The following is a 72048-nucleotide window of genomic DNA, read 5'->3' as shown; positions in this document are numbered from 1 at the left end:
GCCGTCGCTTGAATCTTAAGCAAAATATACCGCTGGAGAAACGCAGCGTGGTATGCAACATCTGGAATATATCGAAAAAGGGTCCTGGACCGACACGTTGACTGTCCATTTCTCCGACAGATGCTGCCTGATCCGCTGCGTTCCTCCAATCTTTGTGTTTTCCTAGAGTTTCTTATTGTTCTTTCACTACTAAACAGGCAGCAGTGCATATATGAGGAAATATTATTTAGAATTGAAGTGTCACTTTTCTTCAAGCAGGATTTAGTGAACATAACGGTGTCAATGGTACTAACTGGTGAAGGCATTTTGTCTTCCAAGTAAGGTTATTCGTGGAGAAAAGATGTCAGCTCCAAATCAAATAGATTTACTTGTTAGGCACAAATCAGTACGTTTAGAATACATTGGGATTGATTCTGTCATGGGTGTCTGCATGTTTAAAGGACAAGAGGGAGCAGCTGATTGTGAGTCAGATCCCTGCTGATTTCTTCCAGCAGTGTGTATTGTATTGTATCCAGGGTAAGGCGGGAGAATGAGGGCCAGGGCAGTTTACTGTTCTGGATGTCAGATGTGGGAGGTCATGGAGTCGGATAGCCCTCCAGGCGTCCACATCTGCGCCAGGTGCATCGAGATGGGGCTCCTAAGGGACTGTATTAGGAACCTGTAGCAGCAGCTTGATGACCTCTGTCTGGCCTGGGAGAGTGAGGAGGTCATAGAGAGGAGTTATAGGGAGGTGGTCACTTCAAAACCACGGGAGACAGACGTGTGGGTCACGCTTAGGCAGGGCAAGGGGCAGAGGTAGGGACGAATGAGTACCCCAGTGTCTGTACACCTTGAAAATAAGTAATCCTGTTTGAGTACGGTTGGGGGGGACAGCCTGCCCGGGGGAAGCGACACCGGCCGGGCCTCCGGGACAGAGACCGGCCCTGTTGCTCAGAAAGGTAGGGGGGAAAAGAGGAGGGCAATAGTAATTGGGGACTCTATAGTTATGGGGTCGAATAGGCGATTCTGTGGACGCAGTCGGGAGACACGGATGGTAGTCTGCCTCCCTGGTACCAGGGTCTCGGATGTGTCTCAACGCATCCAAGATATTCTGAAATCAGAAGGAGAGGAACCTGAGGTCGTGGTACATATAGGTACCAATGACATAGATAAAACAAGAGAAGAGATCCTGAAGGGAGAATTTAGGGAGTTGGGAGGAGAGTTAAGGAAAAGGACCAAAAAAGTAACAATCTCAGGATTACTGCCTGTGCCACGCGACAATAAGAGTAGGAATGGAGCGAGGTGGAGGATAAATGCGTGGCTGAAGGACTGGTGCAGTGGGCAGGGATTCAACTTTCTGGATCATTGGTACTTCTTTTGGGGAAGGTGTGACCTGTACAGAAAGGACGGGTTGCACTTGAACCCGAGGGGGACCAATATCTTGGCGGGGAGATTGGCAAAGGCTACTGGGGAGACTTTAAGCTAGAATGGTTGGGGGGAGGGACTCAAATAGAGAAAGCTAATAGACAGAGTGTGAGGCAGTAGGCAGAGAAGGGAAGCACTCCGACCCAAAATCTAGGGGAGAAAGAAGAAAAAGAAAATAAACAGAGAATAAGAGGCGATGGGTTTCTTAAATGTGCATATTTTAATTATAAGAAAGGTGGATGAGCTTAGAGCCTGGATTGACACCTGGAAATATGATGTTGTGGCGATCAGTGAAACATGGTTGCAGGAGGGCTGTGATTGGAAACTAAATATTCCAGGATTTCGTTGCTTCAGGTGTGATAGAATTGGAGGGGCAAGAGGTGGAGGCGTTGCATTGCTTGTCAGGGAAGATATTACAGCAGTGCTTTGGCAGGATAGATTGGCGGGCTCGTCTAGGAAGGCTATTTGGGTGGAACTGAGAAGTGGGAAAGGTGTAGCAACACTTATAGGGGTGTATTATAGACCGCCAAATGGGGAGCGAGAATTGGAAGAGCAAATATGTAAGGAGATAGCAGATATTAGTAGTAAGCACAAGGTAGTGATTGTGGGAGATTTCAATTTTCCACACATACTGGGAAACACATTCTGTAAATGGGCTGGATGGTTTGGAGTTTGTAAAATGTGTGCAGGATAGTTTTTGCAGCAATACATAGAGGTACCTACTAGAGAAGGGGCAGTGCTGGACCTCCTGTTCGGAAATGAGACAGGTCAGGTGGCGGAGGTATGCGTTCGGGAGCATTTCTGGTCCAGTGATCACAATACCATTAGTTTCAATATAATTATGGAGAGGGTCAGAACTGGACCTAGGGTTGAGATTTTTGATTGGAGAAAGGCTAACTTTGATGAGATGCGAAAGGATTTAAAAGCAGTGAATTGGGACATTTTGGTTTATGGGAAGGATGTAGAAGAGAAATGGAGGACACTTAAAGGGGACATTTTAAGAGTACAGAATCTTTATGTCCCTGTTCGGTTGAAAGGAAATAGTAAACATTGGAAAGAGCCATGATTTTCAAGGGAAATTGGACACTTGCTTCGGAAAAAGAGGGAGATCAACAATAATTATAGGCAGCATGGAGTGAATGAGGTGCTTGAGGAGTATAAAGTTTGTAAAAAGAATCTTAAGAAATAAATTAGAAAAGCTAAAAGAAGATATGAGGTTGCTTTGGCAAGTTAGGTGAAAGTAAATCCAAAGGGTTTCTACAGCTATATTAATAGCAAAAGGATAACGAGGGATATAATTGGTCCATTAGAGAGACAGAGTGGACAGCTATCTGCAGAGCCAAAAGAGTTGGGGGAGATATTGAACAATTTATTTTCTTCGGTATTACCAAGGAGAAGGATATTGAATTATGTGAGGTAAGGGAAACAAGTAGAGTAGCTATGGTTACTATGAGATTCAAAGAAAAAGAAGTGCTGACACTTTTGAAAAATATAAAAGTGGATAAGTCTCCAGGTCCTGACTGGATATTCCCTCGGACATTGAGGGAAGTTAGTGTAGAAATAGCAGGGGCTATGACAGAAATATTTCAAATGTCATTAGAAACGGGAATAGTGCCCGAGGATTGGCGTACGGCGCATGTTGTTTCATTGTTTAAAAAATGGTTCTAAGAGTAAACCTAGCAATTATAGACCTGTTAGTTTGACTTCAGTGGTGGGCAAATTAATGGAAACGATACTTAGAGATAATATATATAAGCATCTGGATAAACAGGGTCTGATTAGGAACAGTCAACATGGATTTGTGCCTGGAAGGTCATGTTTGACTAATCTTCTTGAATTTTTTGAAGAGGTTACTAGGGAAATTGATGAGGGTAAAGCAATGGATGTTGTCGATATGCACTTTAGTAAGACCTTAGACAAGGTTCCTCATGGAAGGTTGGTTCAGAAGGTTCAATTGTTTGGTATAAATGCAGTAGTAGTAAGATGGATTCAACAGTGGCTGAATGGGAGACGCCAGAGAGTAATGGTGGATGGCTATTTGTCAGGATGGAGGCAGGTGACTAGTGGGATGCCTCAGGGATCTGTGTTGGGTCAACTGTTGTTTGTCATGTACATCAATGATCTGGATGAAGGTGTGGTAAATTAGATTAGTAAGTATGCAGATGATACTAAGATAGGTGGTGTTGTGGATAATGAAGTAGATTTTCAAAGTCTACAGAGAGATTTAGGCCATTAGGAAGAATGGGCTGAAAGATGGGAGATGGAGTTTAATGCTGATAAGTGTGAGGTGCTACATCTTGGCAGGACAAATCAAAATAGGACGTACATGGTAAATGGTAGCGAATTGAGGAATGCAGTTGAACAGAGGGATCTAGGAATAACTGTGCATAGTTCCCTGAAGGTGAAATCTCATGAGATAGGGTGGTAAAGAAAGCGTTTGTAATGCTAGCCTTTTTAAATCAGAGCATTGAGTATAGAAGTTGGGATGTAATGTTAAAATTGTGCAAGGCATTGGTGAGACCAATTCTGGAGTATGGTGTACAATTTTGGTCGCCCAATTATAGGAAGGATGTCATCAAAATAGAGAGAGTACAGAGGAGATTTACTAGAATGTTGCCTGGGTTTCAGCAACTAAGTTACAGAGAAAGGTTGAATAAGTTTGGCCTTTATTCTCTGGAGCGCAGAAGGTTAAGGGGGGACTTGATAGAGGTATTTTAAATGATGAGAGGGATAGACAGAGTTGACGTGGACAAGCTTTTCCCATTGAGAGTAGGGAAGATTAAACAAGAGGAAATGACTTCAGAATTAAGGGACAGAAGTTTAGGGGTGACATGAGGGGGAACTTCTTTACTCAGAGAGTGGTAACTGTGTGGAATGAGTTTCTAGTGGAAGTGGTGGAGGGAGGTTCGATTTTATGATTTAAAAATAAATTGGATAGGTATATGGATGGGAAAGGAATGGAGGGTTATGGTCTGAGTGCAGGTAGATGGGACTAGGGGAAAATAATTGGTCGGCACGGACTTGTGTGGCCGAGATGGCCCGTTTCCGTGCTGTAATTGTTATATGGTTATATGGTTATTTGTGTACACGTTTTAATTCAGAGAATCTGACCGATATAATGGAAAGCATCGGATTTAGGCGTCAGTGGAAGGTTGGGCATGGAAAAATGTATGGATTTGTCAATTGCTATTTACTTTGCGAATCTCTGTTTCATTGCGCATTCCTTCCAATTATTCCCTTCATGCAAGTTACACATAAGCGGCTCAATGGCGCATTGATCCACGGAGGGTTTCTCTTTCAAACCTTTTAATATAAGAAATATTAATTGCATAACTGTAACAAAAGCTACGAATTCATTACAAGCGACACACGAAGAACTAGATGATGGTGTTAGAAATAGAATGCAAGCAAAGAAGTATAATTTTTTTTGGGGGGTAATTGACTGATAATCCTGGAGTGAGCCCCAGCAAGTTTTTAGTTGCTGAATTAAGTTTAAACTTGGTATTGGTTATACCACAAGATGTGGATGCTCTTTCGAAATCACTTCGGTTGCAGAAAGTCACAGAATCAGCTTCAAGCCTCAATTGACCCAAGTATTAAATCTCATCAATAAAGGAAAACAACACAAAAGGCTGCAAACATTCATCAGGTCAACTATTAGCTAAGGAAAAAGATCAATTAAATGATCAGGTCTGGGCCCCTTCGTCAGAATTGCCAACCAATGAAAATAAGTTCGCTTTCATTAGTAGTGTGAATGGGAAGTGGAGGATAGAAAATACTAATATCTTTCAGAAGTTTAAACCAAATGCGTATTCGCGGCGGCAAGGGCAGCATTAACGATCAGATGTACATCAACGTTTCTGATGTACTTTGCACGACTTTTCTCATTTGTGAGCCCTGTAGACATACGATAATCAGTGAGTAGCAAAGTCTTGCAGGGAATTCGAGGACTTAAGGACATTTTGGGGATATTAAAAAAGTGTTTTATAAACGGGGAGCACGGGTAAGCAGGGTGGTTACGTTTGCATGTGGCACCCTTGCCCTCGTCAGCCTAGGTGCGCAGCAAAAGAGTTCAGACATCGTGCTACGGCTGAACAAAATATTGCTTCGGCCGCATTTGAATGATTGTGCACAATTCTGGTCAGAGCGACATAGGAATTATGTGATTAAACAAGGGTAGGTGCAGGAAAGATTACAAGGTATGTGGTCACAATTGGATGGCTGATGAAACGTCCACTTCGCCAAACAGTTGTAGTTAGACCACCAGAGCCTTCTGGAACTCCTGATTACAACATCTTCAATTCACATTCCAATGCAGATTTCTCTGTCCTCATTGTTTCTCCATACTCAGAGAGGCCACATACAAACTGAAATACAAGCACTCATATATTGAGCTTACGTGGTCTACAACCCAAAGGCATGAACATTGAATTTTCCAAGTATAGATTACCGCCCATCCACCGCCTTCTCCTGTGGATCTACACGGCTGCTCTTGCATACATATTTTATTTCCACTCATCGTCTACTCGTCTTTCCGCTCTTCCAGATCTTCCTTCTGCTCGTCATCCACCACTGCATCCCGGCAAGAGGGCCTGAAAACAAAGGACTGGCTGAGGAGGCCACAAATAGGCCCCGGCCTCGGGTGGACTATGAGGAGGAGGAGAACTGGACTTTTTGGTGCCTTCCCTCACAGTGGTTTCTGCTGTGGGGAGACGTTTCATGTTGAATCCTATAGTGTACTGTGTCTTTGTTCTTTTTTATTTCATATGGATGTATGGAAATGTAATTTATTCTCTGCAAAGCACTTTGGCTTCAACGTGATTTGATTTAAAAGTGCTATATAAATAAAAAATACTTACTTACATACTTACTATTTTTTTTTAAACCCAGCCTCTGCAGACAACCACCCTGGAACCCTGCTTGCCTATACTTATATATATTTTTTCTCATTTCCCCTTCTTATCGGATTCCATCATCTCATTCTTTTTCACCTATTAACTCCTGCAATCCGTTGTTTTGCATCTGCCAACCAACGCTTCTTTTGCTGGATTCCACTTGCCTCACCACTTACGTTCACCTCGTTCTACCAGTTAATACTCCACTAGTCCAGATTGGAGAAAGAGTGTCTACCAGAAACGTTATCTGTCCATATCCAAGCTCACTTGGTGGCCCACCTGACGAATTTCCCCGATAGCTCGTTTTATTTTGTACAATATTCTAGGATCCGAAGTCTCTCGTATTTCTGGTTCATTTTATATTTTAATTCCCGTCATTTAAATGTGTTATTTATTTACGTGCTCTGTACATATCAGCGCTTACGAACTTTTTCTCGTAAGCAAGTAAATGGATTCAGCATCCATAATGTAATTGATCCTATAGCAGTGTATATTTGTCCGTCGTTCAATGATAGGCAATAAGACTTTCAGATTTGACAGATCCGACTCTCAGACGATGGGACTTTATTTACTGAAAGTGATATATTTTAACCATAACAATAAATGCAGTATTGAAACGAAAGCGTAAAAATTGACCAAAATTATATTTTCCTAAATATTTCACTCACGAATGATTCACATTCCTTGATATTAAAATGACCCCAAATAAGATGCCCCTTCCTTAGGTTTACGCATCATTGCGCCTGAGACGTGGGAGCGCCGCATGGCTTCAAGAAGAGAAAATCACTTTTCGCTGACTCTGGAGACAGGCAGACCGAGTATTGATGTGGTTCCGGCACGCGGACAACCCGGCCTGTCCCAGGATAGCGTAACGTTTCCTCCATGGCAGGTCTTCCATTAAACGTACCGTGCAACTCTCCACGATTGTAACAGTAACTGGGGGTGTTATACCCTTGGATAATACTTCTGTCCTGTTTACACTTGATCCCAATCAACAGAAGGATAATCAGAAGAAAGGCAACGGAAGTGCAACTGAAAATGATGATTAAGTAAACATTTGGATCTGAGAAATATCCCGGATTTTTCACCAAGCTGCTGCTTTCGCTGATTCCTTCAGTGCTGTTCCACAACAATCTAATGTTGATTCTAACTGTGCTGGACAGGCTTGGCTGCCCATTGTCCTTAACCAAGATGACTAGAGTTTGTAAAGCATTATCTGACTGCAAAATATTGCGCGCTGTTCTGACTTCTCCGGAATGTTGACCAATGTTACACAACCCGGGTGCGGTAGTTTTCACCATCTGATAAAAGAGCCGTGCGTTCTGACCAGAATCGGCATCAGTTGCCATTATCTTGGTGACCAAGTACCCTTGACCCGCAGTCTGGGGCACGACCTCCACTGTTGCTGAGTCAATTTGTTCTGAAGGTGAAACAATTACCGGCGCGTTGTCATTTTGATCCAGGATGATCACATTCACCGTGGCGCTGCTGCTCAACGGAGGCACCCCGGTGTCACGGGCTTGAACATGGATTTGGAAGTTCTTGAGTTCCTCATGGTCAAAGGAACGCAGCGCGTAAATAGTACCGTTCATTGAGTTAATAGTAAGGTAAGTGGACACTGGCAAGTTTTGGATATGATTATCGAGAAAAGAGTAGGAAACATGGGAATTTAGATCCAGATCAGGATCCATTGCAGTTATTGTGGAAAGGGACGCACCCGCCGCGTTATTCTCCATTACATATACGTTGTAGGATGTCTCACCGAACTGTGGTGCGTTATCATTAATGTCCGAAATTGAAATATCGATGGTTTTATTTGTTGATAGTGACGGTGAACCCAAGTCCCAGGCTGAAATAAGAATGTTATACTCAGAGATCGCTTCACGGTCCAACGTTTCACTGGTGACTAATTTATAGTGGTTCGATGTCTTTTGCAGTCGAAATGGGACGTTCTTTTGTATCTCGCAACGCACTTGACCGTTCGTTTCGGAATCGCGATCGATCACATAAATCAGGGATATGAAACTTCCTGGTGGAGTATTCTCCTGGATTTTGTTGGAAGCTGATGTTACCCTTATCTCAGGTGCATTGTCATTCGCGTCAATCACTTTGATCACTACTTTGCAGTGCCCCGTCATTGCAGGTGAACCGTGGTCCTGGGCTTGAATATCGAGAGAATAGCTGTTTACTTCTTCAAAATCTACAGGCCCTTTAACTATAATCTCCCCAGTGCGTGGATCCAAACTGAATAAATGTTGCACTCTTCGCAAAGTAGCATCATGGAAACGATATGTTAACTCCGCATTCAGTCCTTCGTCCAAATCATTTGCTTGGATTTTCAGCACCAACGTACCCCGCGGCGCGTTCTCATTTGCGCTACCTCTGTAAATATTATGATCGAACACAGGTGGATTATCGTTGAAGTCCAGCACAGTAATGAGAATCTGAGCTGTGGCTGATCTCTGTGGGGTTCCGCCATCAATCCCAGTAAGCAAGAGTTGAAGGGATGATTGCTGCTCTCGGTCCAACAACTTCTCTAACAGCAAATCGGCAATTATAATGCCGTCTTCGGCCCTCTGTGTTTTTAGACTAAAGTACTCACTGGAACTGATTGTGTAAGCGGCCACGGTATTTGTACCAAAGTCGGGATCATCCGCGCCCTCGAGTCGGAAACGTACACCGGGTGCACTGGCTTCCGATATCTGCAAGACAATGCTGCTCTGCGGGAAAGTGGGAGAATTGTCATTTACATCAAGAATCTCCAATTCCCCGTGATACATCTCCAAAGGGTTTGCCAGTATGGTTTCGAAAGGTATAGTACATTTATCAGTCTGTCCACAAATACGTTCCCGGTCGATTCTTTCACGAATAGACAAGATTCCATTGTCCAAACTGACCTTCATGTACCGCCCACCGTCATCAGAGCCCAATCGGAATTTGCGAGCTGACAATTGCCGTACGTTCAGGCCCAAATCCACAGCGATATTCGCAACAAATGCCCCTTGCTTCATTTCCTCGGGAATAGAATAACGAATTTGCCCGGAGATTAGACCCGGTCGACATATCACAAATATGCAAGCAAACGCAGTGAAGGCAAACCTCGGTAGGCACGCCATTGTTCCGCACCCTGTCAAAGTCTCAGACCAGGCCTCTCCTCGGGTAATCCGTGCAAATGGTCCACGCACCAGATAAAAAATCTTATAGATTTCCAATCCCGAATTCAAACAGACGGGAAATCTATCGTCCTCAGCCTGTTTCGGCAATGGAAACGCAGGCACTGCTCGCCTCTCTCGTCGCGTATGACGTTTTTATTCTGGGATGTGGGAGGGGCAATGGATCCATCTGTGTGCTTGAGCTTCTCATTGGTAGACAGCGACACGACCAGTTCTTTTCAACAACTGCAGCTGCAATTTTTAAAGCTGTGCTGCAACCTGCACATTTAATGGTGTATTAAACGCCCACTTTAAAAATAAGTTTGCAGGAGTTTATTTTGCATTTATCTTAACAGTCGCAGCAATCACGTCTGGAGTGGGTTATCCCCAGAGCGGAAACTCGTTCTGTTGGTCAGGTAAAATGCAATAGCGAATAAGTAGATGGCATCAGTATATCTATGATGAAGCATAGTATATCGGATATATAGTCTTTGTTAACTGATTTTGGAGCACTTACTGTTGTACATTATATTTATATAACGATGACATAATTTCCCTTCTTTGACATGATTACGCCCTTTCCAACAAAAATAATTTTCAAGCAAATTGGACCAGTGAAAGAATGAGGGGGCATCACGTTGAAATATACAGAATAGTGAAAGGCTTGGAAAAGTTCAAGTTCAAGTGAGTTTATTGTCATGTGTCCCTATATAGGACAATGGAATTCTTGCTTTGCTCCACACAGAACATAGTAGGCATTTACTACAAGACAGATACGTATGTCCATATACCATAATATAAATATATACACACATGAATAAATCAACTGATCAAGTGCAAATAACATATAATGGGTTAATAATAATCAGAGTTTTGTCCGAGCCAGGTTTAATAGCCTGATGGCTGTGGGGAAGTAGCTATTCCTGAACCTGGTTGTTGCAGTCTTCAGGCTCCTGTACCTGAAGGTAGCAGGCAGATGAGTGTGTGGCCAGGATGGTGTGGGTCTTTGATGATACTGCCAGCCTTTTTGAGGAAGCGGCTGCGATAAATCCCCTCGATGCAAGGAATGTCAGAGCCGATGATGGACTGGGCAGTGTTTACTACTTGTTGTAGTCTTTTCCTCTCCAGGGCGCTCAAGTTGCCGAACCAGGCCACGATGCAACCGGTCAGCATGCTCTCTACTGTGCACATGTAGAAGTTAGAGAGAGTCCTCCTTGACAAACCGGCTCTCCGCAATCTTCTCAGGAAGTAGAGGCGCTGATGAGCTTTCTTGATAATTGTATTAGTGTTCTCGGACCAGGAACGATCTTCAGAGATGTACACGCCCAGGAAGTTGAAGCTCTTGACCCTTTCAACCATCGACCCGTTGATATAAATCCTACTCCTACTCCTTCCAAAGTCCACAAATCAGTTCCTTGGTTTTGCTGGTGTTGAGGGCCAGGTTATTGCGCTGGCACCATATGGACAGTTGCTCGATAAAGTGGATGTGGAGAGGATGTTTCCATTAGTGGGAGAGTCTAGAACTAGAGGTGATCGCCTCAGAATTAAAGGACATATTTTAGAATGGAGATGAGGAGAAATTTCTTGCTTCAGAGGGTGGTGAGTCTATCGTATTCTTTGTTACGGAAGGCTGTATAGGCCAGGTCAGTGGATATTTTTAAGGCATGGTTATATAGATTCTTGATTAGTCATGTGCAGATGTTAGGGGGAGAAGGCAGGAGAATGTTATTAGGAGAGAGTGGTGGACTACCCATGATTGAATGGCGAAGTAGACTTGATGGGCCGAATTGCCTAATTCTATTCGTATTCCTTATGACCTTATGACCTCTTTAGCGATCAAAGGACGTCATGTTGAGTATTTCTTTGTCACTTTCTATATATTGCAGAATGGATTCGGGAACATAATAGAGTCAAGATAGAGACATAGACTGATACAACGTGGAGACAGTCTCTTCGGCACAACTTGCTCACACCGGCCAACATGTCCCAGCTGCACTAATCCCATCCGCCCGCGTTTGGTCCATATCCCTCCAAACCTGTTCTATCCATGTACCTGTCTAGCTGTTTCTTAAACGTTAGGCTAGTCCCTGCCTCAATTACCTCCGCTGGCAGCTTATTCCATACACCCAACCATCCTTTGTGTGAAAACGTTAGTCTCCATATTCCTCTTATCTTTTCCCCTTCACTTTAAACCTGTGTCCTCTGGTCCTCGATTCTCCTACTCTGGGAAAGGGACTATGTGCATCTACCTTCGTTTTTCCAGCATCTGTAGTTCTTTCATAAACATGTGCATCTACACGATCCATTCATGCCTATTCATCATCCCTCATCTCCGTGCGCTCCAAGGGATAAAGTCCCAGCCCACCCCATCACTCCCTATATCTCTGACCGTCCAGATCTGGCAACATCATCGTAAAGCTTTCAATTGGCCAATTGTGGAACCAAATTCCTGTTGAAAGGAAGTCATTGTTGGAGAAATGTACCGTCACGTCCAAGTCCAGCCAGGTTTATTGACACGTGCATGCATAGGCAAGGGGGTGAGGTTCTGCTACAATGTAAATCTTGCTTGCAGCAGCTTCGCAAGCACATCGTCCAGCACACCCCGACGGATGTTGTTGGAAGCATAGAAAATAGCTGTCGGTGTGAGGTGTAGCACAGGAAATTTTGTGAATTTTCCAATTCATATTTAATTTGACATTCTCTCTTTCATTGTTCCTTTTCCGACTGGCTTCGTGCCTGCAATTTGCAACTAAGTGACTCAATTGCGCATTATTCGGCAGATTTGTTCTCATTTAAACTGCGTCCTAATTAACACTAATCTCTTGGTGCCACGTTTACCGTGTAAAATACCCTTTTCAATGAACGTTAACAAGGTGGTTTAAAATACTTGTAATGTATTCAGACATTCGAAGTTTATTTCCACTACTGGAGTTGGCATTGGGTGTTCAACGTCGTATATGATCACGGCAAAGTCTGAATAGTACGTTCTTCATGTCGTAGAGGATAGAATGTAATTTAAACTCAATGCATTGGTCATGTTCACCATTGGGTGAAAAATTTCTGAAGGTTTTTGAAGCCACAACGGCTTCATTGGTTGTCAATTGGACGCCATTCTCATGCATTTTACTATTTATATTTTTATATTACATCACATCACAAACGTTTTACAATGACCGAACCAGGGTGGCATCTGGGACATCCCTTCCATCCAAGATTGGTGATTCAACAATTCCTCCTCAACTGCCCGTATTCCCCACACAAATCATATAACCATATAACCATATAACAATTACACCACGGAAACAGGCCATCTCGACCCTTCTAGTCCGTGCCAAACACGTATTCTCCCCTAGTCCCATATACCTGCGCTCAGACCATAACCCTCCATTCCTTTCCCGTCCATATAACTATCCAATTTATTTTTAAATGATAAAAACGAACCTGCCTCCACCACCTTCACTGGAAGCTCATTCCACACAGCCACCACTCTCTGAGTAAAGAAGTTCCCCCTCATGTTACCCCTAAACATCTGTCCCTTAATTCTCAAGTCATGTCCCCTTGTTTGAATCTTCCCTACTCTCAGTGGGAAAAGCTTATCCACGTCAACTCTGTCTATCCCTCTCATCAATTTAAAGACCTCTATCAAGTCCCTCCTTAACCTTCTGCGCCCCAAAGAATAAAGCCCTAACTTGTTCAACCTTTCTCTGTAACTTAGTTGCTGAAACCCAGGCAACATTCTAGTAAATCTCCTCTGTACTCTCTATATTTTGTTGACATCCTTCCTATAATTAGGCGACCAAAATTGTACCCCATACTCCAGAATTGGCCTCACCAATGCCTTGTATAATTTTAACATTGCATCCCAACTTCTATACTCAATGCTCTGATTTATAAAGGCCAGCACATCAAAAGCTTTCTTTACCACCCTATCTACATGAGATTCCACTTTCAGGGAACTGTGCACAGTTATTCCCAGATACCTCTGTTCACCTGCATTCTTCAATTCCCTACCATTTACCATGTAACTGCCAAAATGTCCCATCCTCAATTGGTTCCAACTGTCACTTGCGAGCATCTGCCCCAAACTTTTCTCTCGCCGTTTTCAGCCAACATCCCCCCCCCCCCCCCCCCCCCCCCCCCCCCCACACACACACACAACCTCACCTCCCTCTCTGTAGTCAATGGCTCAAGACCAAACATCGTCTGACTGCTCTCCGCAGCTGCTGTCTGACTGGGCTGAGTTTTTACAGTAAGTTAATTTCTTGTACAGGATTTCACCAGCTGCCATCTCGTCTTTTACCGAAGTGGTATTAATCGAGACTTGCAGCATCCGCAGTATATTATTATATATACACATATTATTACTACTATTATCAACAATTCAGGTGGAACGCATTGCTTAGCAACCAGAAATCATTTCAACGCAATTTTGCATTGTCATTCAATCCAGGTACCCAGATCATTTGCGTAATTGACCAAGTAGCACAACATTTGTGCATATTATCCAGTGACAAGCAGAAGGCCTCTCCTCACAATTACCAACGCCATTTCAAACGGTTAATCTAGAATCCCTTCAACTCAATAGCTTCCTTTCTTGTTCTGCTGTTAAGACACTACTTACACAGTCCCGGTTCTAGTTCAGTTCATTAATCTGCAAATGTGAGATATTAAAAAAGTTAAAGAATTTATTATTGTCATTGATCCTTAATGTGTTTGCCACTGGAATAACAAAATATTACTTGTGTTTGAAATATTTTCTTATCCTTATTCATAATTTATGTGTAAAAATATATTTAATCTGAGGCAGGCAGCGACTGTAATAGTGTGATGTGGGCTGATGCTTTACCTACAGGTGGTGTGAATGTACCGTTAAGGCAAAGATTAATCTCCGAGGAAAACTGAGTACAGGGTTGGCCCTGCGAAGGAGCCGCCAATCCGATATAAGACATTTAACTGCGAAATGCCTGCCCTTCAGTATTGGATAGATTGAGTGGAGGGTCTGTGCTGTTCCAAGTTTGCGGTGGTTGCGGTGCGTTTCCCCCAGCCATCTCGCCCAGTACAAGTTAACCAGCACAGTTTGCCAGCCCTTGTTAACAGAGGCTCTTTGTGCAAGTGTTACCCGAAGCTCACTTCCACCGGGTGGCGCCACCGTAGCGCAACCTTGCCAACAGTCTGTGTGTCCTTTCTACTGTTTTTATTGTTTTAAGTATGATCTAATAGTTCGTTTCAATGTTTCTTGGTTAGATTATGTGGGGGCTGGGGGGGGAATAGGAGGATACTTTTTTTCAGTCTCTTTCCTCGATGAAGATGCGATTTTCTCCGTGTTGCATCTCCGCGCCCCTTTTGCGGCATGACAACGTGGAGTGGCGCGGCCTTTCCTGGAGACCTGGCCAGAGTTTCAAGCCGCGGCGCGGAGTTAACATCGCGGAGCCGTGGATCGCCAGAAGAAGAGCTCCGACCATGGGGCCTGTGGACTTCAACACCGTGAACCCCACGGTCTTCGGTAAGAAGTGGCCGACTCGGGAGCTCGAGTGTTCCAATCCGTCCCGACACCGACGTTTCAATCATCGCGATGGGAGGGCTTCGACATCGGACCATCAGCAACAGCAAGCGCAAAGGGTTCAAAGGCCCCGACCACGGGTGAACAACGAGGAAGATGACTGAACTTTATTGCCTTCCATCACAATCAGGAATGTTGATTCCACCTTGGTGGGTGTTTATGTTAAATTTATTTTATGCGTGTATTGTTTTCTTTTCACTTGGTATGATTGTATGGTAACTATAGTAATTTTATTGTACCGTATTTGGTTAAGTGACAATCAACGCGAACTTGAACTCGAACTTGAAGGTTTTGTGGAGGTTCTGCATTAGGATCGGGCAGATCAGATCACCACAGGTTACCCAGTGGCCGAAGGGCGGATTTTGATGGGTCATTATTAAACCGGCCTCGCCAGCTCTCTCTCCCTCTCTCTCCCAGATCCCCCACCCCAACTGTCGATAAAGTCTGAGTGAGAAAATGCTCCCACTCATATTACGGGTTGGCTCCGCATTTGCCCACTCGCTGGGGAGGATGGCGCCTCCTTCGAAGAGAGCAAGAACAGGTCCCATTAGCTGGTGAGCTGCGACCCACTACTGAGTGAAGCCTCTAATTTGGCAGTGGTTCAAATGGCTGCAAATTCTTATAATTATCACCGCCCGGTCACCCAGCTTTGGCTCCCAACTGTGTAGCCTGACAGACTGGAACCAACCCCAGAGGTTAAAGCGACAGCATCTTTATTTAAGCCAACACATCTCGAAAGTTTAACCAGCCTGTTCGAATCCAATCTGAACTTTTCACCCAGCACATTCTCCTCGTTTCCTTCAATCCAGGAAGGTTGTCTTGATAGGAATGCAATTGGTTGACCACACAACTTGTAATTTGTGTAAATCAATACCGAATTTGAATGGCTGTGACTCAGGCTAATGCCAGGGATTTTATAATTGACAGGTTCATTCCAGGCATTCTTGTGATTTCAAGGCTGGTGCTGTGTTGGGCTAATAATTCAAATAGATACAATTGTGGATTTGTGCAACCTGCAGTACGCGGTGGCATACTGCTGACATATTTGGTGGATACATTTATTTATAAATCCCATTGAAATGCATACGCTGGTCCGTACACACACAGTCGCTCAGCTGGCGAAAATGTTTATCCCGAATGATCCATGACCTGGGCATGCGCAGTTGTAATACCGAACTCGATTATTGTTTCGTTACAGCAATTTCCAACTGAAGGACACAATTACCTATTAATCCATATTTATTTTCCTCGTATGTAATGCGCCCTAGATAACACTAAATTCTTGGTACCACATTTATTGTGTAAAATGCCTTTTCATTGAAAGCTGACAAGATGGCCCAAAGTACTTGTCTTGTATTCAAAACAATTCGAGTTTCATTTCTGCTATTACAGTAAACTGCGGATGCTCAACATCGTACATGATCCCGACAAAGTGTGAATGGGACACATCTTTCAGTTGTAGAAGACATGATGTTAATCACAAATATGGCATTGGTTATGTTCACCATAGGTTGAAAATATTCTGAATATTTCTGATGCCACATATGGTTAATCTGATGTCAATTGGACATAATTATCAGGTTAGCCCTGGGTTTCATCTTGTTATATTTCATCAAAACATAAACGATTTACAATGAACGCACCACGCGAAACTAGCTAAAATCAAATTATAATAAGAATAATATCAACCGAATCATTGTGATTAAACCTGCACAAAACTTCCAAATCAACAAGAAAATCCACAGGTGAGATTACGAATCGTTCTTTCCATCAAACAAGAAGCACGCTTCTATCGCTATTTAGATAAGCAACAAACTGTAAAGCAGCCAACGGCGTTTCATGTGCAACAATGCTGGAAATGCTGAAAACACTCACCGATTCAAATATCACCCGACGAAAGAAATACAATTAACGTTTCTGGCCTTGGCTCCTTTACCGGAACTATAAAATAATGCAACGACGTTATTTTTCAGTAAGAGCGAGGATGGGAAGGAAAATGTAGGAATCTCTCTGATGGTAAGACCAAATAAATATATACAGTGGTTGGAGGGGCTGTTGGGACAAATTATGCTTCTGTGGTGTATGGCCAATATGGCTGGATTTGAATATATAGGCCACCACGTACTGCAGGTTGCACAAATCCACAATTGTATCTATTTGAATTTATTAACCCAATACAGCACCAGCCTTGAAATCACAAGAATGCCTGGAACGAACCTGTCAATTATAAAATCCCTGGCATTATGCCGAGACACAGCCATTCAAATTCTATATTGATTTACACACATTATAAATGAGTGGGTTGGGCCAAAAAGGCGGCAGGCCACACTTCAAAGAATGTTACCAGGATGGGAAGGTTTACGTCATTAGGGGAGATTGTATAGGCCGGTGCCAATGTTAGATATATATAGAATCATGAGCGGCTCAGATAGGGTAGATGGCCAATAGCCATTTCCAATGGTAGGGCGGTCCAAAACTAGAAGATAAGTTTTAAGATCAGATGGAGTGCGGTGAGAGTGGACCAGATGGCTAATCATTTCAGAAAAAGGGAATATGGCATGTGGATTGAGATTGCAGTATAGGTGGTAGAGACAGGAAGAGGTAAGTATTTAAACGTCACTGAATGGAAATGTGCATATGTAGGAAATTGATGAATATGGAATTTACGCGAGGGTGGAATTTGCACAGGTAAACGTAGATGCGATGTGCTGAATGGTTTGTTGCTATGATCTACATCTCCCCAAACAAGAATGAAATACTAAACCGAAATGATATCAGACAAGTGTGGCGAGTTCTCGAAGATTGCAACTTGTCCATTTGGACGACGAGGTGCTGCTTTTTTTTCTTCAAGTGTGCGCCTTTGGTTTGGAATGTGTTCCAACATTGCTGGAAATCAGAGACAAATGGGTTAGCAAGTGTGGAAATGTGAATGAAACAGTTAAGCAAACGAAAAAAAATCAGTTTAATGCCTGCAGACTGTACGCACGTGCTATCCAAACCAATGACGCAATCCTCTTGCAGTGTCTTCAATACGGTGTTACCACTTTGGGAAGACCAAATACTTAAGGGCAAGCAGATCGCTGCTTCGCCGGGAAAATATTTTGTTCCGTACGGTGGAAGGGAATTGGTAAAAGAACGAACGATACTCGTTTTCTGGTTTCATGGCAAACTGCCAAAGTATGGTGCGTTGCCAGTAAGGTCAGATAACTAGCACAGACATTGCTAAATGAATAATACGTTTGAACTGCTAAACAGGCAGGGAAGAGGAATCTGTACTCAGTGACGGAATTGTGTTTGAATGTGTGCAAGTTGCATTGAATGTGAAAGCCTGTGAGTGGAAGATACATTGGGAAACCCCGTTCTTGTTCCATCCAAGAGGGTGGATAGTGAGAAGATACTAAGAAAGTATCCATTCATGATTGCTGGGCATGTTAGAAGTACCTTACACAGAGCAAAAAGCACAATTTAAACCTCAGTTACGCCTGCTACTATTTTCGCTCATTTTCCTCCTCCCTTTCAGACACAATACATGTATTCCATTCATACTTACCTGTTCCGCTACTTCCAAACTAAATGGGTTTCACTTTTTCATCAGTGTGCCAAACTGACCGTTTCTCAAAGTAGAATGCTACTTTTCCCCACATATGCAGCCCAACATGCTTAGTGGTTCAATCTCACCAAACATGCTCTCCATAACTTGCAAATTGTTCGGCAATGTTCATTTTTACCTTGGATTACGTCGCTTTGCATGCCAATTCCGCATCAGGATGACAAACGGACATTCCGATTCATCTAAGAACGGAGATTCGGCCAGTTTTCCTCAACCAATGCTATCCTCTACATAAATCACTGCCACAAATTCCCCCCTCAACTGGATCCAACTACCACTTAATATAGTTTGTTCTGAGCCTTCCCCTCTTCTGTTTCTACCAACAAGGTTCTTCTCCTGTCGTCAATAAGGACTCGACACCAAACGTCATCTGGCTCCACAGTTGCTGCCTGACTCATCGATTTCCTCCAGGCAGTTGTGCTCCAATTTCAGCATCTGCCATCGCTTATTTTTCAAATATATGAGCTTAATTTTTCCTTCACCTGCTGATTATTGTTATATGTATTATTTGTATCACGAACTATCAACAATTCTCATAGAACGCGTCGGTGCGCAATCAGCAAATTAATCAACGCAATGTTCCTTTATTAATACGTAGTGGATGCAGGCACCCAGACACTTTGCGTAATAAACTAAATGGCAACACGTTTATGTACATTATCCCGCGACAGAAGGACTGCCTTTAGAAATAAAATATGCAATTTCAAAATGTTTTCATTCCAGTTGCAGGAAAATTATATTTTTGACAATTGTACTCCCATTTAAGCGATAGAGAAAAAATGCAACAAAGGAATGGTTTTTTAAATATTTAACTCGCACAGATTCATATTTCCGGGGAGAAATAAAATGGCCGCACACAAAATTGACATTCCTTAATCTACGCATCAGTGTTATTTAGCATTGGGCTTGAGAGATGGGTGCGCCGCATGGCTTCAAGAAGAGAAAATCGCTTTTCGCTGACTCTGGAGAAAGACAGACCGAGTATTGATTCGGCTCTTGCAAGCGGAGTACCCGGCCCGTCCCAGGATAGCGTAAAGTTTCCTCCATGGCAGGTCTTCCATTAAGCGTGCCGTGAGAACCCGCATGATTGTAAGAATAATTAGGGGAATTATAATCTTGGATAATAATTCTGTCTTGTTTACATTTGATGCCAATCAATAGAATAATGATCAAAAGAAAGATCACGGAAGTGCAACTGAAAATGACGATTAAATAAACGTTTGGATCAGAGAAATATTCTGGATTCTTCACCAAGGTAATGCTTTCGCCGATTCCTTCCGTGCTGTTCCACAAAACTCTAATGTGGATTGTAACTATGCTGGTCAGGCTTGGCTGCCCATTGTCCTTAACCAAGATGACTAGAGTTTGTACAACAGTATCTGACTGCATCATATTGCGCGCTGTTCTGATTTCACCTGAATGTTGTCCAACGTTGTACAAACCAGGATCGGTAGATTTCACCATCTGATAAAAGAGCCGTGAATTCTGACCAGAATCGGCATCAGTTGCCATTATCTTGGTGACCAAGTACCCTTGACCCGCTATCTGGGGCACGACCTCTACTGTTGCTGGGCCACTTTGTTCTGAAGGTGAAACAATTACCGGCGCATTGTCATTTTGATCCAGGATGATCACATTCACCGTGGCACTGCTGCTCAACGGAGGCACCCCGGCGTCACGGGCTTGTATACGGATCTGGAAGTTCTTGAGTTCCTCGTGGTCAAAGGAACGCAGCGCGTAAATAGTACCGTTCATTGTGTTAATAGTGAGATAAGTGGACACTGGCATGTTTTGGATATGATTATCGAGAACGGAGTAGGAAACATAAGAATTCTGATCCAGATCGGGATCCGTTGCAGTCACTGTAAAAATGAATGCACCCGGAGCGTTATTCTCCATTACATATACGTTGTAGGATGCATCACCGAACTGCGGTGCGTTATCATTAACGTCCGAAATTGCAATCTGGATGGTTTTATTTGATGAAAGTGACGGCGACCCCAAGTCCCAGGCTGAAATAAGAATGTTATACTCAGAGATGACTTCACGGTCCAACGTTTCACTCGTGGTTAATTTATAGTGGTTCGATGTCTTTTGCAGTCGAAATGGGACGTTCTTTTGTAACTCGCAACGCACTTGACCGTTCGCTCCAGAATCACGATCCATCACATTAATCAGGGATATGAAACTTCCTGGTGGCGCATTTTCCTGGACTTTGTTGGAAGCTGATGTTACCTTTATCTCAGGTGCATTGTCGTTCACGTCAATAACTTCGATCAGCACATTGGAGTGTCCTGTCATTTCAGGGGAACCGTGGTCCTGGGCTTGAATATCCAGAGAATAACTGTTTACTTCTTCAAAATCTAGTGGCTGTTGGACTCGAATCTCCCCGGTGCCTGGTTCCAAACTGAACACATTTTGCGCTCTTCGCAAAGCAACATCACTAAAACGATATGTCAGGACCGCATTCAGTCCTTCGTCCAAATCATTTGCTTTGACTTTCAGCACCAACGTACCTCGAGGCGCGTTCTCTCTGACGCTACCTCTGTAAATATCATAATCGAACACAGGTGGATTATCGTTGAAGTCCAGTACAGTAATGAGAATCTGAGCTGTGGCTGATCTCTGAGGGGTTCCGCCGTCAGTCGCAGTAAGCAAGAGTTGAAATGATGATTGTAGTTCTCGGTCCAAATATTTCTCCAAGAGCAATTCGACAATTATAATGCCGCTCTCGGTTTTCTGTGTTCTTAGGCTAAAGTGATCACTCGAACCGATATTGTAGGCGGCTACGGTATTTGTACCAAAGTCGGGATCATCCGCGCCCTCGAGTCGGAAACGTGCACCGGGTGCACTCGCTTCTGACATCTGCAAAGCAAAGCCCCTCTGCGGGAAAGTGGGGGAATTGTCATTTACGTCAAGAATCTCTAATTCCCCTTCATAAACCTCCAAAGGGTTTTCCAGTATTGTTTCGAAAGGTATAGTACATTGATCATTCTGCCCACAAATACGTTCCCGGTCGATTCTTTCACGAATAGACATGATTCCATTGTCCAAACTAACCTTCATGTATCGCCCTCCTTCATCGGAGCTCAGTCGGAATTTGCGAGCTGATAATTGATGTACACTCAGGCTCAAATCCACAGCGATATTACCAACAAATGCCCCTTCCTCCATTTCCTCGGGAATAGAATAGCGAATTTGCCCGGAGATAAGACCCGGTCGACATATCACAAATATGCACGCGAACACAGTGAAGGCAAACCTCGGTAGATAAGCCATTGTTCCGCGCCCCGTCAAAGTCCAAGACCAGGCCTCTCCTCGGTTAATCCGTGCAGATGGTCCACGCACCAGATAAAAAAATCTTATATATTTCCAATCCCCAATCTAAACAGACGGGAAATCTATCCTCCTCAGCTTGTTTCGGCAATGGAAACGCAGGCACTGCTCGCCTCTGTCGTCGGGTCTGGAGTTTTTATTCTGGAGATGTGGGAGGGGCAATGGATCCATCTGCGTACTCGAGCTTCTCATTGGTAGACAGCGACACGACCAGTTCTTTTCAACAACTGCAGCTACAATTCTTAAAGCTGTACCGCTCTCCTGCACATTTAATTGTGTGCAACCATAAAATGCCCTAAATAAATAAACGTTTGAAGAAGGAGCTTTGTTTTACGTTTAACTTCGAATATCACATCAGGCATATCCGGATAGGGTTATTACTAAAACATTCTGTCCGTCTGTTAGAATGCACAGCGATATTCCCAACAAATGTTCCTTGCTCCATAAATAGATTATCGGATATATCGTCTTTGTTTACAGTTGTTGGAACTCTTATAATCGCTCATCCGGGTAGTAAGAAAATATATTCATATAACGACTGCATAATTTCCTTTGATATGTTTATGGCCATTCCAACGAAAATCATTTTAAAGCAAAGTTGACCTCTTTAGCGATCAAATGACATAATCATGATAATTTTATTATCACTTTCCAGATAGCGGAGAAGGTGTTCGTGAACACAATGCTTTCGATTGGCTAATTGCTGAACCAAATACCTCTTTAAAGGGAATGATTGTTGGTGAAATGCATCGTCACGTCCAATCAAGCCGGATTTATTGACACATGCATGCATAAACATTGTGAGGTGTATGGTTGAACAGCAGATGCCGGTTTAATCCGAAAATAGACACAAAAAGCTGGAGAAATTCAGCGGGACAGGCAACATCTCTGGAGAGAAGGAATGTATGACGTTTCGGGTCGAGACTCTTCTCCAGTCTCGACCCAACACGTCACCCATGGTATTGTGAGGTAATGGTAACATGTAAATCTTCCTTGCATCAGTTTCACAAGAACATAACCTAGCAAACCCGACAGATATTGTGGGAAGCATGGAAAATAGTTATCGTTATGTGTATCACCGCAGGATATTTGGTATTTTTTTGAATTCTTATTTCATTTCTGCTGCTGGAGTTTGCAGTGGACGATCAACATCGTGCATGATCCGAGCAACGTTTGAGAGGGACAAGTTCTTAATGTCGTGGAAAGAATCTTAATCAAAAGGAATGCTTAGGTCATGTTCACCACTGATTGAACATTTTCTGAAGATTTCTGATGACACAATAGACTAATTGGGTGTCAGTTGTACGTCTTTCTTCAGTTAGCTCTGGGTTTCACATTTTATATTCCAAAACCACACAAAATCTTTCCATTGACTGAACCATGCGAAACTAGCAAAAATCAAATTGTAATAAAATCAATATCAACCGAGTAATTGTAATAAAACTTGCAAACATTCCGAATCAACACGAAAAACTTGAGGTGACAACAAGAATGGAAATAATCCATTTTTCAGTAGGAGTGACGATGCGGAAGTATAGGAGAGAAAATAGGAATCTCTCTCAAAGGCCCCCACCAAATAAATATATAAACTCGTCGGAGCAGATGTTAGGACATAAAATGTTTCACTGCTTTTGTGGTGCATTATTAATAACAAGGGGAATTGATATGCTCATGGTAATAAAAGGATAGGGAATTGGGGTAAACTAGATTTGGTCTTTAAACATGGGAGCATTAATAGACAGGGTTGCAAAGAAGGCAATGGACATGGTCGGCTTCATCGGCAGCGATACTTGATGAAAGAGCTGAGAAGTGTTACAGATGCACAAAGCATAGATTTGGCTGGATTTGAATTATTGTTTGCAGAGCTAGTCATCATCTTACAGAAATAGTTTGGTTACGCCTGAGAGGGAGCAGGCCAGACTCCCAAGAACGTTACCAGGTTATGCGGGTTTACGTTATCGAGGGAAAAACTAGAAGATCAGAGTATTGCGCGTTGTTTGAATTTTACCGGAATTTTGCCCAAGGTTGAAAAAAACTGGGATCGATAGATTTCACCTTCTGATAAAAGATCCGAAATTTCTGACCAGAATCGGCATCTATGCGGTTATTTTGGTGATCAGGTACCCCTGAACCCGCTGACTGGGTTACGACCTCCAGTGCTGCTGATCCACCCTGGTCCGAGGGTGAAACTATTACAGGCGCGTTGTCATTGTGTCCAGAATGTTTCAGTCACCGTGGCGCTGTTGTTCGGAGGAGGGACTCCAGCGTCACGGGCTTGCACATGGATCCGGGAGTTATTGAGGTGCTCATAGTCAGATGAGTGCTGCGCGTATATGGTGCTGTTATTTGCGTTAATGTTGAGGAAAGCGGGGACTGGCAAGTTTTTGGATGTACTTGCCCACAAGGAAGTAGAAAGATAGGGATTTTTCGGGGTTTTTCTAGACGGCTGGGATCAAGTGATGGGAACAAGTAACTGCATAGAAACATAGACACATAGAAAATAAGTGCAGGACGAGGCCATTAGGCCCTTCGAGCCAGCACCGCCATTCATTGTGATCATGGCTGATCGTCCCCTATCAATAACCCGTGCCTGCCTTCTCCCCATATCCCTTGACTCCACTAGCCCCTAGAGCTCTATCTAACTCTCTCTTAAATCCATCCCGTGATTTGGCCTCCACTGCCCTCTGTAGTAGGGAATTCCATAAATTCACAACTCTCTGGGTGAAATGTCTTAAATGACAATCCCCTTTATTCTAAGACTGTGGCCCCTAGTTCTGGACTCGCCCAACATTGGGAACATTTTTCCTGCATCTAGCTTGCCCAGTCCTTTTATAATTTTATATGTTTCTATAAGGTTACCCCCTCATCCTTCTAAACTTCAGTGAATACAAGCCCAGTCTTTTCAATCTTTCCTCATATGACAGTCCCGCCATCCCAGGGATCAATCTCGCGAACCTACGCTGCACTGTCTCAATCACAAAGATGTCCTTCCTCAAATTAGGAGACCAAAACTGTACACAATACTCCAGATGTGGTCTCACCAGAGCCCTATACAACTGCAGAAGAACCTATTTACTCCTTATACTGAAATACTTTTGTTATGAAGGCCAACATTCCATTAGCTGTCTTCATTGCCTGCTGTACCTGTAAGCCAACTTTCAATGACCGGTGTACAAGGACGCCCAGGTCTCGCTGCACCTCCCCCTTACCTAACCTAACTGCAGTAGTTGGAATCTAGAAATAAACACAAAGTGCTGGAGGATGCGATCTGACCGGCTGAATTCCATTAGCACTTTGTGCTCTGCTGCAGTCTAATATTGTTCCCATACCAACAAATTAAGCAAGGGAGACCTTGTTTAAGTAGATATTCTTTATCATTTTTGTGTGAATTTTAGGAGATTAAAGCGAGTTAGTGATTTTTTTTAACGCTTTCACTGTCACCAGCTGATTACGCAATTTTGCCTTTCAAATAAAGCGATCGCGGATAAGAGAATCGTCAACTCCAGATCAAGAAGTTATTATCAGGTGCTTTTCCTACCGTCATTGAAAATTTAGAAAAATGGTATATTTGGATTGCTTCTGTCAGATGTGTCTGCATTACTGCGCTCATTATAATCCAGGAAATCAGACCGATATTATGGGAAGCAACGAATTTAGGTATCGGTGCGTGCTGGGGCGCGGAAGAGTTGGTGAATTTCTGAAGTCCTCTTTATTTTGTGATTCGCTGTTTGATTGTGCTTTCCTTCCACACATTCACTTCGTGCAATCCCCACATAAGGGACTATATGACGCATTAATCCATGGATGCTTTCTTTATTAATCTTTCTTAATACTTCGTAAAAAATATTTCTAGTTACCAAACCTGTCGCCTAAATTTAAGCTTTACAGTAAACGCCATTCATAATTTCGTAGCTTTTATTTTACATGTCATTATCGACAGAAACATTAGAATTGATATCCCAGGAAGGGAGCGATTAATGTCAAAATAAATCAGTTGCAAAGCGAAACGCAGCAAGATTTTATACTTTGGCGTTAGGCCAGGCGCGAGCTGCTTCCGTTATTCTACTATTTTAATTCCCGCAATAATACAGATGCGCCTAGCTCATTTTACGCACTTCACCTTTAATGCTGTTTCACAGCACTTTCCTGCTATATCTTATTTGTGCTTTACTCCATCGTCTCGTGTACTATATCGTCGTCAAGACTGCCCGGTCTACGTCTGATCTGTTCGAATATCCGCACATTCATTTGTACTACGGAAGATTATAGTGGTGAAGTGGACAAGATTTTTACATCCTGGCAGATAGCATGTTCAGCGTAAAGCACCCATTCGTCAGGATCTCCACTGAATGAAAATTTACGGAGGATTTCCGAAGCCACAGTGGTCAAATACCGATTGGATACCAATTTTCTTGCTACTTTGAATTTGGGATTTTTTATTTCCAACTGCAGATATGGTTATTAATGATTGCGTCACGCGAACCTAGCAAATATCAAATTCTAAGACAAGGAATATTAATTGTAACAAAACGTGCCAAATCAGTACAAGTAAACATGAACAATTTGGAAATAATATAAGGAATAAAATCAAAGCAGTGTGATTCGGAAATCTTTGTATTAACATAATTCTGGAGATGAGCCAGTTAGCTTTTAAATGCCGAATTATTATTTTTTAATGGTATGTTATATTACCGAATGTGGCTTCTTTTTTTTAAAATAATTTCGGCTGCAGAGCGATATACAATTACGTCAACTCATTTGACCCAACTATGAAATCTCATCTCTATAAAACCACTAACAGACAAGGCCGCAAAACCTCATCTGGCCATTAATTAACTGAGGAAAGGTAAACGATTAACGTAACAGCTTTGGGACGCTTCATCAGAGCTGGGACAGTTGAAGGTAAGTTCGTTTAAGTCGGGGAGCGGAGGATAGAAAATATGAATATCTCTCAGAGGTTAAGACCAAATACCTATGTGCAGCGGCAGAGGTAGCAGTGAGGATAGGTTTATGTTTCATTGGTTCTTAGGTGCATCGCAAAATGTTTCTCATTTATGAGCCCTGCAGGATAGGCCACATCCAGTGAACGGAAATGACTTTGAGTTTGATGGTCAGAGAGATATTTTGGCTACAGGAAAGCAGTTCTTTGAAAATGGGATCACAGGGAAACAGGGTGGTAAAGAAGTCACATGACATGATTGCATTCATTAACTTATGGACTGAGTAAAAGTAATGAGATTTATTACCGTTGAACAAAAGATTGCTTCGGCCACATTTGAAGTATTGTGCACAGTTCTGGTCAGCACGACACAGGAAGGATGTGATGAAGCCAGGAAGGGAGCAGGAACAATTCCATGGAATATGGTCACAAATGGAGGACTGAAAACAAACGAGCGCAACTTGATCCTAACAGTTAAACCGACTGCAACGTTCACTCGTTTTGGCCTCATAGCGTCAGAGGTTCAGTTCTTTCAGAGTTAACTCGTTTTCTCGTCTACCGGTACTTATGAATGGACCCGCATCGGAAACGAAAACTATTGTGTTTCCACATGTGCTGCCCGAGATGCCGAGTGTCTCCAGGAATTCAGCAATCGGTGCTCAAAGAGACTTGGGAGCACCAACACTAAAATATTCCCTAAAGGTTAAATAGCAAGTCGAATTGGTAGTAAGGAAGGTGAATGCGATGCTTGCATTTATTGAGAGGTCTAGAATACAAAGATAGGGATGTAATGCTGTGGCTTTATAATGCACTGGTCGGACCGTATTTGGAATAATGTGTGCAATTGCTGGCCCCATATCCGAAGAAGGACGTGATGGCGTTCGAGATGATAGGGACGAGGTTTACGAGAATGATCCAAAAATGATTGGGTTAACATACGATGAGCGTTTGGCGGCACTGGGCTTGTACTTACTAGAGTTTAGAAAGGCGAGGGGGAAATTTACCGAATAGTGAAAGGCCTGGATAGAGTGGTTACTTCCACTAGTGAGAGAGGCAAGTACCAGAGGCCATAGCCTCAGAATAAAAGGAGATACGGAGGAATTCCTTTAGTCAGAGCGTTCATTGTGGAATTCTTCTTCTTTCGTGTGGCGTGCACAGCCTAAAGTTGTTGGACAACTTGTTCTATTTGATCTTCGGTTTGTGCACGACGAGTTGATTGCATTAGTCGAAACAGGGCGGACCACGTGAAGGTTGCAATCTACCACCTCATTGTGGAATTCATTGCCACAGACGGCAGTGGAGGCCAAATCAATGGATATTCTTAAGGTGGAGATTGATAAGTTCTTGATTAGTAAGGGTCTCATAGGGAGAAGGGTGGAGAATGGGTTTGAGAGGGAAATATAGATCAGTCATGTTTGAATGACGCCGTAGACTTGATAGGCCAAATGGCCTAATTATGCTCCAACATCGTATCAACATAAACGTTTTTTCCTACTCAAGATATGCAAACAGGAGACCCCGGCTAGGCCCATTCTGTTTTTATACTCGTGTGTTAGTGAGCTCATATTTACCTACTTCGACTCCATCTTGCCCATGATTCTTGTCCCTCATCATCAACATTTTAAGAAATCTGAGACGCACGCCGCCATTTCAGCATTTTTGGCCCCACGGTCCAAATCATATCATGGACGTCCAGTCCGTTTTCACTTCCATTCCCCAATTAAGAATGCATCAGAGTTCCCATTTTCTTTCTGGAACAGAGGCTCTAAAGAGGTCACCTCAACTGTACCCCTCCTCTGCCTGAACGGCCAACAGCTTTTCATTTGAGTTTTCTCAAGTAATTTTCAATCCAATATATTATTCACACATATTTTTGCCAACTCCAAATCGATCAAGCCACCAGCCACATCTCCCTTTCTCCACCCCATTTTGCTTTCTGCAGAAGGTCAGTCCCTCCGCGACACATCACTGAAAACCTACACCACCCTTCACCAGGCAGTTTCCCGTGCCAATTCGAGATGTACACCACCTGCTCCTGTACTTCTTCTTCAAATCCAGAGGGATCTAAACAGCCATTCAAAGTCAGGCAGAGGGTTACATACACCTCTTACAGCTTCGTGGATGCATTTAGTGCTCCTCACGTGGCCTAATCTACACCGGGAGACGAATCGTAGATGAAACGACCACTTCAGCAAGTACTTGCACTTTGTCCACCAGGGTCAGTTGGGGTTTCCGAATACAACTTCAATTATAGGCCCATTGTAATGCATATCTCCCTGTCCTCAGCTTTCTCCGTTATCAGAAGGGTGGGGGGGGGGAGGGGGGTATTCAAACTTTTCTTCCGCTTTTAACGCAGTCAACACGGTCACCCTCTGCAACCGCCTTCTGGATCTACAAGTCAACCCATCACTTATCCTGTGGATAAAAGACTTCCTGCAGGACCGGCCTCAGCATGTGGTGGTAAATGGTTTTAAATCCAAGAACATGATTTTAAACACTGGTGTCCCCCAGGGTTGTGTTTTATCACTGATGTTATTTTCCATTTACACAAACAACATAACAAACAATAACAGTGACATTTCCCTTTTTAAGTATGCAGACGATATGGCCCTGGTGGCGCACATCAATGATCACACTTCTCTGGCTGCCTGCTATCAGCAGGTCAACACCCTGATGCTGTGGATCATAGAGCGCTCTCTGGAGCTTAACATCTCCAAGACCAAGGAGCTGTGTTGTGGGGAGAGGCGAACATCTTCCCCCCCAACCTCTCTTTGAACCTCTGAGGCTGAATGGGCAGACAGTTGAGCAGGTAGAGGCCTTTAGATACCTGGGCACAGAGATTGACACCCGCCTGTCCTTCTCCCAGCACACAGACTCTGTGTACAAGAAGGCACAGCAACGCCTGTTCCTGCTGAGGAAATTCAGGAGCTTTGATGTCAGACAGGACATTTTAACAGCTGTCTATAAATCACTTATAGAATCTGTACTCACCTTTAACATCACATCCTGGTTCACCCTCACCTCTGTTAAAGACAAATCAAAGCTTTCCCGGATCATCAATCAAGCAAGCAAAATAACTGGCAAAACTCAAAATCAATTATCAGTACTCCACACCCAGGCAGTTAAAAGGAAAGTCAACCTCATTACACAGGATCCCACCCACCCCCTGCACAAGTCCTTCCAACATCTGCCATCAGGCCGCCGATATAAAGTCCCCCTATCCAAGAAAAACATCCATAAAAACTCATTCATACCCATTGCCATAAACAGCTTAAATAAAAAATGAACAAGGGACAAATTAACCCTGACGTACTGTCACTTTACACGTATCCACAACTTTTATCTTCTCTATTTTTACAGTTTTTAATCTTTATACTTGCTTTTAAGATCTATACACACTGTGTATTGTATGACTGCTTATCAGTACATTGTCCTGTTTGTATGTTGAGCCACGTCAAAGAAGATTTTCTGTTACGACAGACAATAAAATTTTCTGAATCTGAATCTGAATCTGAAACTGAAATACCAGCATCCCATATTCCGATTTCATAGCTCCAAGCCAACGGAATAGACATCCCATTTTCCATTTACATGTTACCCCAAATCCACCCTCTCTACTGTTGATCTGCATGGCCTCCAACGCACATCACCTTTTTCCACTCTCCACCTATCAGTCACAGTTCCTTTCTGATCCCCCGTCATCCTTCTGCTCCTCATCCTCCCCTACACCCTTTGGGATCCTTAACTCCCATCCTCTCAATTGTTCCTTCCCACCCACTATCCCTTCCTCTCGTTCTGCATTTCATTCCTAAATGTCCTTTCTTATTAGATTCCACCACCTGATTCCTTTTCCACCTCATTCTAGTCTAAGTCGCCATACCCACCCATCGTTCTGCACCTTCCCCATCTGACAATCAACCCTTCCTTACCTGGCATCAACTTGCCAACTCTTAGCACGCCACTTCAATGCACCTATTTATTTCTACCGGCTACACCTTCTGTACTTCACGCTTGAGAAATTGTCCCAACCGAATGCGTTATCCGTCCATTTCCTTCCGCAGATGTCTACTGACCCCAGAAGCTTGGTCATTTGTTTGCACAACATTTTAGCATCCACACTCTCGTCTGTTTCACGTGCATCATATATTGAAATTATTGTCATCTCCATTATGTATTTAGTTTTTTTCTACATTGGATATCAGAACATGATATGGAATATGCACACGACAAATGTTTTGGTCGTAATTTTAAAATGTTATTACTTTAACCATATGAACGGATTCAAGATCCTGAACGTAATTGATCTAGTCGCAATGAATTTCTATACGTGGTTCAATGAAAGGTAAGAGGAATCCCGTCGTAGTTAACAATTCCCACTCAGCCGAGTGTATTTTATTTGCTGAAAGTTATGTTTTACCATTACAACAAATGCACAATTTAAACGAAAGCGAAATTGCACAAAATAATATAATCTTAAATATTTAATTCACGAATAAATGGCCCCAAATAAGATGCGTCTTACTTGAGGTTACGCATCTTTAGGCCTGAGACGTGGGAGCGCCGCATGGCTTCAAGAAGAGGAAATCACTTTTCGCTGACTCTGGAGACAGGCAGACCGAATATTGATGCGGTTCCGGCACGCGGACTACCCGGCCCGTCCCGGGATAGCGTAAAGTATCCTCCATGATAGGTCTTCCATTAAGCGTGCCGTGCAAGTCTCCACGATTGTAACAATAACGGGGGGTGTTGTACCCTTGAATAATACTTCTGTCCTGTTTACACTTGATGCCAATCAACAGAACGATGATCAGAAGAAAGACAACGGAAGTGCAACTGAAAATGATGATTAAGTAAACATTTAGATCAGCGAAATATTCTGGATTTTTCACCAAGGTGCTGCTTTCGGTGATTCCTTCAGTGCTGTTCTCCAAAACTCTAATGTTCATTGTAACTGTACTGGACAGGCTTGGCTGCCCATTGTCCTTCACCAAGATGACCAGAGTTTGTAAAGGATTATCGGACTGCAAAATATTCCGCGCTGTTCTGATTTCTCCGGAATTTTGCCCAACGTTGAACAAAGTGGCATCGATAGATTTCGTCATCTGGTAAAAGAGCCGTGAGTTCTGACCAGAATCTGCATCGGTTGCCATTATTGTGGTAACCAAGTAACCTTGACGCGCTGAGTGGGGCACGATCTCCGCTGCTGCTGATCCACTGTCTTCTGAAGGTGAAACAATTACCGGTGCGTTGTCATTTTGATCCAGGATGATCACATACACCGTGCCGCTGCTGCTTAATGGAGGCACCCCGGCGTCACGGGCTTGTATTTTGATCTGGAAGTTTTTGAAATTCTCATAATCAAAGGAACGCAGCGCGTAAATGGTTCCGTTTATTGGGTTAATAGTCAGGTAAGTGGATACCGGCAGGTTTTGGATGTGATTGTTCACAAAAGAGTAAGAAATATAGCCGTTCTGCTCCTGATCATGATCTAGTGCAGTTAATGCGAAAATGGATGCACCCGGAGCGTTATTCTCCATCACATAGACATTGTAGGAGGATGCAGCAAACCGCGGGGCGTTGTCGTTTACATCGGTTATTGCAATACGGATGGTTTTATTAGACGTCAGTGAAGGCGACCCCAAGTCCCATGCGCTAATTACTAATATATATTCAGAAATCACCTCACGGTCCAACGTTTCACTGGTAACCAATTTCGATCCTGCTTGTATTCTAAAGGGGACGTTCATGGGTATCTCGCAGCGGAATTGACCGTTCTCTCCAGAATCATAGTCAATAATATCAATGAACGTTATGAATGTTCCTGGTGGAGCATTTTCCGGAATTTTGTTGGCAGCTGATGTCACCTTAATCTCGGGTGCGTTATCGTTCACGTCAATGACTTTAATCAGCACATTTGCGTGTCCAGTAATTGCAGGTGAACCGTGGTCCACAGCTTGAATATCGAGAGAATAGCTAGTTGCTTCTTCAAAATCCAGCGATCCTTCCACACGGATCTCCCCACTATCTGGGTCTAAACTGAACAAATTACGCGCTCTTCGCAAAGCAACATCACTGAAAGTGTACGTTAGCTCCGCATTCATTCCTTCGTCCGCGTCATTTGCATTGACTTTCATCACAATGGAACCTTGCCGAGCGTTCTCACTTAAGTTGCCCCTGTAAATATCATGATCGAACACTGGTGGATTATCATTAATGTCCACTACAGTAATGAAAACCTGAGCTGTGGCTGATCTCTGAGGTATCCCACCGTCAGTCGCTGTAAGCAAGAGTTTATATGATGATCGGACTTCTCGGTCTAAATATTTCTCTAACAGTAACTCGGCTACCATAATACCATCTTCTGTTGTATGCGTTTTCAGAATAAAGTGCTCATTGGAACTGATTGTGTAGGCGGTGACGGTATTTATTCCAATATCAGGATCTTCCGCGCTCTCAAGACGGAAACGTACTCCGGGTGTAATCGCTTCAGATATCTGCAAGGCGATGCTTCCGTCTCCGAAATTCGGAGGATTATCATTGACATCGAGAATCTCTACTTCCCCGCGGTACACCTCCAAGGGATTTTCCAGTATTGTTTTAAAATACATGGTACACACGTCTGCATGCCTACAAATACGTTCCCTGTCGATTCTTTCATGAATAGATAATACCCCATTGTCTAAACCAACCTTCATGTACCGTCCTCCGTCATCAGAGCTGAGTCGCAATTTGCGAGCTGACAATTGCCGCACGTTCAGACCCAGATCTTGTGCGATATTTCCAACAAAAGCGCCTTCTTCCATTTCTTCGTGAAAAGAATAACGAAGTTGCCCGGTAATTAGATGCGGTGCACAAACCAGTAACATACACGCAAACACATTGCAGGCAAACCTCGTTTTTTGTTTTTTGAACGCCATTGTTCCGCAGTCAGCTAATGTCCAAAACCACGCCTCTCTTCGGGTGATCTGTAAAAATGTTCTTACCACAAGATAAAGAAAATCACATATCTTGCAAGCCGTAAGGAAACACACGGTAAATCTATCCTTCTCTGCTTTATTCTGCCACCAAAACGCGGCCACTGCTCGCGTCTGACGTTTTTGTTCTGGGCAGTGGGAGGGGCAATGGATCCATCTGTGCACTGGAGCTTCTTATTGGTAGACAGCGACACGACCAGTTCGTTTCAATAACTACAGTTTGTAATTCTTAAAGCTGGACTGTTCGCCTAAATATTTAACGGTCTACAACCACAACCTCCAATTCCTGCAAATAACGGTTCGATTTGTTTTCAGCATTTAACTTGATAGTCAAAGCAGACACATACTGAGGGCATTGTGACCTGAAAATCCTTGATACTATCTGAAAGAATCCATTCACTCAAAACATGAACAACTTTTTTCTGTGCTTCTGAGAATGAACACATAATATGGGGGGAACACTCTCTGCAACATATGTTGGGCTCTGGCAATTGCAATTAAGATGTGAAACGAAATATATTTATTTTGAAACTTCGTACGTTTTTGTTCTTCACTGCTGGGGTCCATTAATGGAAGTTGCTGCAACCTAAAACTAAATACACGGTGCTGCAGGAAGGCAGTGGGGTACGCAGCACCTGCAATCAATCGAATACGCGGCCTGAACCGGATCGTTGACTGTCCATTTCCCCGACCCATTGCGTTCCTCCAATACTTTGTTTTGAGAGAGTTTCTTATTGTTTTATTGTAAGTATTTGAGGAGATTCTTTGTAGCGTCACATTTCTTAAAGAATTGTAGTGTCACTTTTCTTAAAGCTGTATTTAGTGAACATGTCGCTTTCACCGGTACCAACTGGTGAAGGAATTTTATATTTCAAGTAAGGTGTTCATGGGAAAAGATTAGTCAGCTCCAAATCAAATAGAGTTGATTGTCGGGTGCATTTTTTACCATCACAAATCAGAAAGTAAATTTGGATTGATTCTGTCAGGAGTGTCTGCATTTGTGTGCGCGTTTTAATTCAGAGAATCAGACTGATAGAATGGGAAGACTCGTACAAAGGTGTCAGTGGGAGGTTGGGCACAGGAAAATTGGACGATTTGTGAATTCCTATTTACTTTGTGCCCCTTTGTTTCATTGTGCACTTCTTCCAAACATTCCCTTCGTGCAATTTACATATAAGCGGCTCATTGTCGCATTGATCCTCAGAGGTGTATTGTATTATTTATACCACTAGATGTGGGCGTTCTTTCGAAATCACTTCGGCTGCAGAACGGCACAGAATATGATTCAAGACTCTATTGACCCAAGTATGAAATCTCATCTACTTAGAAAAAAACACAAATGGCTTCAAACATTCATCAGGTCATAGATTATATGAGTTAAAAGAGCAATTAAATGGTCCGTTCTGGGCCCTTCTTCAGAATTGCAAACCAATGAATATGGTTTAGTTTTCAATAGCAGTGTGAATGGAGAATTAAGGATAGAACATACTAATATCTTTCAGAAATTTAAACTAAACGGCATTCGCAGCGGCAAGGATAGCAGTTGTGGCAAGATTATACTAAGTTGCTTCTGCTGTAGGTTGCATGACGTTTCTGATTTGTGAGCTCTACAGACACACGATAATCAGTGAGAGGCAAGGTATTGCAGAGGGTTGAAGGACATAAGGATATTTTGGGGCTATAAGAAAATAGTTCTTTAAAAATGGGATCTAGTGGTGACATTTGCATATGGCACGTTTGCGCTCATCATCGTAGGTTGGGAATAAAATAGCTGAGATATCCTGTTATGGCTGAATAAATCACTGCTTTGGCCGCATTTGAAATATTGTGCACACCTCTGGTTTGAACGCCATTGGTAGGCGAGCTGAAACTCCTGATTGCAATATTTTCAGTTACATTCCCATTCCAATGCAGTCTCTCTGTCCTCAGTTTACTCCATACGCAGAGGGAGGTCATATACAAACTGAAATACCGGCACCCCATATTCCGCTTGTGTGGCCTACAATCCAAAGGCATGAACATGCATTGTTCCAACTGTAGATTACCTTCTGCCCACCCCCTTCTCCTGCTGATCCACACGGGTCCTCACATTCACATCCTCTTCTACCCGTCGTACTGTTTCGCATGAGCCCTGCCTGCCCATACTTCTATAGTTTATTTCGTTCATTCCCTTCTTATCGGATTCCACCATCTCGTTCTTCTTTTTCACATCTTAACTCCCGCCTATGTGACTATCTCCATCCGTTGTTTTCCATCTGCCAGCCAAGTTTTCCTTTCCTGTATTCAATTTGCCGGCACATGCCTCGCCATTTTCATTTACCACTTTCTACCAGCTAATACTCCCCTAGTCCAGATTGGAGGCACGGGGCAACCTGAAACGTTATCTGTCCATATCCCAGCTCACGTCGGGGCCCACCTGATGAGTTTCCCGCCAGCTCATTTTATCTTACACAATATTTCAGCTTTCGCATCTTGTGTTTCTCATTCACTTTATATTTTCATTTCCGTCTTCTAAGTTTGTTATTTAGTTATTTGCTATGTACCTATCAGCATTTCATATGGAATATACTGACGTCGAATTCTTTATCGTATATTTTACTTTAGGCAAGTAAATGTATTTAGCATCCTTAATGTGATTGATCCAGCAGCAATGTATATCTGTACGTCGTTCAATAATAAGCAATATCATTTCATCAGAGTTGACAGATACCTCTCAGACGATGGGCTTTATTTGCTAAAAGTTATATATTCGTTACCATGACAACAAATGCACACTTTAAATGAAATAGAAAACATGGACAACATTTTCTTAAATATTTCACTCACGAATTATTCATATGCCTCGAAAGTAAAATGACCACAAATAAGATGCGCCTTCCTTGAGCATACGCATCATTAGGCCTGAGACGTGGGAGCGCCGCATGGCTTCAAGAAGAGAAAATCACTTTTCGCTGACTCTGGAGACAGGCAGACCGAGTATTGATGCGGCTCCGGCACGCGGACAACCCGGCCTGTCCCGGGATAGCGTAAAGTTTCCTCTATGGCAGGTCTTCCATTAAACGTGCCGTGCAACTCTCTCTGATTGTAACAATAACTGGGGGTGTTATACCCTTGGATAATACTTCTGTCCTGTTTGCACTTGATGCCAATCAACAGAACGATGATCAGAAGAAACACAACGGAAGTGCAACTGAAAATTATGATAAAGTAAACATTTGGATCAGAGAAATATTCTGGATTCTTCACCAAGGTACTGCTTTCGGTGATTCCTTCAGTGCTGTTCTCCAAAACTCTAATGTTCATTGTAACTGTACTGGACAGGCTTGGCTGCCCATTGTCCTTGACCAAGATGACCAGAGTCTGTAAACCATTATCGGACTGCAAAATGTTGCGGCTAGTTCTGATTTCACCGGAAATCTTCCCAACGTTGAACAAAGTGGGATCGGTAGCTTTCACCATCTGATGAAAGAGTCGTGAGTTCTGACCAGAATCTGCATCCGTAGCTATTATTTTGGTGACCAAATAACCTTGACCCGCTGATTGGGGCACGAACTCCGTTGCCGCTGATCCACTCTGTTCTAAAGGCGAAACAATTACCGGCGCGTTGTCATTTTGATCCAGGATGATGACATTCACCGTGGCGCTGCTGCTTAACGGAGGCACCCCAGCATCACGGGCTTGTACGTTGATCTGGAAGTTCTTGAGTTCCTCATAGTCGAAAGAACGCAGCGCGTAAATAGTACCGTTCATTGGGTTAATAGACAGGTAAGTGGATACTGGCAGGTTTTGGATCCGATTGTCCCCAAAAGAGTAAGAGATATAGGAATTCTGCTCCTGATCAGGATCTAGTGCAGTTAGTGCGAAAATAGATGCACCCGGAGCACTATTCTCAGTCACATATACGTTGTAGGATGATTCAGAAAACCGCGGGGCGTTATCATTTATATCGGTTATTGCAATATGGATAGTTTTATTTGACGACAGTGAAGGCGATCCCAAGTCCCATGCTGAAATTGGTAATGTGTACTCAGAAATTACTTCACGGTCCAACGTTTCACTGGTAACCAATTTATAATGGTTCGATGATGTTTGTAGTCTAAAGGGAACATTCTGAGGCAACTCGCAGCGGACTTGACCATTCACTCCAGAATCACGATCAATAACGTCAATGAACATTATGAATGTTCCTGGTGGAGCATTTTCCGGTATTTTGGTGGAGGCTGATGTCAGCTTTATCTCGGGTGCGTTATCATTCACGTCAGTTATTTTGATCAGCACATTTGCGTGTCCAGTAATTGGAGGCGAACCATTATCCATAGCTTGAATATCTAGAGAATAGCTAGTTACCTCTTCAAAATCCAGCGGTCCTTCTACACGGATCTCTCCATTATGTGGGTCTAATCTGAATAAATTACCCACTCTTCGCAAAGTAACATCACTAAAAGAGTACGTCAGCTCAGCGTTCAGTCCTTCGTCCGCGTCATTTGCATTGACTTTCATCACAATGGCACCTTGCCGAGCGTTCTCACTTAAGCTGCCCCTGTAATTATCTCGATCGAACACTGGTGGATTATCATTATTGTCCAATACAGTAATGAGAACTTGAGCTGTGCCTGATCTCTGAGGTATCCCACCGTCAGTCGCCGTAAGCAAGAGTTGATATGATGATTGGACTTCTCGGTCTAAAGATTTCTCCAACTGTAACTCGGCTACCATAAAACCATCTTCTTTTTTATGCGTTTTTAGACTAAAGTGTTCATTGGAACTGATTGTGTAGGCGGTGACAGTATTTATTCCAATATCGGGATCGTCCGCGCTCTCAAGGCGGAAACGTACTCCGGGTGCAATCGCTTCAGATATCTGCAAGGCGATGCTTCCGTCTCCGAAATTGGGAGGATTGTCATTTACATCGAGAATCTCTACTTCCCCGCGGTACACCTCCGAGGGATTTTCTAGTGTTGTTTTAAAATATATGGTACACATTTCCGTGTGCCTACAAATACCTTCCCTGTCGATTCTTTCACGAATAGATAATACCCCATTGTCTAAACCAACCTTCATGTACCGTCCTCCGTCATCAGAGCTGAGTCGCAATTTGCGAGCTGATAATTGCCGCACGTTCAGACCCAGATCTTGTGCGAGATTTCCAACAAAAGCGCCTTCTTCCATTTCCTCGGGAATAGAATAACGAAGTTGCCCGGTGATTAGATGCGGTGCACAAACCAGTAACATACATGCAAACACATTGCAGGCAAATCTCGGTAGGTACGCCATTGTTCCGTAGTCAGCGAATGTCCAAAACCAAGCCTCTCTTCGGGTAATCCGTAAAAAAATTCTTATTACAAGATAATGTAAGTCATATATATTCTGAAAGCCGTAAGAAAACACACGGTAAATCTATCTTCCCCAGCTTGATCCCACCATCAAAACGCAGGCACTGCTCGCCTTTCTCGTCGCGTCTGACGTTTTTGTTCTGGGCAGTGGGAGGGGCAATGGATCCATCTGTGCACTTGAGCTTCTCATTGGTAGACAGCGACACGACCAGTTCTTTTCAATAACTACAGTTGCAATTCTTAAAGCTGGACTGTTCCCCTAAATATTTAACTGTGAACAACCATAAACGCTAATTCCTGCAAATGGCGGGTTGATTTGTTTTCCGCGTTGAACCTTGAAAGTCAAAGCAGACATGTTTTGGTGGCATTGTGACCTGAAACTGCTTCATACCATCTGAATAGATCCATTCACTCAAAAAATGTACAGATAGGTTGTATCATTACATCTGCGATCCAATATACCAGACGGAAAAATACTCCCTACAACATGAGCCAGAGTCTGGCAATTGCCGTTAAGAATTGAATCAAAATATATTTATTTGGAAACATCGTACGTTTTTGTTCTTCGCTGCTGGGGTCTATTAATGGAAACATAAGAAATTGCCGTCGCATTAATCTTAAGCAAAATACACAGTGCTGGAAGAAAGCATGGTGCGCAGCATCTGCAATATATCGAAAAAGGGTCCTGGACACGACACGTTGACTGTCCATTTCTCCGACAGATGCTGCCAGATCCGTTGCGTTCCTCCAATACTTTGTGTTTTGCTATAGTTCCATATTGTTCTTTCACTATTAAACAGGCAGCAGTGCATATTTCAGGAGATATTATTTAGGATTGTAGTGTCACTTTTCTTCAAGCTGGGTTTAATGAACATAACGGTTTCAATGGTACCAACTGTTGAAGCCATTTTGTCTTCCAAGTAAAGTTATTCGTGGAGAAAAGATTCGTCAGCTCCAAATCAAATAGATTTGCTTGTCAGGTGGATGTTGTACCGGCACAAATCAGTACGTTTAGAATAAATTGGGATTGATTCTGTCGTGGATGTCTGCATTTGTGTACGCGATTTAATCCAGACAATCTGACCGATATAATGGAAAGCATCGGATTTGGACGTCAGTGGAGGGTTGGGCATGGAAAAATGTATGGATTTGTCAATTGCCATTTACTTTGCGAATCTCTGTTTTCCAAGTATTCCCTTCATGCAAGTTACACATAAGCGGCTCAATGGCGCAATGATCAACGGAGGGTTTCTCTTTCAAACCTTTTAATATAAGAAATATTAATTGCATAACTGTAACAAAAGCTACGAATTCATTACAAGCGAACACGAAGAACTAGATGATGGTATTAGAAATAGAATGCAAGCAAAGAAGTATAATTCTTTTTTGGGGGGTGATTGACTGATAATCCTGGACATGAGCCCCAGCAAGTTTTTAGTTGCTGAATTAAGTTTAAACTTAGTATTAGTTATACCACAAGATGTGGATACTTTTTCGAAATCAGTTCGGTTGCAGAAAGACACAGAACCAGCTTCAAGTCTCAATTGACCCAAGTATTAAATATCATCAATAAAGGAAAACAACACAAAAGGCTGCAAACATTCATCAGGTCAACGATTATCTAAGGAAAGAGATCAATTAAATGATCAGGCCTGGGCCCCTTCGTCGGAATTGCCAACCATTGAAAATAAGTTTGTTTTCATTAGTAGTGTGAATGGGGAGTGGGGGATAGAAAATACTAATATCTTTCAGAAGTTTAAACCAAATGCGTATTCGCAGCGGCAGGGTGGCATTTACGATAAGATTATACTTCGTCGTTTCTGATGTACTTTGCACGACATTTCTCATTTGTGAGCCCTGTAGACATACGATAATCAGTGAGTGGCAAAGTCTTGCAGGGAATTCGAGGACCTAAGATTATTTTGGGGGTATAAAAAATAGTTATTTATAAATGGGGAGCACGGGTAAGCGGGTGGTTACGTTTGCATGTGGCACCCTAGCCCTCATTGGCCTAGGTGCGCAGCAAAAGAGTTCAGATATCGTGCAACGGCTGAACAAAATATGGCTTCGGCCTCATTTGAATGATTGTGCACAATTCTGGTCTGAGCGACATAGGAATTATGTGATTAAGCAAGGGAAGGTGCAGGAAAGATTACAAGGTATGTGGTCTCAATTGGATGGCTGATGAAACGCCCACTTCGCCAAACAGTTGTAGTTAGACCACCAGAGCCATCTGGAACTCCTGATTACAACATCTTCAATTCACATTCCAATGCAGATTTCTCTGTCCTCATTTTTTCTCCATACTCAGAGAGGCCACATACAAACTGAAATACAAGCACCCATATATTGAGCTTGCGTGGTCTACAACCCAAAGGCATGAACATTGAATTTTTTAAGTATAGATTACCGCCCATCCACCACCTTCTCCTGTGGATCTACACGGCTGCTCTCGCGTACATATTTTATTTCCACTCTTCGTCTACTCGTCTTTCAGCTCTTCCAGATCTTCCTTCTGCTCGTCATCCACCACTGCAACCCGGCAAGAGGGCCTGAAAACATCGGACTGGCTGAGGAGGCCACAAATAGGCCCCGACCTCGGGTGGACAATGAGGAAGAGGAGAACTGGACTTTTTGGTGCCTTCCCTCACAGTGGTTTCTGCTGTGGGGAGACGTTTCATTTTGAATCCTATAGTTTACTGTGTCTTTTTTCTTTTATATGGATGTATGGAAATATAATTTATTCTCTGAAAAGCACTTTGACTTCAACGTGATTTGATTTAAAAGTGCTATATAAATAAAAAAATACTTACTTACTTACTTACTTACTATAACAACCCCCAGCCTCTGCAAACAACCACCCAGGAACCCTGCTTGCCTATACTTCTATATATCTTTTTCTAATTTCCCCTTCCTATCGGATTCCATCATCTCATTCTTTTTCACTTATTAACGCCCGCAATCCGTTGTTTTGCATCTGCCAACCAACGCTTTCCTTTGCTGGATTCCACTTGCCTCACCACTTACGTTCACCTCTTTCTAACAGTTAATACTCCATTCATCCAGATTGGGGGAAGAGTGTCTACCAGAAACGTTATCTGTCCATATCCAAGCTCACTTGGTGGCCCATTTGACGAGTTTCCAAACACCTCGTTTTATTTTGTACAATATTTTAGGATCCGCAGTCTCTCGTGATTCGGGTTCATTTTATATTTTAATTCTCGTCATCTAAATTTGTTATTTAGTTACGTGCTCTGTTCATATCAGCGCTTCAAATGGAATATGCTGAGGACGAACTTTTTTCGCGTGTATTTTAGTTTAAGCAAGTAAATGGATTCAGCATCCTTAATGTAATTGATCCTATAGCAGTGTATATTTGTCCGTCGTTCAATGATAGGCAATAAGACATTTTAGATTTGACAGGTCCAACCCTCATTCGATTGGACTTTATTTACTGAAAGTTATATATTTTAACCATAACAACAAATGCACTATTTAAACGAAAGCGTAAAAATGGACCAAAATAATATTTTCCTAAATATTTCACTCACGAATGATTCACATTCCTTGATATTATAATGACCCCAAATAAGGTACCCCCTCCAAGGGGTTACGCATCATTGCGCCTGAGACGTGGGAGCGCCGCATGGCTTCAAGAAGAGAAAATCACTTTTCGCTGACTCTGGAGACAGGCAGACCGAGTATTGATGCAGTTCCGGCACGCGGACAACCCGTCCCGTCCCGGGATAGCGTAAAGTTTCCTCCATGGCAGGCCTTCCATTAAACGTACCCTGCGAATCTCCCCGATTGTAACAATAACTGGGGGTGTTATACCCTTGGATAATACTTCTGTCCTGTTTACACTTGATCCCAATCAACAGAACGATGATCAGAAGAAAGACAACGGAGGTGCAACTGAAAATGATGATTAAGTAAACATTTGGATCTGAGAAATATCCCGGATTTTTCACCAAGGTGCTGCTTTCTGTTATTCCTTCAGTACTGTTCTCCAAAACTCTAATGTTCATTGTAACTGTACTGGACAGGCTAGGCTGCCCATTGTCCTTCACCAAGATGACGAGAGTATGTACAGGGGTATCTGTCTGCAAAATACTGCGCGCTGTTCTGATTTCACCTGAATTTTTCGTGACGGTGAACAAAGTGGGGTCGGTAGATTTCACCATCTGATAAAAGAGCCGTGCATTCTGACCAGAATCTTCATCAGTTGCCATTATCTTTCTGACCAAATACCCTTGACCCGCTGACCGGGGCAAAACCTCTGCTGATCCACTTTGTTCTGAAGGTGAAACAATTACGGGCGCGTTGTCATTTTGATCCAGGATGATCACATTTACCGTGGCGCTGCTGCTCAATGGAGGCACCCCAGCGTCTCGGGCTTGTACGTTAATCTGGAAGTTTTTGAGTTCCTCATAGTCAAATGACCGCAACGCATAAAAGGTACCGTTCATGGAGTTAATGGCCAGGTAAGTGGACACTGGTAGATTTTGAATGAAATTGTCCACCAAAGAGTAAGAAACATAGGAATTCTGCTCCAGATCAGGATCTAGAGCAGTTAGTACGAAAATCGATGCGCCGGGTGCATTGTTCTCCATCACATATACGTTATAGGATGATTCAGCAAACCGCGGGGCGTTATCGTTTACATCGGTTATTGTAATATGGATGGTTTTATTTGACGTCAGTGAAGGCGATCCCAGGTCCCGTGCTAGAATTGGTAATTTAAACTCAGAAATTGTTTCACGGTCCAACGCTGCACTGGTGATTAATTTATAATGGTTCGATGATGTTTGTAGTCTAAATGGGATATTCTTGGGTAACTCGCAGCTGACTTGACCGTTCTCCCCAGAATCCCGGTCAATAACATCAATGAACGTTATGAATGTCCCTGGCGGAGCATTTTCCGGGATTTTGTTGGAAGCTGATGTCACCTTAATCTCAGGTGCGTTATCGTTCACGTCAATGACCTTGATCAGCACGTTAGAATGTCCGGCCATTGCGGGTGAACCGTGGTCCACAGCTTGAACGTCAAGAGAATAGCTGTTTGCTTCTTCAAAATCCAGCGGTCCTTCAACTCGAACCTCCCCACTAACTGGGTCTAAACTGAATAAATGACGAGCTCTTCGCAAATCAACATCACTGAAAGAATATGCTATCTCAGCATTCAGCCCTTCGTCCAAATCATTTGCTTTGACTTTCAGCACCAAGGTACCATGTGGTGCATCCTCGCTTACGCTGACCCTGTAAATGTCATCATCAAACACAGGCGCATTATCATTGAAGTCCAAAACAGTAACACGAATCTGAGCTGTCCCTGTTCTCTGAGGAGTCCCACCGTCTGTCGCAGTGAGCAAGAGCTGAAAAGAAGATAGCAGCTCTCGGTCCAGTGACTTATCTAACAGCAACTCTGGTATAAGAACATCGCTCTCGGTTCTGTGTGTTTTGATACTAAAATACTCGGTGAAACGGATTGTGTAAGCGACGACGGTATTTATTCCAATATCAGGATCTTCTGCCCTCTCGAGACGGAAACGTACCCCGGGTGCACTCGCTTCCGATATCTGTATTACGATGCTGCCGTTTCCGAAAGTAGGGGGATTATCATTGACATCAAGAATCTCTACTACACCGCGGTACACCTCTAATGGATTTTCCAGTGTTGTTTTAAAAGACACCGTACACATTTCCGCTTGCCTACAGATACGTTCTCTGTCGATTCTTTCACGAATAGATAATATTCCATTGTCCAAACTAACCTTCATGTACCGCCCTCCGTCATCGGAGCTCAGTCGAAATTTGCGAGCTGACAATTGCCGTACGTTCAGGCCCAAATCTTGAGCGATATTTCCAACAAATGCTCCTTCTTCTTTTTCTTCGAGTATAGAATAACGCAATTGCCCGAAAATTAGATCCGGTGCACATATCAGAAGCATGAATGCAAGCATGTTAAAAGGAAACCTCGGTCCGTACGCCATTGTTCCGCACTCAAATAATGTTGAAAAACAGGCCTCTCCTCGATTAATCGGTAAAACTGTTCTTACCACGAAGCAGAATATGTCTTCTAATTGCCTTGTCAAAACAGGCAATTATATCCTCCGCAGCTTGATAATACGATAAAACGCAGAGACTGCTCGCCTTTCTCTTCGGGTCTGGCGTTTTTATTCTGGGATGTAGGAGGGGCAATGGATCCATCTGTGTACTTCAGCTTCTCATTGGTAGACAGCGACACAGCCAGTTTATTTAGACAACTGCAGCTACGGTTCTTAAAGCTGTATGGTACACTTTAAATTGTGGCATACAACCAGACACGTATCAGTCAACGCCTCATTTTTGTTTTCAGCATATATCTTCGAAAGTCATAGTAGGCGTTTTGAGGCATTTTGACATAAACTATCAACGTTTCACTCAGATTGTTTGAATTGTTATTATTGCTCCGTAAATACCTTCTAGTTTGATAAAGCATGTTATAGAGGTAAATCTTCATTGTTGTTCCATCAGCACACTTGCAGTCAACCGTGAAATTAATGGTTTCAGGGAACGAAAGGGTGTAATGGTTAAAATATATTCAGTTCAAGATAATAAAAAGGGGTATACATTTCTACAGACTATTTTAACGGGGTTGAAGTAAACTTGATAAATAAATGCGTAAAGCAGGACCCTAGAAAACATTGAAGACTGTGCGTTTTTGTTCGTTCATGGAGAAGGCACGCGGAGCCAACAATGGAGTGCTACATCGGTCTACCTTAGATACTTCAATATCCATTTGGGAACATCAAAATGGTGAATTGCTTAACGTTTCGTCGACTCATTTATTTCGCACTTTGACTGTTTTAGTTTCGAGATACAACGGAGAAAAGGCATTCGGCCCATCCAGCCCGCTCCAACCAGCGATCCCCGCACACTAACACTATCCTACACACACACGAGAAACAATATACAATGCCGAACTCGCTTGTTACTCTGACTAAAATGAGCGCAACCTGGAATGGAAGCATGCGTTTATGGTGGTGAAGTAGGTTAATATCCTTCCAAAGACACCTTGCAGAGATGAAAGTGATAAAAGATTCAGAAAATTGATTTTTTTTTTCGGCACGTCATTTAGGGTCTGTCTGATCTACTCAGATTCCCATATCCAACAACCTATGTCCTATGATAGGTGAGGTTTCGGGTCGGGACCTTTCTTTAGACAGTATGAAGAAGAGCCCCGACCCCCAACATCACCTATCGAAGGTGGACAAAAATGCTGGGGAAACCTTTCTTCGGGCCGAAACCTTTCTTCATTTAATCCAGCATTTTGTGTCTTTCCTTGGTAAACCTGCATCCGCATTTCCTTGGTTCTAACTTTTGCCATTATTCTGTGTATGCTAGAGATGCTTCTTGTGTTCTGACTGTAATCTGCTCCTTTGACATTGTTGATGGAGCCAATGAGGATATCCGCTGCTGTCCATCGAACATTTCTCGTGAATTTGAAAGCACGAGTGCACTAGGGAGTCAGATAAAGGCTTCAAAATATTCCAGTGTTGTTTCTACTACCATCACTCAGCAATGTTTATATTCGGATTGATTTGGTCAGGCGCAGCGGTAGAGTTGCTGCGGAACAACACCAGACATCCGGGTTTGACCCTGACTACGGGTGCTGTCTACACGGAGTGTGTACATTCTCCCTGTTACCTTGTGGGCTTTCTCGTTGTGCTCCGGATATCTACCACATCCTAAAAAAACGGTCTAAATAGACGATAGACAATAGACAATAGGTGGAGCAGTAGGCCATTCGGCCCTTCGAGCCAGCTCCGCCATTCAATGTGATCATGGTTGAGAATCCCCAATCAGTACCCCGTTCCTGCCTTCTCCCCATATCCCTTGACTCCGTTATCTTTAAGAGGCCTATCCAGCTCTCTCTTGAAAGTATCCAGAGAACTGGCCTCCACCGCCCTCTGAGGCAGAGAATTCCATACTCACAACTCTCTGTGTGAAAAAGTGTTTCCTCATCTCCGGTCTAAATGGCTTACCCCTTATTCAGGAACTGTGGCCCCTGGTTCTGGACTCCGCCAACATCGGGAATCATTAATCGGCTTCTGTAAAATATGTAAATTGTACCTTGTGTGTAGGATAGTGCTGGTGTACGGGGTGAACGATGGTTGTCGTGGACTCCGTGGACTGAATAGCCTGTTTCCACGCTGTATCTCTAAACTAAAACTAAAGTATTTGCGCACATTCGAACCCAGTGGACGCTGACGTTTATTGTGGAAGGTCACGATCTACACGGGCCATCAGGTACACGCACATATTTTATTTCCACCCCTCCTCTACCAGTCATACAATTCCTGTTCACTCACCCAGCTCCTCCTTCTGCTCATCATCCACCACTACCTCCTCTCTAATCTCCATACCCCCCCCCCCCCCACCCAACCCTCAATTGCCAACACCCACCCACGAACTCTGCTTGCCTATACTTTTATATTTTCTTTCCCATTTTACCTTCATATCGGTTTCCATCATCTCATTCTTTTTCACCTGTTAACTCCCGTTCTGTGACCATCCCCATCCTTTGGTTTGCATCTGCCAACCAACTCTTCCTTTCCTTGATTCCACTTGCTGATAGTTGCCTCGCCACTCTCAATCACTTCTTTCTACCAGCATAGTCCAGTTTGGAGGAAGGTTCCCGACCCGAAAGGTTATCTGTCCACATCCCTGCACAGTTGTTTCCCCACCTGATGAGTCTCCCGCCAGCTGGTTTTATATTGTACTGTATATCAGCATCCGTATCGTGTGTTTCTGGTTCGTTTTATATATTAATTCCCGTCATCTATGTTTGTTACTTAGCTACATCCTCTGTATCTATCAGCGCTTCAAATGGAATATGCTAAGGACGAACTTTGTTACCGTATTTTCTTTAACGTAGAAAATTTACGGTAACAAGCAAATTGATTCAGCATCCTTAATGTAATTGATCCTATAGCAGTGTATATTTGTCCGTCGTTCAATGATAGGCAATAAGACGTATTTCTCAGTTGACAGATCCCACTATCAGACGATGGTACTTTATTTGCTAAAAGTTATATATTTTTTAACCATATTAACAAATGCACTACTTAAACGAAAGAGAAAAAAATGCACAAAATGAATATTTTCTTAAATATTTTACTTACGAATGATACACATCCCTCGAGATAAAAATGACACCCAAATAACATGCCACTTCCCTGCGGTTACTCATCATTGCGCCTGAGACGTTAGGCCTGAGTCGGGATCGCCGCGTTGCTTCAAGAAGAGAAAATCACTTTTCGCTGACTCTGGTGAGAGGCAGACCGAATATTGATGCGGTTCCGACACGCGGACTACCCGGCCTGTCCCAGGATAGCGTAAAGTTTCCTCCATCGCAGGTCTTCCATTAAACGTACCGTGCGAATCTCCACGATTGTAAAAATAACTGGGGGTGTTATACCCTTGGATAATACTTCTGTCCTGTTTGCACTTGATCCCAATCAGCAGAACGATGATGAGAAGAAAGGCAACGGAGGTGCAGCTGAAAATTATGATTAAATAAACATTTGGATCTGAGAAATATCCCGGATTTTTCACCAAGGTACTACTTTCCGTGATTCCTTCAGTACTGTTCTCCAAAAATCTAATGTTCATTGTAACTGTACTGGACAGGCTTGGCTGCCCATTGTCCTTCACCAAGATGATCAGAGTGTGTACAGGAGTATCTGTCTGCAAAATATTGCGCGCTGTTCTGATTTCACCGGAGTTTCTCGTAACTGTGAACAAAGTGGGATCGGTAGATTTCACCATCTGATAAAAGATCCGTGCATTCTGACCAGAGTCTGCATCAGTTGCCATTATCTTGGTGACCAAATACCCTTGACCCGCTGAGCGGGGCAGGCCCTCATCTGCTGCTGATCCACTATGATATGAGGGTGAAACAATTACCGGAGCGTTGTCATTTTGATCCAGGATGATCACATTCACCGTGGCGCTGCTACTCAGCGGTGGCACCCCAGCGTCCCGGGCTTGTACATGGATCTGGAAGTTTTTGAGTTCCTCATAGTCAAAGGATCGCAACCCATAAATGGTACAGTTCATGGAGTTAATTGCCAGGTAAGTGGACACCGGTAGATTTTGGATGAAATTGTCCACCAAAGAGTAAGAAACATAGGAATTCTGCTCCAGATCAGGATCTATAGCAGTTAGTACGAAAATCGATGCGCCGGGTGCATTGTTCTCCATCACATATACGTTGTAGGTTGATTCAGCAAACCGCGGGGAGTTATCATTTACATCGGTTATTGTAATATGGATGGTTTTATTTGAGGATAGTGAGGGTGACCCCAGGTCCCATGCTGAAATTGGGAATCGATATTCAGAAATCCCTTCACGGTCCAAGGTATCACTAGTAACCAATTTATAAAGGTTCGATGATGTCTGTAGTCTAAAGGGGATATTCTTGGGTAAATCACAGCGAACTTGACCGTTCTCTCCAAAATCACGATCCATAACATCAATGAAGGTTATGAATGTACCTGGCGGTGCATTTTCCGGAATTTGTTTGGAAGCTGATGTCACCTTAATCTCGGGTGAGTTATCGTTCACGTCAATGACCTTGATCAGCACGTTAGAATATCCTGTCATTGCGGGTGAACCGTGGTCCACAGCTTGAACATCAAGAGAATAACTGTTTGTTTCTTCAAAATCCAAGGGCCCTTCAACTAGAATCTTCCCACTATTTGGATCTAAACTGAATACATAACGCGCTCTGCGCAAATCAACATCACTAAAAGAATATGTTATCTCAGCATTCAGCCCTTCGTCCAAATCATTTGCTTTGACTTTCATCACCAAGGTACCATGTGGCGCGTCCTCACTTACGCTGACCCTATAAATATCACGATCAAACACCGGCGCGTTGTCATTAATGTCGAACACAGTTACAAGAATCTGAGCTGTTCCTGTTCTCTGAGGAGTGCCACCGTCTGTCGCAGTAAGCAAGAGCTGAAAAGAAGATTGCAGCTCTCGGTCCAAAGGTTTATCTAACAGCAACTCTGGTATGAGAACATCGCTCTCGGTTCTGCGTGTTTTTATACTAAAGTACTCGGTGAAACTGATCGTGTAGGCGGCGACGGTATTGATTCCATTGTCGGGATCTTCCGCCCTCTCGAGACGGAAGCGTACCCCGGGTGCACTCAGTTCCGATATCTGTAAGGCGATACTGCCATCTCCGAATGCGGGGGAATTATCATTGACATCAAGAATCTCTACCACACCGCGGTACACCTCCGAGGGATTTTCCAGTGTTGTTTTAAAAGACACGGTACAGATTTCTGCTTGCCTACAGATACGTTCCCTATCAATTCTTTCACGAATAGATAATATTCCATTGTCCAAACTAGCCTTCAAGTAGCGCCCTCCGTCATCGGCGCTCAGTCGTAATTTGCGAGCTGACAATTGCCGTACATTCAGGCCTAGATCTTGAGCAATATTCCCAACAAATGCCCCTTGCTCCATTTCCTCGGGAATAGCGTAACGAATTTGCCCGGAAATTAGATCCTGTTCACATATCAGAAGCATGAATGCAAACACGTTAAAATGAAACCGTAGGTTCGCCATTGTTCCGCATTCAATTAATATCGAAAACCAGGCCTGTCCTCGATTAATCGGTAAAACTGTTCTTTCCACGAAATAGGAACGTATATATTCTAATTGCCTAGTCGAAACAGACTGGGGATGTATCCTTTGTAGCTTGATAACACGATAAAACGCAGAGACTGCCCGCCTTTCTCTTCGGGTCTGCCGTTTTTATTCTGTGATGTAGGAGGGGCAATGGATCCATCTGTGGACTTCAGCTTCTCATTGGTAGACAGCGACACAGCCAGTTTTTTTCAGCAACTGCAGCTACAATTCTTAAAGCTGTACAGTAGTCCTAAATACAGCGCCATGGAATGTATAATTGAACGCTTCAATTTTGTTTTCAGGATAAATCCTCAAAAGTCCTAGTATGTGCGTTTACGGGGCAGTTTGACCTGATATGTTACAACGGGCCGTTGCTTCACACAGAGTTTGTGAATTTTTTCCTTGATTCGTAGATGACCTAGCATGATAAATCATGTTATAGAGGTAAATCTTCAGTGGTCCCCCATCACCATTCTTGCTGTTGACCATGGAATTAATGGTTTCAGGAACAGCGTGTAATGGCTTAAAATAAATTAGTTCGAGATACTAAAAAAAAGGATGTACAGTTACGGGACTGAGGTAAACGTGTAAACGATAATTGCGTAAAGAAGGGTCCTAGGAAAGACCAAACATTGAAGACTATGTGCGCGTTTGTTCATTCATGGGGAAAGCAAGGCGGAGACTACCATGGAGTGCTACATTAGTCTAACTTAGATACTTCAAAATTCATTTGGGAACATCGAAATGTGGAATTGCCTGTGGAATTCAAATGATCGCTTCAAAATATCCTAGTGTTGTTTACACCGCCACCATTCAGCAATGTTTAGATTATGATTGATTCGGTCAAGGTGGCACAGAGGCAGAGTTGGTGCCTAACCGCGCCAGAGACCCGGGTTCAATCCTGACTACGGGTGCTGTCTGCATGGAGTGTGTACATTCTCCCTGTGACCACGTAGGGTTTCTCCGCTGCTTCGATTTCCTCCCACATCCCAAAGACTTACAGGTTTAAAATCTAAATGGCTTCTGCAAAAATTGAATATTTTCCCCCGAGTGTAGGATAATACCGGTGTACGGGGTGATCGATGGTCGGGTGGGCTCGCTGGACCGAAGAGCCCGTTTCCACGCTGTATCTCGAAGCTAAAACTAAGGTCAGAATTGCGACTTTTATGCACATGTGGAATTGCCTAACCTTTTGTCGACTCTTTTGTTTCGCGGTTTGACAGTTGGACAGTGTAAATAAGTGAATCTGACAGACTTGTAACTTTACTTAACTCTTTAATAAACACACATATTAAACATGATCCAGCACTAACTGCACGCAGTCCGTCACCGTGCTGGAGAGAGAGAGAGACAGGGAGAGAGAGTGTTATTATACTTGAAAACTAAGGCGTGGTTAGTGGTACTGAGGTAGCTACATTATTGGTTGCATGCATAAACCATCTACAATAATGGATGGGATTTATATAGCGCCTTTCTAGAATACTCAAGGCGCTTTACATCTACAGACAGTTTACTTTAGTTTCGAGATATAACGCGTAAAAGTGCCCTTTGGCCCACCAACACCGCGTTGACCTGAGATCTCTGCACACTAACACTATCCTACACACACATTGGGGACAATGTACAATTTTACCAAGGGAATTTGCCTACAAACCATTACGTCTTTTGAGTATGTAAGGAAAACGGAGTGCCCGGAGAAAACCTGCACAGGTCACGGAAAGTACGTTCAAACTCTGTACAGAGAGCACCCGTAGTCAAGATCGAACTCGGGTCTATGGCGCTGTAAGGCAGCAACTCTACCGGTGTGCCCTATATACTTGCTATCTATATTACTAAATCTCTGTTCTTGACCGCATTTGGCCGTCTCTCCTCTCCCTCCCCCTCTCCTCTCTCCCCCCTCCTCTCTCTCCCCTCCTCTCTCCCCCCTCTCTCTCCCCCCCTCTCCAACCCCCCCTCTCTCACCCCCCTCTCTCTACCCCCTCTCCTCCCTCTCTCCTCTCCCCCCTCTCCTCTCCCCCCCCCTCCTCTCTCCCACCCCCTCTCCTCTTCCCCCCTCTCCTCTCTCCCCCTCTCCACTTCTCTACCTCTCCTCCCCCCTCTCCTCTTCTCCCCCCCTCTCCTCTTCTCCCCCCCCCCTCTCCTCTCCCCCCCCCCCCTCTCCTCCCCCCCCCTCCTCTCCCCCCCCCTCTCCTCTCCCCCTCTCCTCTCCCCCCTCCTCTCCCCCCACTCTCCTCCCCCCTCTCCTCTCCCCCCTATCATCTCCCCCCCTCCTCTCCCCCCTCTCCTCTCCCCCCTCCTCTCCCCCTCTCCTCTTCTCCCCCCTCTCCTCTTCTCCCCCTCTCCTCTCCCCCCTCTCCTCTTCCCCCCCTCTCCTCTTCCCCCTCTCCTCTCCCACCCCCCTCTCCTCTCCCCCCTCTCCTCTCACCCCCCCTCTCCTCTCCCCCCCTCTCCTCTCTACCCCCCTCTCCTCTCCTCCCTCCCTCTCCTCTCCCCCCTCTCCCTCCCCCCTCTCCTCTCCTCTCCCCCTCCCCCCTCTCTCTCTCTCTCTCCCATTTTTTTCTCCCCTCCTCCCCTCCATCCCCTCCCCCACCGTCCCTCCCCTAAACCCCCATCCCCTCCACACACCCCTGTAGGTCCCGGCTAATGTTGTCAGGCAGCAACTCTACCAGTGCGTCACCGTGCAGCACTGTATACTTGCTATATAGATATAAAAGCCCCGGCTAATGTTAACAAATCAAATATTTAATTACTAATATCATTTTATTTTCTCGGCAGCAGTTGATTTCTTGGATGGAATGAAGTTCGAAAAGTGAAGAAACGCCTAAAGACTGAGCACGACTGCGCAGATATATTCTTCAAATTACTCTGCCTGCAGTGAGCCCAACTTGGAAGCATGCGTTTATCGTGGTGAAATCGAAGGTTAATATTCTTCCAAATACACCTTACTGTGATCAAGGTGATGTAACATTCTGAAATATTTTTTCGGCATGTTATTTAGGGATGGTCGGATCTCCTGAGATTGAAATACCCAACAACTTATGTCCTTTGATATGTGATGTTTCAGGTCGGGATCATTCATCAGACAATATGTGGAAGAGTCCAGACCCGAAACGGCGCCTATCCAAGTTGTATCGCGATGCTGCCTGACCCATTGATATACTCTGGCGTTTACTGTCTTTCCTTGGTAAACCAGCATCCGTATTGGCTTGTTTGTAACTTTTGTCATTATTCCCTGGCAGGAATCTGCTCTATTGGCCTTGTTGATGGAGCCACTGACGATATCCGCTGCTGTCCATCGAACATTCCTCGTGAATTTGAACATATGTATTGGGAATTCAAATGATCGCTTCAAAATATCCCAGTGTTGTTTACACCGCCACCATTCAGCAATATTTAGATTATGATTGAATCGGTCAAGGTGGCACAGAGGCAGACTTGGTGCCTGACCGCGCCAGAGACCCGGGTTCAATCCTGACTACGGGTGCTGTCTGCATGGAGTGTGTACACTCTCCCTGTGACAACGTAGGTTTTCTCCGCTGCTCCGGTTTCCTCCCACATCCCAAAGACTTACAGGTTTAAAATCTAAATGGCTTCTGTAAAAATTGAACCTTTTCCCCCGTGTGTAGGATAATGCCGGTGTACGGGGTGATCGAGGGTCGGGTGGGCTCGCTGGACCGAAGAGCCTGTTTCCACGCTGTATCTCGAAGCTAAAACTAAAGTCAGAATTGCGACTTTTATGCATATTCAAACCCAGTAGACGATTTTATGCATATTCAAACCCAGTAGACCCAGTATCGTGGAATGCCGCGAGCTGCACTGGTCCTCTCACGCACATATTTTACTTCCACATCTCGTCGACCCGTCAGATTGTTCCTTTCCGCTTCTCCAGCTCCCCCTTCTGCCCATTATCCACTACTACACTACTGTGATCTCAATGATCACCCCCCACAACTAATAACACTCACCACGACCCCGGCTCGCCTATACTTCTATATTTTCTTTCTCGTTTTACCTTCTTATCGGTTTCCATCATCTCATTCTTCTTTTTCATCAATTAACTCCCGCCTTTGTGACCATCTCCATCCGCTGTGAGGCAGCCTTAACATATGATGAGCGTTTTACGGCACTGGGCCTATGTTCGCTGGGGTTTAGAAGAAGGGGGGGGGGGGCTTATTGAAGCGTACAGAATAATGCAAGGCTTGGATAGAGTAGGTGTGGAGAGGATGTTTGCATTAGTGGGAGCGTCTAGGACTAGAGATCATAGCCTCAGAATTAAAAGACCTGCCTTTAGAACGGAGACGAGGAGGAATTTCTTTAGTCAGAGGGTGGTGAATCTGCGGATTTTGTTTGCCACAGAAGGCGGTGGAGCCAACGTCAGTGGATATATTTAAGGTAAAGATAGATAGATACTTGATTAGTAAGGGTGCCAGATGTTATGAGGAGAAGGCAGAAAAATGGGGTAAGGTTGGAGAGATAGTTCGGCCATGATTGAATGGGGGGGGGGTAGACTTGCTGGATCGAATGGCCGAATTCTACACCTATCACTTATGATCTTATGGTCTGCCAACCAACACTTCGTTTGCTGGTTTACACTTCCATCGCCACTCACATTCACCTCTTTCTACAAATCCTTTCATTCACATCTTCTTCTAATATTCCCCTAGTCCAGTTTGGAGGAAGGTTCACGACCCGAAATGTTATCTGTCCCTATCCCTGCACATTTGGTGGCTCAGCTGACGCGTTTCCCGCCCGCTCGTTTTCTTTTGTACAATATTTTAGAATCCGCAATTTCTTGTGTTTCTGGTTCATTTTATATTTTAATTTGCGTCATCTAAATTTATTATTTAGTTATATGCTCTGTAGTTTTCAGCACTCCATATGGAATATGCTGATGACGAAGTTTTTGATTCTTTATTTAATTTAAACATAGAAACATAGAAACATAGAAAACAGGTGCAGGAATAGACCATACGGCCCTTCGAGCCTGCACCGCCATTCAATATGATCATGGCTGATCATCCAACTCAATATCCTGTACCTGCCTTCTCTCCATACCCCCTGATCCCTTTAGCCTCAAGGGCCACGTCTAACCCTCTTAAATCTAGCCAATGAACTGGCCTCAACTACCTTATGTGGCAGAAAATTCCACAGATTCTCCACTCTCTGTGCAAAAAATGATTTTCTCATCTCGGTCCTAAAAGACTTCCCTCTTATCCTTAAACTGTGACCCCTTGTTCTGGACTTCACCAACATCGGGAATAATTTTCCTGCATGTGGCCTGTCCAACCCCTTAAGAATGGTATAAGTTTCAAAAAGATCCCCCCCTCAATATTCTAAATTCTAGCGTGTACAAGTACATTTACTTGTACAAGCGTGTGCAAGTAAATTGATTCAGCATCCTGAATGTAATTGATCCTACAGCAATGTATATTTGCACGTCGTTCAATGACTTATTTCACAGTTGACAGATTCCGCTCTCAGAAGATGGGAATTTATTTGCTAAGAGTTATATATTTTTAACCATTACAACAAATGCATTATTTAAACAAAAGCGCAAAAATGCACAAACTGAATATTTTCTTAAATATCTCACTCACAAATGATTCACATGCCCCGAGATTAAAATGATCCCAAATAATATGCAACTTCTTTAAGGTTACGCATCATTCGGCCTGAGACATGGGAGCACCGCATGGCTGCAAAAAGAGAAAATCACTTTTCGCTGACTCTGGAGACAGGCAGACCGAATATTGATGCGGTTCCGGCACGCGGACTACCCGGCCTGTCCCAGGATAGCGTAAAGTTTCCTCCATCACTGGTCTTCGTTTATACGTATCTTGCGAATCTGCACGATTGTAGCAATACCTGGCAGAGTTATGCCCTTGGATAATACTTCTGTCCTGTTTACACTTGATCCCAATCAACAGAACGATGATCAGAAGAAAGGCAACGGAAGTGCAACTGAAAATGATGATTAAATAAACATTTGGATCTGAGAAATATCCCGGATATTTCACCATGGTGCTGCTTTCCGTGATTCCTTCAGTACTGTTCTCCAAAACTCTAATGTTCATTGTAACTGTACTGGACAGGCTTGGCTGCCCATTGTCCTTCACCAAGATGACCAGCGTGTGTACAGGAGCATCTGTGTGCAAAATACTGCGAGCTGTTCAGATTTCACCTGAATTTTTCGTAACGGTGAACATAGTGGGATCGGTAGATTTCACCATCTGATAAAAGATCCGTGTATTCTGACCAGAATCTGCATCAGTTGCCATTATATTGGTGACCAAGTACCCTTGACCCGCTGAGCTGCTGCTGCTGCTGCTGCTGCTGGTCCACTCCGATATAAAGATAAAACAATTACCGGCGCGTTGTCATTTTGATCCAGGACGATCACATTCACCGTGGCGCTGCTACTCAGCGGAGGCACCCCAGCGTCACGGGCTTGTACATGGATCTGGAAGTTTTTGAGTTCCTCATAGTCAAAGGATCGCAACGCATAAATTGTACCGTTCATTGAGTTAATGGTCAGGTAAGTGGACACTGGTGGATTTTGGATGAAATGGTCCACAAAAGAGTAAGAAACATAGGAATTCTGCTCCAGATCAGGATCTAGAGCAGTTAGTACGAAAATGGATGCGCCGGGTGCATTGTTCTCCATCACATATACGTTGTAGGTTGATTCAGCAAACCGCGGGGTATCGTTTACATCGGTTATTGTAATATGGATGGTTTTATTTGAGAATAGTGAAGGTGACCCCAGGTCCCATGCTGAAATTGGTAATCGATATTCAGAAATCCCTTCACGGTCCAACGTGTCACTGGTAACTAATTTATAATGGTTCGATGATGTCTGTAGTCTTAAGGGGATATTCTTGGGTAACACGCAGCGAACCTGACCGTTCTCCCCAGAATCCCGGTCACTAACATCAATGAAGGTTACGAATGTTCCTGGCGGTGCATTTTCCGGAATTTGTTTGGAAGCTGATGTCACCTTAATCTCAGATGCGTTATCGTTCACGTCAATGACCTTGATCAGCACGTTAGAATGTCCGGCCATTGCGGGTGAACCGTGGTCCACAGCTTGAACATCGAGCGAATAACTGTTTGTTTCTTCAAAATCCAAGGGCCCTTCAACTCGAACCTCCCCACTATCTGGATCTAAACTGAATAAATGACGCGCTCTTCGCAAATCAACATCATCGAAAGAATATGTTATCTCGGAATTTAGCCCTTCGTCCAAATCATTTGCTTTGACTTTCATCACCAAGGTACCATGTGGTGCGTCCTCACTTACGCTGACCTTGTAAATATCACGATCAAACACCGGCGCGTTGTCATTAATGTCGAACACAGTAACGAGAATCTGAGCTGTCCCTGTTCTCTGAGTAGTCCCACCGTCTGTCGCAGTAAGCAAGAGCTGAAAAGAAGATTGCAGCTTTCGGTCCAGTGACTTATCCAACAGCAACTCTGGTATGAGAACATCGCTCTCGGTTCTGCGCGTTTTTATACTAAAATACTCGGTGAAACTGATCGTGTAGGCGGCGACGGTATTGATTCCAATGTCCGGATCTTCCGCCCTCGCGAGACGGAAACGTACACCGGGTGCACTCGCTTCCGATATCTGTAAGGCGATGCTGCAGTCTCCGAAAGTGGGGGAATTATCATTGACATCAAGAATCTCTAATTCCCCGCGGTACAGCTCCGAGGGATTTTCCAGTGTTGCATCAAAAGGCACGGTACACATTTCTGCTTGTCTACAAATACGTTCCCTATCAATTCTTTCACGAATAGATAATATTCCATTGTCCAAACTAACCTTCATGTAGCGCCCTCCGTCATCGGAGCTCAGTCTGAATTTGCGAGCTCACAATTGCCGTACATTCAGGCCCAGATCTTGAGCAATATTCCCAACAAATGCCCCTTGCTCCATTTCCTCGGGAAACGAATAACGAATTTGCCCGGAAATAAGATCCTGTTCACATATCAGAAGCATGAATGCAAACACGTTAAAAGGAAACCTCGGTAAATACGCAATTTTTCCGCATTCAATTAATATCGAAAACCAGGCCTGTCCTCGATTAAACGGTAAAACTGTTCTTTCCACGAAATAGAAACATATATATTCTAATTGCCTAGTCGAAACAGACAGGGGATGTGTCCTTTGTAGCTTGATAACACGATAAAACGTAGAGACTGCCCGCCTATCTCTTCGGGTCTGCCGTTTTTATTGTGGGATGTAGGACGGGCAATGGATCCATCTGTGGACTTCAGCTTCTCATTGGTAGACAGCGACACAGCCATTTTTTTCAGCAACTGCAGCTACAATTCTTAAAGCTGTACAGTAGTCCTACATACAGCTCCATGGAATGTATAATTGAACGCTTCAATTTTGTTTTCAGGATAAATCCTCAAAAGTCCTAGTATGTGCGTTTACGGGGCAATTTGACCTGATATGTTCCATAACTGATTGTTTCACACAGAGTTTATGAATTTTTATTCTTGATTCGTAAATGACTTCTAGCTTGATAAATCATGTTATATAGGTAAATCTTCAGTGGTCCTCCATCACCATTCTTGCTGTTGACCATGGAATTAATGGTTTCAGGAACAGCGTGTAATGGCTTAAAATAAATTAGTTCGAGATACTGAAAAACGATGTACAGTTACGGGACATTTCGGGACGTTGTCAGGTTGGAGGCCGGTGACTAGTGGGGTGCCTCAGGGATCTGTGTTGGGTCCACTGTTGTTTGTCATGTACATCAATGATCTGGATGATGGTGTGGTAAATTGGATTAGTAAGTACGCAAATGATACTAAGATAGGTGGCGTTGTGGATAATGAGTAGATGTTCAGTCTACAGAGAGATTTCGGCCATTTGGAAGAGTGGGCTGAAAGATGGCAGATGGAGTTTAATGCTGATAAGTGCTACATCTTGGCAGGACAAATCAAAAAAGGACGTACATGGTAAATGGTAGCGAATTGAGGAATGCAGTTGAACAGATGGATCTAGGAATAACTGTGCATAATTCCATGAAGGTGAAATCTCATGTAGATAGGGTGGGAAAGAAAGCTTTTGGTGTGCTGGCCTTTATAAATAAGAGCATTGAATATAGAAGTCGGGATGTAATGTGAAAATTGTACCAGGCATTGATGAGGCCAATTCTGGAGTATGGTGCACAATTTTAGTCGCCTAATTATATGAAGGATGTCAACAAAATAGAGAGAGTACAGAGCAGATTTACTAGAATGTTGCCTGGGTTTCAACGACTAAGTTACAGAGAAAGGTTGAACAAGTTAGGTCTTTATTCTTTGGAACGCAGAAGGTTAAGGGGGGACTTGATAGAGGTCTTTAAAAAGATGAGAGTGGTAGACAGAGTTGACGTGGACAAGCTTTTCCTATCGAGAGTAGGGAAGATTCAAACAAGAGGACGTGACGAGAAATAAGGGACAGATGTTTAGGGGTAACATGAGGGGGAACTTCTTTACTCAGAGAGTGGTAGCTGTGTGGAATGAGCTTCCAGAGGAAGTGGTGGATGCAGGTTCGATTTTATCATTTAAAAATAAATTGGATAGGTATATGGACGGAAAAGGAATGGAGGGTTATGGTCTGAGTGCAGGTAGATGGGACTCGGGAAAATAAGTGTTCGGCACGGACTTGAAGGGCCGAAATGGCCTGTTTTCCATGCTATAATTGTTATATTGTTATATGGTTATATGGTTGTATGGGACTGAGGTAAACGTGTTAGGTAATTGCGTAAAGAAGGATCCTAGGAAAGACCAAACATTGAAGGCTACGAGCGCTTTTGTTCATTCATGGGGAATGCAAGGCGGAGACTACAATGGATTGCTACATTGGTCTACCTTAGATACTTCAAGATTCATTTGGGAACATCAAAATGGTGAATTGCCTAACCTTTTGTCGACTCTTTTGTTTCGCGATTTGACTTCGTTTACTTTAGTTTCGAGATATAACGCGTAAAAAGGCCCTTTGGCCCACCAACACCGCCCTGACCAGCGATCCCTGCACACTAACACTATCCTACACATACATTGAGGATAATGTACAATTTACCAAGGCAATTTGCCTACAAATCATTACGTATTTTGAGTATAGAAGGAAACCGGACGCTCGGAGAAAACCTGCACAGGTAACGGCAAGTACGTCCTATCTCTGTACAGAGAGCACCCGTAGTCAAGATCGAACTCGGGTCTCTGACGCTGTCAGGCAGCAACTCTACCGGTGCGTCACCGTGCAGCCCTGTATACTTGCTATATAGATATAAAGGTCCCGGCTAATGTTAACAAATCAAATATTTAATTACTAATATCATTTTCTTTTCTCGGCAGCCGTTGATTTCTTGGATGGTATTAAGTTCGAAAAGTGAAGAAACGCCAAAGGCTGAGCACGACTGCGCAGATATATTCTTCAAATTCCTCTGATTGCAGTGAGCCCAACTTGGAATGGAAGCATGCGTTTATCGTGGTGAAATCGAAGGTTAATATTCTTCCAAAGACACCTTACAATGATCAAAGTGATGTTACATTCTGAAATATTTTTTCGGCATGTTATTTAGGGATGGTCGGATCTCCTGAGATTGAAATAACCAACAACTTATGCCCTTTGATTATGTGATGTTTCGGGTCGGGATCATTCATCAGACAATACGAGGAAGAGTCCAGACCCGAAAAGGCACCTAACCAAGTTATCTCAGGATGCTGCCTGACCCATTGATATACTCTGCCGTTTAGTGTCTTTCCTTGGTAAACCAGCATCCGCATTGCCTTGTTTGTAACTTATGTCATTATTCCCTGTATCCTGGAGATGCTTCATGTGTTTTGACAGGAATCTGCTCTATTGGCCTTGTTGATGGAGCCACTGACGATATCCGTTGCTGTCCATCGAACATTCCTCGTGAAATTGAACGTATGAATGCACTAGGAATTCAAATGATCGCTTCAAAATATCCTAGTGTTGTTTACACCGCCACCATTCAGCAATGTTTAGATTATGATTGACTCGGTCAAGGTGGCACAGAGGCAGAGTTGGTGCCAAACAGCGCCAGCGACCCGGGTTCAATCCTGACTACGGGTGCTATCTGCATGGAGTGTGTACACTCTCCCCGTGACCGCGTAGGTTTTCTCCGCTGCTCCGGTTTCCTCCCACATCCCAAAGACTTACAGGTTTAAAATCTAAATGGATTCTGTAAAAATTGAACATTTTCCCCCGTGTGTAGGATAGTGCCGGTGTACGGGCTGATCGATGGTCGGGTGGGCTCGCTGGACCGAAGAGCCTGTTTCCACGCTGTATCTCAAAGCTAAAACTAAAGTCAGAAATGCGACTTTTGCGCACATTCGAACCGAGTAGACGATAACGTATATCATGGAATGCCGCGATCTGCACGGGTCCTCTCACGCACATATTTTATTTCCACACCACGTCGACTCGTCAGATTGTTCCTTTCCGCTTCTACAGCCCCTCCTTCTGCCCATTATCCACTACTACATCCTCTGTGATCTCCATGATCACCCCCCATCACCCCCCACAATTAATAACACTCGCCCACGAACCCTGCTCGCCTATACTTCTATATTTTCTTTCTCAGTTTACCTTCTTATCGGTTTCCATCATTTCATTCTTCTTTTTCATCAATTAACTCCCGCCTTTGTGACCATCTCCATCCGCTGTTTTGCAAACTCCCGATTCAATTAGGAAGAATGAATCGGTGACACATCTCCGATAGGGAATGTGATTCACATTTTCAAGCTTCCATTATAAATCTTGAAAGTTTGGGCGATTGCGTTGTTCAGAGCTGCTCGTTGGTGGCAACGATTTGTCTTGCAAATGTTCAGTATAAAGCTCATTCGCTACCAAGCTTCAGAGCAGGAGTCCATAATCATTTGGAGCTCAGCCTCTGTATACACGTGTCGGCGTTGTCTGCATAGTAAACCCCAATGACTGCGGTTGGTGTGACCTAAATGGGGGGAGAAACCATAGATCGGATGCGTACGAAGGGACCTGGCAGTGCTGGTGCAGGATTTCCTAAAACTTAATCTGCAAGTCGAATTTATAGTAAAGCAAGCAATCGCAATGCTAGCCTTCATTTCGAGAGGGCTAGTATACAAAAACAAGGATGTAATGCTGAGGCTCTATCAGGCGCCGATCAGGCACGATTTGGAATTTTGTGAGCAATTTTGGGCACCATATCTGAGGAAGAATGTTGCTGGCTCTTGTGAGGGTCCAAAGGAGGTTTACAAGTATGATCCCAGGCATGAGTAGGTTAACAGATGTTTAAGAAAGAACTGCAGACGCTGGAAAAATCGAAGGTAGACAAAAATGCTGGAGAGACTAAGCGACTGAGGCAGCAGCGTTAACATATGATGAGCGTTTTATGGCACTGGGCCTATATTCGCTGGAGTTTAGAAGAATGAGAGGGGGGGGGGGCTTATTGAAACGTACAGATAAGTGAAAGGCTTGGATAGAGTGGATGTGGAGAGGATGTTTGCACTAGTGGGTGAGTCTAGGTCATAGCCTCAGAATTAAATGACCTACCTTTAGAACGGAGACGAGGAGGATATTCTTTAGTCAGAGGATGGTGAATCTGTGGATTTTGTTTGCCACAGAAGGCAACGTCAGTGGATATATTTAAGGCAAAGATAGATAGATTCTTGATTAGCAAGGTTGCCAGACGTTATGAGGAGAAGCAGGTGAATGGTGTAGAGATGGAGAGATAGATCATCCATGATTGAATGGCAGGGTAGATTTGATGGATCGAATGGCCGAATTCTACACCTATCACTTATGATCTTATGGTCTGCCAACCAACACTTCGTTTGCTGGTTTCCACTTCCATCGCCACTCTCATTCACCTCTTTCTACGAATCCTTTAATTCACCTCTTCTTCTAATATTCCCCTAGTCCATCTAAATTTATGATTTAGTTATAGGCTCTGTACTTTTCAGCACTCCATATGGAATATGCTGATGACGAAGTTTTTGATTCTTTATTTACTTTAAACATAGAAACATAGAAAATAGGTGCAGGAGTAGGCCATTCGGGCCTTCGAGGCTGCACCGCCATTTAATATGATCATGGCTGATCATCCAAATCAATATCCTATACCTGCCTACTCTCCATACCCCCTGATCCCTTTAGCCAAAAGGGCCACATCTAACTCCCTCTTAAATCTAGCCAATGAACTGGCCTCAACTACCTTCTCTGGCAGAGAATTCCACAGATTCACCACTCCTAAAAGACTTCCCTCGAATCCTTAAACTGTGACCCCTTGTTCTGGACTTCCCCAAGATGGGGAATAATCTTCCTGCATCTCGCCTGTCCAACCCCTTAAGAATGTTGTAAGTTTCTATAAGATCCCCCCTCAATCTTCTAAATTCCAGCGTGTACAAGAACATTTACTTGTACAAGCGTGTACAAGTAAATGGATACAGCATCCTGAATGTAATTGATCCTACAGCAATGTATATTTGCACGTCGCTCAATTACTTATTTCACAGTTGATTGATTCCGCTCTCAGAAGATGGGAATTTATTTGCTAAAAGTTATATATTTTTAACCATTACAACAAGAGCATTATTTAAACAAAAGCGCAAAAATGCACAAACTGAAAATTGTCTTAAATATCTCACTCACAAATGATTCACATGCCCAGAGATTAAAATGGTCCCAAATAATATGCAACTTCTTTAAGGTTACGCATCATTCGGCCTGAGACATGGGAGCACCGCATGGCTGCAAAAAGAGAAAATCACTTTTCGCTGACTCTGGAGACAGGCAGACCGAATATTGATGCGGTTCCGGCACGCGGACTACCCGGCCTGTCCCAGGATAGCGTAAAGTTTCCTCCATCGCAGGTCTTCCTTTATACGTATCTTGCGAATCTCCACGATTGTAACAATACCTGGGAGAGTTATACCCTTGGATAATACTTCTGTCCTGTTTACACTTGATCCCAATCAACAGAACGATGATCAGAAGAAAGGCAACGGAAGTGCAACTGAAAATGATGATTAAATAAACATTTGGATCAGAGAAATATCCCGGATCTTTCACCAAGGTGCTGCTTTCCGTGATTCCTTCAGTACTGTTCTCCAAAACTCTAATGTTCATTGTAACTGTACTGGACAGGCTTGGCTGCCCATTATCCTCCACCAAGATGACCAGCGTGTGTACAGGAATATCTGCCTTCAAAATACTGCGCGCTGTTCTGATTTCACCGGAGTTTTTCGTAACGGTGAACAAAGTGGGATCGGTGGATTTCACCACCTCATAAAAGATCCGTGCGTTCTGACCAGAGTCTGCATCAGTTGACATAATCTTGGTGACCAAGTACCCTTGACCCGCTGAGCGGGGCAGGCCCTCCTCTGCTGCTGATCCACTCTGATATAAAGGTGAAACGATTACCGGCGCGTTGTCATTTTGATCCAGGACGATCACATTCACCGTGGCGCTGCTTCTCAGCGGAGGCAACCCACCATCACGGGCTTGGACATGGATCTGGAAGTTTTTGAGTTCCTCATAGTCAAAGGATCGCAACGCATAAATGGTACCGTTCATGGAGTTAATGGCCAGGTAAGTGGACACTGGTAGATTTTGGATGAAATGGTCCACAAAAGAGTAAGAAACATAGGAATTCTGCTCCAGATCAGGATCTAGAGCAGTTAGTTCGAAAATCGATGCGCCGGGTGCATTGTTCTCCATCACATATACGTTGTAGGTTGATTCAGCAAACCGCGGGGCGTTATCGTTTACATCGGTTATTGTAATATGGATGGTTTTATTTGAGGACAGCGAAGGGGACCCCAAGTCCCGGGCTAGAATTGGTAATCGATATTCAGAAATACCTTCACGGTCCAACGTGTCACTGGTAACCAATTTATAAAGGTTCGACGATGTCTGTAGTCTAAAGGGGATATTCTTGGGTAACTCGCAGCGTACCTGACCGTTCTCCCCAGAATCCCGGTCAATAACATCAATGAAGGTTACGAATGTACCTGGCGATGCATTTTCCGGGATTTTGTTGGAAGCTGATGTCACCTTAATCTCGGGTGAGTTATCGTTCACGTCAATTACCTTGATCAGCACGTTAGAATGTCCGGTCATTGCGGGTGAACCGTGGTCCACAGCTTGAACATCAAGAGAATAGCTGTTTGTTTTTTCAAAATCCAAGGGGCCATCGACTCGAACCTCCCCACTGTCTGGATCTAAACTGAATAAATTACGCGCTTTTCGCAAATCAACATCACTAAAAGAATATGTTATCTCAGCATCCAGCCCTTCGTCCAAATCATTTGCTTTGACTTTCATCACCAAGGTACCATGTGGCGCGTCCTCACTTACGCTGACCTTGTAAATATCACGATCAAACACCGGCGCGTTGTCATTAATGTCGAACACAGTAACGAGAATCTGAGCTGTCCCTGTTCTCTGAGGAGTGCCACCGTCTGTCGCAGTAAGCAAGAGCTGAAAAGAAGATTGCAGCTCTCGGTCCAAAGGTTTGTCCAACAGCAACTCTGGTATGAGAACATCGCTCTCGGTTCTGCGTGTTTTTATACTAAAATATTCGGTGAAACTGATCGTGTAGGCGACGACGGTATTGATTCCAATATCGGGATCTTCCGCCCTCGCGAGACGGAAACGTACACCGGGAGCAGTCGCTTCCGATATCTGTAAGGCGATGCTGCCGTCTCCGAAAGTGGGGGAATTATCATTGACATCAAGAATCTCTAATTCCCCGCGGTACACCTCCGAGGGATTTTCCAGTGTTGTTTTAAAAGACACGGTACAGATTTCTGCTTGCCCCCAGATACGTTCCCTATCAATTCTTTCACGAATAGATAATATTCCATTGTCCAAACTAACCTTCATGTAGCGCCCTCCGTCATCGGAGCTCAGTCGGAATTTGCGAGCTGACAATTGCCGTACATTCAGGCCCAGATCTTGAGCAATATTCCCAACAAATGCCCCTTGCTCCATTTCCTCGGGAATAGAGTAACGAATTTGCCCGGAAATAAGATCCTGTTCACATATCAGAAGCATGAATGCAAACACGTTGAAAGGAAAGCTCGGTTGGTTCGCCATTTTTTCGCATTCGATTAATATCGAAAACCAGGCCTGTCCTCGATTAATCGGTAAAACTGTTCTTTCCACGAAATAGGAACGTATATATTCTAATTGCCTAGTCGAAACAGACTGGGGGTGTATCCTCCGCAGCTTGATAACACGATAAAACGCAGAGACTGCCCGCCTTTCTCTTCGGGTCTGCCGTTTTTATTCTGTGATGTAGGAGGGGCAATGGATCCATCTGTGGACTTCAGCTTCTCATTGGTAGACAGCGACACAGCCAGTTTTTTTCAGCAACTGCAGCTACAATTCTTAAAGCTGTACAGTAGTCCTAAATACAGCGCCATGGAACGTATAATTGAACGCTTCAATTTTGTTTTCAGCATATATCTTCAAAAGTCCTAGTGTGTGCGTTTACGGCGCAATTTGACCTGATATGTTCCAACACAGGGTTTATGAATTTTTATTCTTGATTCGTAAATGACTTCTAGCTTGATAAATCATGTTAGAAACATAGAAACATAGAAATGATGTGCAGGAGTAGGCCATTCGGCCCTTCGAGCCTGCACCGCCATTCAATATCATCATGGCTGATCATCCAACTCAGTATCCCGTACCTGCTTTCTCTCCATACCCTCTGATCCCCTTAGCCACAAGGGCCACATCTAACTCCCTCTTAAATATGGCCAATGAACTGGCCTCAACTACCCTCTGTGGCAGAGAGTTCCGGAGATTCACCACTCTCTGTGTGAAAAATGTTTTTCTCATCTCGGTTTTAAAGGATTTCCCCCTTATCCTTAAGCTGTGACCCCTTGTCCTGGACTTCCCCAACATCGGGTACAATCTTCCTGCATCTAGCCTGTCCAACCCCTTAAGAATGTTGTAAGTTTCTATAAGATCCCCTCTCAATCTCCTAAATTCTAGAGATGTTATAGAGGTAAATCTTCAGTGGTCCTCCATCACCATTCTTGCTGTTGACCATGCAATTAATGGTTTCAGGAACAGCGTGTAATGGCTTAAAATAAATTAGTTCGAGATACTAAAAAAGGATGTACATTTACGTGACATTTCGGGACGTTGTCAGGTTGGAGGCCGTTGACTAATGGGGTGCCTCAGGGATCTGTGTTGGGTCCACTGTTGTTTGTCATGTACATCAATGATCTGGATGATGGTGTGGTAAATTGGATTAGTAAGTACGCAAATGATACTAAGATAGGAGGCGTTGTGGATAATGAAATAGATTTTCAAAGTCTACGTTGAGATTTAGGCCATTTGGAAGAGTGGGCTGCAAGACGGCAGATGGAGTTTAATGCTGATAAGTGTGAGGTGCTACATCTTGGCAGGACAAATCAAAAAGGACGTACATGGTAAATGGTAGCGAATTGAGGAATACAGTTGAACAGCGAGATCTAGGAATAACTGTGCATAATTCCCTGAAGGTGGAATCTCATGTAGATAGGGTGGTAAAGAAAGCTTTTGGTGTGCTGGCCTTTATAAATCAGAGCATTGAGTATAGAAGTTGGGATGTAATGTTAAAATTGTACAAGGCATTGATGAGGCCAATTCTGGAGTACGGTGTACAATTTTGGTCGCCTAATTATAGGAAGGATGTCAACAAAATAGAGAGAGTACAGAGGAGATTTACTAGAATATTGCCTGGGTTTCAGCAACTAAGTTACAGAGAAAGTTTGAACAAGTTAGGTCTTTATTCTTTGGAACGCAGAAGGTTAAGGGGGGACTTGACAGAGGTCTTTAAAATGATGAGAGGGATAGACAGAGTTGACGTGGATAAGCTTTTCCCATTGAGAGTAGGGAAGATTCAAAAAAGAGGACGTGACTTGAGAATTAAGGGACAGAAGTTTAGGGGTAACATGAGGGGAAACTTCTTTACTCAGAGAGTGGTAGCTGTGTGGAATGAGCTTCCAGTGGAAGAGGTGGATGCAGGTTCGATTTTATCATTTAAAAATGAATTGGATAGGTATATGGACGGGAAAGGAATGGAGGGTTATGGTCTGAGTGCAGGTAGATGGGACTAGGGGAAAATAAGTGTTCGGCGCGGACTTGAAGGGCCGAGATGGCCTGTTTTCCATGCTGTAATTGTTATATGGTTATATGGTTCTATGGGACTGAGGTAAACGTGTTAAGTAATTGCATAAAGAAGGATTCCAGAAAAGACCAAACATTGAAGACTATGAGCGCTTTTGTTCATTCATGGGGAAAGGAAGGCGGAGACTACAATGGATTGCTACACTGGTCTACCTTAGATACTTCAAGATTCATTTGAGAACATCGAAATGGTGAATTGCCTAACCTTTTGTCGGCTCTTTTGTTTCGCGATTTGACTTCGTTTACTTTAGTTTCGAGATATAACGCGTAAAAAGGCCCTTTGGCCCACCAACACCGCGCTGACCAGCGATCCCTGCACACTAACACTATCCTACAGACACATTGGGGACAATGTATAGCAATGTTACAAAATTTTGAGATTTTTAAAATCAAGTCTGCAATTTATCCCATCAGATAAAGCATAAAAATAAGTTTAATTTGACACCTAATTCACTTTCATATCTCAAGTATTTAAAAAGTTATGGCCATTTTCATACTCGGAAATGAGCATCTTGTTCCCTATTGATTTTCTATGGACATAACAAAAAAGCTGTGATCGTGAACAGTCAAAAGCCCATAACTTTCTTAAAAATTAAGAGAACTGAATGAAATTTTCAGTTATCATATATTGAAGCATTCTGAAACAAATATAAAATAATCTTACTTGGATTACCTGAAATTAAAACATATAATTAGTTAGTTACCTAATTGTAGCTAATTTCAGACTTCAATTACTAGATCTAAACATCTATCCATTTCTTAATAAATGATTAACATTTTTAAATAGCCTAAATGTCCAAATAATATTCACAAATAATTCACAATAAAACATGCTTTTAAAATCTCATTTACATTAATTTATAGGCCAAATGGAAGGAATTCAGTGTTCAATTGCTGTAAATAAATGCCCATTTTTAATCAGCTTTCCAGTGGGTCCCTGTGAACGCGCTGGTTTAGAACGTTCACATTGCGGTAGATTTGTGCCCCCAAATGCCCATACAAATACGTCGGGATATAATGGGCCCAAAATGAGCCACTCGCAATATTAAACTTTGTATAAAGGGATCTTTAGAAGCCCTTTTTAATGTAAAAATATACAGCCTACCTTCAATTGTCTGCTTTATGAGACCCTGCGGTTGCTGGTGGTCGCGGGTTTATAGATTGATTTTTAAACTACTATAACTATTATTCAAGGCCTTTAAAACTAATAATAGCTTTTGCGACGGGGTCTTTCAGCGATTTTTCGTTAATAATTTACTAGGCTGAACATCTTCGATTGGAACAGCCTAGAGAAAATCGCGTTTTAAACCCGCCCCCTCTAAACGGCGCCAAAATCGCGCACACCCGCAGCGACAGATTTTCAGCGACGCTTCAGGTAGGCTTTGCAACATACCTACAATGTACAATTCTACCAGGGCAATTTTCCTACAAATCATTACGTCTTTTGAGTATGGAAGGAAACCGGAGTGCTCGGAGAAAACCTGCACAGGTCACGGTAATCTTAAAGAAACCTGGTCTTGATCCCTCCTCTCTCATTAACTACCGCCCAATCTCAAACCTCCCCTTTCTTTCAAAAACCCTGGAGCGTATCGTTGCGTCGCAACTTCATTCCCACCTCCTTGCGTATAACCTACTTGAACCCCTCCAATCTGGCTTTCGCCCCCTCCATAGCACAGAAACTGCTCTCCTCAAAGTCCTCAACGACCTCCTCACCTCTGCTGACACTGGTTCCCTCAACATCCTCATCCTCCTCGACCTGAGCGCAGCCTTCGATACAGTGAACCATAACATCCTGCTCACCAGACTCAAAGACCTCAGCATTGAAGGCTCTGCACTCAGCTGGCTCCGTTCCTACCTTTCCAACAGATCCCACTTCATCTCTCTCCACAACCACACCTCTGCTACAGCCGCAGTCACTCAAGGCGTTCCCCAAGGCTCCGTACTCGGCCCCCTCCTCTTCATCATCTACATCCTCCCCCTTGGTCAGATACTCCGCCACTTCAATCTGGACTTCCACTGTTACGCTGATGACACCCAGATTTACCTTGGCACCAAACCCCCCCCCACCCCCCCCCCCCCCCCCCCCTCTCCCATATCAACTCCTGTTTGTCAGCTATAAAAACCTGGATGCAACATAATTTCCTCAAACTCAACAGCGATAAGACAGAATTCCTCCTCATAGGCTCCAAAGCCACACTCAGCAAAATCAATAACCCCACTCTCACCATCGATGGCACCACTGTCTCCCCATCTCCCCAGGCCCGCAACCTTGGCATGATCTTTGATTCCACCCTCTCGCTTGAGCCTCACATCCGCCATGTCATTAAAACCTCCTTCTTTCATCTCTGCAACATCGCCAAACTCAGACCGTCTCTCACACCGCCTGCTGCTGAAAGACTCATCTATGCCTTCATCTCCTCCCGACTGGACTATTGCAACTCACTTCTCCTTGGCATCAGCTCCACCTACATCAACCGACTCCAACTGGTCCAGAACGTAGCCGCCCGACTCATCACCCACACCAAATCCTGGCATCACATCACTCCAGTCCTCAAAAAACTTCACTGGCTTCCCATCTCCCACCTGATCACCTACAAAATCCTGGTCCTCACCTACAAAGCCCTCCACCATCTGGCCCCCCCCCCCCATATCTCACTGACCTCCTCTCCCCCTACCAACCCTCACGGTCCCTCAGATCCACATCAGCCGGTCTCCTCTCCATCCACAAGTCCAACCTCCGCAGTTTTGGGGACAGAACCTTCTCCAGGGCAGCTCTTAGGCTCTGGAACTCCCTCCCCCAACGGATCCGCAATTCCGTGTCCCTCACCATCTTCCAGTCCCGCCTCAAGACCCATCTCTTCACCTCTGCCTATCCTTAGCCCCACGTCCCCGTCCCTTTTCATCTGTGCATTAATGTGTTTTGTATTGAATTCTGTCTTTACTTTGTGTACTAGTCATGTCTCTACT

General features: G+C 43.6%; 5 protein-coding genes across 5 annotated transcripts; all 5 read right to left on the bottom strand.

Annotated features, from left to right (window-relative positions):
• Positions 1 to 6970: 6970 nt before the first annotated feature.
• LOC116978571 (protocadherin gamma-C5-like) lies at positions 6971 to 9429 on the bottom strand. The gene has a single exon (XM_033029804.1). The coding sequence runs from the start codon at positions 9413 to 9415 to the stop codon at positions 7034 to 7036; it is 2382 nt and encodes a 793-aa protein (XP_032885695.1). The 5' UTR covers positions 9416 to 9429; the 3' UTR covers positions 6971 to 7033.
• Positions 9430 to 19515: 10086 nt separating this feature from the next.
• LOC116978395 (protocadherin gamma-C5-like) lies at positions 19516 to 22053 on the bottom strand. Its single transcript, XM_033029514.1, has one exon. It carries the CDS (start codon positions 21898 to 21900, stop codon positions 19516 to 19518), a length of 2385 nt encoding a protein of 794 aa, XP_032885405.1. The 5' UTR covers positions 21901 to 22053.
• A 9345-nt stretch (positions 22054 to 31398) lies between these two features.
• On the bottom strand, positions 31399 to 33982 carry LOC116978573 (protocadherin gamma-C5-like). The gene has a single exon (XM_033029806.1). It carries the CDS (start codon positions 33811 to 33813, stop codon positions 31435 to 31437), a length of 2379 nt encoding a protein of 792 aa, XP_032885697.1. The 5' UTR covers positions 33814 to 33982; the 3' UTR covers positions 31399 to 31434.
• Positions 33983 to 36563: 2581 nt separating this feature from the next.
• On the bottom strand, positions 36564 to 59081 carry LOC116978394. The gene is given in 5 exon segments (XM_033029513.1): positions 36564 to 39267; positions 42824 to 45304; positions 48441 to 50960; positions 56558 to 57207; positions 57210 to 59081. Coding segments are annotated over 5 exon segments (9834 nt in total). The 5' UTR covers positions 58891 to 59081; the 3' UTR covers positions 36564 to 36765.
• Positions 59082 to 64536: 5455 nt separating this feature from the next.
• Positions 64537 to 67142, bottom strand: LOC116978572 (protocadherin gamma-C5-like). The gene has a single exon (XM_033029805.1). It carries the CDS (start codon positions 66991 to 66993, stop codon positions 64612 to 64614), a length of 2382 nt encoding a protein of 793 aa, XP_032885696.1. The 5' UTR covers positions 66994 to 67142; the 3' UTR covers positions 64537 to 64611.
• Positions 67143 to 72048: the final 4906 nt, after the last annotated feature.

This window comes from Amblyraja radiata, chromosome 11 (genome assembly GCF_010909765.2).
Source record: "Amblyraja radiata isolate CabotCenter1 chromosome 11, sAmbRad1.1.pri, whole genome shotgun sequence".
NCBI lineage: Eukaryota > Metazoa > Chordata > Chondrichthyes > Rajiformes > Rajidae > Amblyraja > Amblyraja radiata.
This window is presented reverse-complemented; position numbering and strand designations above follow the sequence as displayed.

Bases quoted from the DNA above. Each gene is read 5' to 3' on its own strand.
- LOC116978571 (XM_033029804.1), bottom strand. From the start codon at position 9,415: ATGGCGTGCCTACCGAGGTTTGCCTTCACTGCGTTTGCTTGCATATTT.
- LOC116978395 (XM_033029514.1), bottom strand. From the start codon at position 21,900: ATGGCTTATCTACCGAGGTTTGCCTTCACTGTGTTCGCGTGCATATTT.
- LOC116978573 (XM_033029806.1), bottom strand. From the start codon at position 33,813: ATGGCGTTCAAAAAACAAAAAACGAGGTTTGCCTGCAATGTGTTTGCG.
- LOC116978572 (XM_033029805.1), bottom strand. From the start codon at position 66,993: ATGGCGAACCAACCGAGCTTTCCTTTCAACGTGTTTGCATTCATGCTT.